Source organism: Pyrus communis, chromosome 17, assembly GCF_963583255.1.
Source record: "Pyrus communis chromosome 17, drPyrComm1.1, whole genome shotgun sequence".
NCBI lineage: Eukaryota > Viridiplantae > Streptophyta > Magnoliopsida > Rosales > Rosaceae > Pyrus > Pyrus communis.
In genome coordinates this window covers 707758-779541 of record NC_084819.1, presented here as the reverse complement: position 1 = coordinate 779541, position 71784 = coordinate 707758, and the positions used below count along the sequence as shown (strand labels likewise).

General features: G+C 36.5%; 5 protein-coding genes and 1 pseudogene across 8 annotated transcripts; 5 read left to right on the top strand and 1 right to left on the bottom strand.

Moving 5' to 3' along the window:
* The first annotated feature begins 7136 nt into the window (after nucleotides 1-7136).
* On the top strand, nucleotides 7137-12709 carry LOC137722391 (disease resistance protein RPV1-like). Its single transcript, XM_068461382.1, has 5 exons — nucleotides 7137-7701; nucleotides 9157-10267; nucleotides 10672-10953; nucleotides 11060-11767; nucleotides 11884-12709. Exons 1-5 carry the CDS (start codon nucleotides 7193-7195, stop codon nucleotides 12448-12450), a joined length of 3177 nt encoding a protein of 1058 aa, XP_068317483.1. The 5' UTR covers nucleotides 7137-7192; the 3' UTR covers nucleotides 12451-12709.
* Nucleotides 12710-35836: 23127 nt separating this feature from the next.
* LOC137722392 (disease resistance protein RUN1-like) lies at nucleotides 35837-38796 on the top strand. Its single transcript, XM_068461383.1, has 4 exons — nucleotides 35837-36441; nucleotides 36862-37143; nucleotides 37250-37921; nucleotides 38038-38796. The coding sequence occupies exons 1-4, from the start codon at nucleotides 35884-35886 to the stop codon at nucleotides 38602-38604; spliced, it is 2079 nt and encodes a 692-aa protein (XP_068317484.1). The 5' UTR covers nucleotides 35837-35883; the 3' UTR covers nucleotides 38605-38796.
* Nucleotides 38797-47724: 8928 nt separating this feature from the next.
* LOC137723768 (uncharacterized) lies at nucleotides 47725-55860 on the bottom strand. 4 transcript variants are annotated; one of them, XM_068462957.1, is made up of 10 exons: nucleotides 55674-55859; nucleotides 55503-55562; nucleotides 55184-55363; nucleotides 54587-55033; nucleotides 53906-53961; nucleotides 53242-53289; nucleotides 51696-51741; nucleotides 48547-48656; nucleotides 48298-48433; nucleotides 47725-48091 (listed from the first exon to the last, which is right to left on the bottom strand). In XM_068462957.1, exons 4-9 carry the CDS (start codon nucleotides 54756-54758, stop codon nucleotides 48368-48370), a joined length of 498 nt encoding a protein of 165 aa, XP_068319058.1. In that variant the 5' UTR covers nucleotides 54759-55033; nucleotides 55184-55363; nucleotides 55503-55562; nucleotides 55674-55859; the 3' UTR covers nucleotides 47725-48091; nucleotides 48298-48367. The 4 variants fall into 4 exon arrangements, 3 of the variants coding, with proteins under 3 accessions (XP_068319058.1, XP_068319060.1, XP_068319059.1); XR_011066960.1 differs by lacking the exon at nucleotides 47725-48091 and having other exon boundaries at nucleotides 48133-48433; nucleotides 54587-55100; nucleotides 55674-55860; XM_068462959.1 differs by lacking the exons at nucleotides 47725-48091; nucleotides 48547-48656 and adding an exon at nucleotides 51416-51513 and having other exon boundaries at nucleotides 48133-48433.
* A 1123-nt stretch (nucleotides 55861-56983) lies between these two features.
* On the top strand, nucleotides 56984-57669 carry LOC137723172 (GDP-fucose transporter 1-like; annotated as a pseudogene).
* A 5825-nt stretch (nucleotides 57670-63494) lies between these two features.
* Nucleotides 63495-64395, top strand: LOC137723171 (uncharacterized). The gene is made up of 2 exons (XM_068462347.1): nucleotides 63495-63804; nucleotides 64106-64395. The coding sequence occupies exons 1-2, from the start codon at nucleotides 63495-63497 to the stop codon at nucleotides 64393-64395; spliced, it is 600 nt and encodes a 199-aa protein (XP_068318448.1).
* A 2968-nt stretch (nucleotides 64396-67363) lies between these two features.
* On the top strand, nucleotides 67364-70449 carry LOC137721744 (elongation factor 1-alpha-like). Its single transcript, XM_068460765.1, has 3 exons — nucleotides 67364-67480; nucleotides 68063-68534; nucleotides 69242-70449. Exons 2-3 carry the CDS (start codon nucleotides 68073-68075, stop codon nucleotides 70121-70123), a joined length of 1344 nt encoding a protein of 447 aa, XP_068316866.1. The 5' UTR covers nucleotides 67364-67480; nucleotides 68063-68072; the 3' UTR covers nucleotides 70124-70449.
* The last annotated feature ends 1335 nt before the right edge of the window (nucleotides 70450-71784 follow it).

The following is a 71784-nucleotide window of genomic DNA, read 5'->3' as shown; positions in this document are numbered from 1 at the left end:
TGTGATACAAATATAATATAAAATATGTGATAAAATATCACTTTTGTAATCTCAATTGAATTGCATGTATCCAGACACCCACCTTGTTAACCCTGCTTTTATTAAAACCTAATGATTTTTCTCTAGTTTCTAAAAACCAAACTACAAATACAAGTATAACACCGAAAGAACAGTAATTATTAAAACCTAATGGCGAATTGGACCATAAATTCAATCATAGTATACATTCTATATCGCAATTAGGTGATGCGAATTATTCAACCATTTACTACATGATTTTGAAATTTTAATTTCCAAAACCTGCATACGGGCACAGATGGTACTGAAACAAATTGTAGAAACACATCCCTGAATATAGGCCATAAAAAAAATTACTTAGTTGAATTAGAAGTCAACTGACCTAAATCGATTAGTATAATGATTTTATATCTAAATAACCCTAATACTAAACAAGTAGAAGATGAAACACCAATTCAGAAAAATAAGAGAATAAAATCCCATGTGAAGATAATGTAACACCAATTCAAACTTGGTTTGTCTTAGTTTGTACGTAAAGATAAAGTAATAGACTCTCTCTAATTTTGTGCTAGTTTCTTTCCTCCTTCGTGCCTCTTTCCCTTACCCTTTGTAGAACCTCAGTTTTCCCATTGATCATCGATGACGTTACTAGCATGTGCCATACACTCTGTTTTGTAGCACTAAGTACCGCCTAAAGTGGAACTACAAGCTCATTAGTTGGGGTATAGTTTGTCCTTTTTCAGTTGAACGCCTTCTTTTCTCCAAAGGTAGTTTTTACCCAATCTTCAATCTTAGCCATTTAGTATTCAGATCGTGTGGCCACGAATAGCTTCTTGGTTTTTCATTGGAAACAACCTTGTTTTTCTTCAAAAAGTAGCTCTTGCTTTTCCACCGTTCTATTACCGTGTCGTTAGGGTTACATGATGACTTTTATCTTAGTTGAAATCGAGCGAAGATAATGAAATTTAAACATACTTTCAATGGACTCATGATTTTGCATCATCATACAAACTACAAAGCCTTTTTTTTTTCTTCATAAAAAGATAATAAAATTTCCTATATTGGCTTTCTCTTCTCCAGGAACCAATGAAGTGAAACATTGTTTTTATCTATTTTGAAATTTATTGATATGCAATTGCAATATATGAAGAACCAATTTTATCAGAATCATATTATTGCTTTTCTTAATAGAAAAACCAACACAAAGTAAAGGGATTCGAAGGGGAAAAAGAATTTCATTCTTTAACTCCTGTCAACAAAATTAAAGCAAAACTTATTGTAGAACTTGGGGAGAGAATACAGTTAAAGCAGAACTTATAGAGCTTATAGAACTTTAAGAACTATCAGGAGGAAAGTCTGAGACATACCTGTAGGAATTACCCACGCATAGAGGGATTGCAATTCGTTTAGTTTCATTTTCCCTCGCGAATTGCTCGTTTATTTTATGATGTTGTGTTTGAGAATAGCATGAATGGGAAGAGTAGCAGTTTTTCAGTTCTCCATTAAAAACGTGTTTCATATTTCTGAGAGTGGAAGAGTGGGAATGTACGTGGATAACTACCTTGCGGTCTTATACTCCTGTTAAACTGCTCTTAGTTGTGTTAATTTCTTTTTTTCTTTCTATTTTTAATTGATTTGTTTTCATTAAAGTGCTGATTTTTTTTTCATTAAAATGTTTTCATTAAAGTGCTGATTTTTCTTTTTTTTTTTCTTTCTTTTTTTAATTACTTTTTTCTTTGTTTTACTTTATAAACCGGAAAACTGCTAAATTTTAGAGGATAAGTATAATGCTTTTTTTTTTTTTTTAATTTATTCTTTTCCAATACAGGTTTTTTTGTTCGGTTATGGTTTTTTTTTTTTTTTTTTTTATACCAATTTGTCCTAGTTTTTTGAACTTTAGAAGGTTTGATTCTGAAGAAAACAAAAGGGCTTTCTTGGCATTTTGAAATACTTCACCTATTTGGTCTTCTCCCTTTATATATATAGAAGATTAGTATGCAGCCTCAGGTGGTACAATTCTTCAAATGGAATATTAGTATATATTACTATAATTAAGAAGATACAAAAATTTGTATTCTCTTGTGGAACCAGATAATTAAGAGCATAGTTCAGATTTTTGTTGTTGTAATTAAATCAAAATATCGGTCAATTCGATAACCATTTTTATTTTGATTTTTAGATTTAATTTGTTTTTAATTTAGAGATGGAGGAAAAGTATATGGAGAAGTGAGCAAGTAAAAGGATGATGCGAAGTTCATGGGAAGAAGGAACGAAAGAGAGAACGAAAAGTGCAATAAATTCAAATCGCTTTTGTTTTTTTTATTTTCATTTGTGTGTGGAGCATCACTCTTTGTATTTCCTGTGATAAGAAAGCTCTCTTAGTTTAGTCGGGTACAATGTAGGTCTCCAAATCTCAATGTCGTAGGTTCAAATTCTAAGCGTGATTCCGTTTTATAGGTAAAAGCTAGTAAGCATATTAACTGGACAATAGCTAGGGTCAGCAAAGTAGCTAGCATAGTGAAAGGGAGAAAGCTTGGCTGCTGCTGATTTTTCAGCAGGCAATCTCCGTTCTAGTGAAAATATGCTCTGACTAGCAAAAAAATAGATTAAAAAACTAACGAAATGATAGCATTTTAGATAAGGACAATGAAATTTTCAGAACATCTAAACATTTATTAGTTCAATTAGACCTAGGTTTACTCTTTGCACCCCGTTATGTCATCTAAACCCAATAATAAAGGCATTATCAAACTTTGCAACATAATATATCTCTCTCTCATTTTTGGGTGAGAGGGATAGCCAACAATAAACTCATGGACAATTTCATTACGTATAATACTTGCATTCATACTCTGAAGGATGAGCTCATTCTTCATTATGCAAATAATGTATGTTTTATCATATAAATTTTATAATCGAAATCGTTCAATTTCTTAATCTTTATTTAAAGATCACAGCTACAGAAAATCATTTGAATTGGAGATCATTTAGTCATTAAAATGTATGGAACATACAAATCAACGGTGTAGATATCAAGTAACATATTCATGATGAACCCTTCATTTATTTGATATGCTTGGATGATTAAACAATTTTCGATTCAAATGATTTTTTGCATGAGTGATCTTCAATTGATGGTTAAGAAATTGAATGATTTAGATCATTAAGTTTATATACTCAAAATATGTTATTTGCAAATGTAAGAATATGTGCATCCCTTCATGGGGATGCAAAGTATTATCCTTCCATTAATCTTAAGAGTAACCTACACTTACCACATTTTTCATACCACATTTCTAATAGAAATATGACTTACCAATACATGTGAATCTCATATCTATTAGAAATGTGATACAAATATGATATAAAATATGTGATAAAATATCACTTTTGTAATCTCAATTGAACTGCATCTATCCAGACACCCCCACCTTTTGAACCCCGCTTTTATTATAACCTAATGATTTTTCTCCAGTTTCTACAAACCAAACTACAAATACAAGTATTACACTGAAAGAACAATGAATTATTAAAACCTAATAGTGAATCGGACCATAAATTCAAGGAACTTTAACGAAAAGCTCTCAGTACTGTTCACTTTAATGAAAAACCACATTTTTACACTAAAAAGTCAATTTTTGTACTATTCACTTTACCTTTTATTTTGTCCTTATCGTTAAATTCAAAGTTTTCGAGTCATTTTCATTAGTTTTCCTTAAATTTTCAATCATAGTATACATTCTATATCGCAATTAGGTGATGCGAATTATTCAACCATTTACTGCATGATTTTGAAATTTTAATTTCCAAAACTTGCATAGAGGTATAGATGGTACTGAAACAAATTGTAGAAACACATCCCTGTATATGGGCCATACAAAAAAATTGCTTAGTTGACTTAGAAGTCAACTGACCTAAATCGATTAGTATAATGATTTTATATCTAATTAACCCTAATACTAAACAAGTAGAAGATGAAACACCAATTCAGAAAAAGAAGAGAATAAAATCCCATGTGAAACCTCTATATTCAAACTTGGTTGTCTTAGTTTGTACGTGAAGATAATGTAATAGACTCTCTCTAATTTTATGCTAGCTTCTTTCCTTCTCCGTGCCTCTTTCCCTTACCCTTCGTAGAACCTCAGTTTTCCCATTGATCAACGATGACGTTACTAGCATGTGCCGTACATTCTGTTTTGTAGCACTAAGTACCGTCTAAAGTGGAACTATAAGCTCATAAGTTGGGGTATAGTTTGTCCTTTTTCAGTTGAACGCCTTCCTTTCTCCAAAAACAATTTTCGTCCAATCTTCAATCTTAGCCATCCAATATTCAGATTGTGTGGTCACGAGTAGCTTCTTGGTTTTTCACTGGAAACTACCTTGTATTTTCTTCAAAAAGCAGCTCCTACTTTTCCACCATTCTATTACCGTGTTGCTAGGATGACTTTCATCTTTGTTGACTGAATGTGCTTTACTTTTGAGATCGTGCGGCCACGAGTGCTTCTTGGTTTTTCATTGGAAACTACCTTGTTTTTGTTCAAAAAGCAGCTGCTGCTTTTCCACCGTTCTATTTCGTTAGGGTTATATGATGACTTTTATCTTTTTGACTGAATGTGCTTTACTTTTTGAGAGGAGATCTTCTACACCCAAATCCTTCTGTGGCCTCTCTGTGGCCTGTTTCCCAACTTGACACCTGTCTTCCACCGACTCCATGTTAAACGCTGTAAACTCACTTAAAAACAATAAGAATAAAAAATAAAAAAAATAAAATACAAAGCGAAGAAAAAGACTCTTCAAAGTTCCAGAATTTAAGTTGTCTCTGCAGAAATTGTTTGTAAGATTCGCGGCCTGGTTTGCAAAAACTCCATCTTTTTCTTCGCTTTCTTCTCTTCAAATCTCGGCCCAATTTCATCCCAATCCTTTTCAATCCAAGAATTCAATTTTTTATTGAATTTGAATATGTCCTCATCGGCTTTTTCAAAAGTGGAGTTGGCAGCGGAGAAAGCAAAGTGGTTTTGTAGCACTAAGTACCGTCTAAAGTGGGACTATAAGCTCATCAGTTGGGGTATAATTTGTCCTTTTTCAGTTGAACGCCTTCCTTTCTCCAAAAACAGTTTTTGCCCAATCTTCAATCTTAGCCATCCAATATTCAGATTGTGTGGTCACGAGTAGCTTCTTAGTTTTTCACTAGAAACTACCTTGTCTTTTCTTAAAAAAGCAGCTCCTACTTTTCCACCCTTCTATATTTCTATTACCGTGTCGCTAGGATGACTTTCATCTTTGTTGACTGAATGTGCTTTACTTTTGAGATCGTGCGGCCACGAGTGCTTCTTGGTTTTTCATTGGAAAATACCTTGTTTTTGTTCAAAAAGCAGCTGCTGCTTTTCCACCGTTCTATTTCGTTAGGATTACATGATGACTTTTATTTTTGTTGACTGAATGTGCTTTACTTTTTGAGAGGAGATCTTCTACACCCAAATCCTTCTGTGGCCTCTCTGTGGCCTGTTTCCCAACTTGACACCTGTCTTCCACCGACTCCATGTTAAACGCTGTAAACTCACTTAAAAACAATAAGAATAAAAAATAAAAAAAATAAAATACAAAGCGAAGAAAAAGACTCTTCAAGGTTCCAGAATTTCAGTTGTCTCTGCAGAAATTGTTTGTAAGATTCGCGGCCTCTCCGACGCTTCAAACCAAGACAACGACGACTTCTCCGACTGCTCTCTCTTCTCCCGTTAGAAAGATTCGCGGCCTGGTTTGCAAAAACTCCATCTTTTTCTTCGCTTTCTTCTCTTCAAATCTCGGCCCATTTTCATCCCAATCCTTTTCAATCCAAGAATTCAATTTTTTATTGAATTTGAATATGTCCTCATCGGCTTTTTCAAAAGTGGAGTTGGCAGCGGAGAAAGCAAAGTGGTTTTAAGATGGCAAAAATCCCATCCTTTTCGTCGCTTTGTTTTTTATTTTTTATTTTTTATTTTTAGTCAGTTAACAGCGTTTAATATAGAGTCAATGGAAAACAGGTGTCAAACTGTGAAACAGGCCAGAGAGAGGCCGCATAAGGTATTTCTCCCTCGTCACCGCCGGAGCCCTTGGGTCTGACTGTTAAAACTCATCGTCACCACCCTCTTCCCCTCCTACTCCCTCGTCACCACCGGAGCCCTTGGGTCTCACTGATAAAAAAAAAAGGAAAATGTTATTTCTCTCTCCTCTCTCCTCTTCCTCACCCTCTCTCGCCATTATCTGTAAAAAATTTGGTCCGATCTCTCAAACCATGAAAAGGTCATGGACTCATGGCTCCGAATTTACAAAAACTCCATTAAAAATCTATCAAGCAAACCCAATAGCTCATAGAGCACAAAATATACAAATTATGCACGATTCTAGAACATCTAATTTACATTCACAAATTTCCGTTGAAATTTTTTTAGAGAAAAATAAGATACAGGGAGAAATCCACAAGAAAAAACTAGTAAGTTCGGAAAAGAGAGACAAAATCAACTTGTGGGTCTACTCCAGACTTTTTCCAGTTCCGAAATTCAGATCTTGAGTTGTTTCTTCCGTTTGCAGATTCAAATCCTCGGTTTCCCCAGTTTATTCCGATGGATATTTTCCAATTGACAACCATGGTTTTACCTTCATAGTGTGAGAGGAGAACTGAAAATTTTGGGAACTGCAAATTGACAACCACGCTTCTGGTTTCATCCGGAAGGTGAAAAGGTAAGGAAAAGGAGAGCAGGTTAACGGTGTTAATTTTTGTGCTGAATAAACACGTGTCAACTAAAGAAAAGGGGGACATAAACGAGACATCAACACCTGCTTTTCTTGCCTTTTACTTTGTTGAACGCGGTTTCATCTTTAAAGCTGCTTTACTTCCATCTATTCCGACACTTCAATCGTAACCGTCCAGTGATCAGATCGTGTGGCCACGAACATCGTGGTTTTCCACTGGAAACGCCTTTGGTTTTCTTCAAAACCAGGGGCGGATGCTTCCCGGAAAGAGCCAAAGATTGGGAGCGGAAAGCTTCCTGGAAAGAACCAAAAGGTGTCCCTATAGTGCCGTAAACAATATATAGCACTCTATATATACTCCGTTGCAATACAACAAAAACCACAGCCATTTTTTTTCGCTTGATTGGCACCACTCTAGTGCCGTAAACAGTAATACAACACCATGACATCCCGTGAACCCTCATCCCCAAAACTCTGGAGTTACGACGTGTTCTTGAGTTTTAGAGGCGAAGATACACGCAATGGCTTCACGAGCCACCTTCACGCGGCATTACAAGGCTGGGGCTTCAATGCCTTTATTGATGAGGACAATCTGAAAAGAGGGGGAGAAATACAACCCGAACTGTTTCGGGCAATCGAAGAGTCCAGAATCTCGGTCATTGTCTTCTCAAAGAGTTACGCGGAATCAAGATGGTGTCTTGACGAGCTGGTGAAGATCATGGAATGTAGAGAAAAGCTGGGGCAACAGGTCTTGCCAATATTCTATCATGTCGATCCTTCACATGTGAGGAAGCAGGAAGGTTGTCTAGCCCAAGCATTTCAGAAGCACGAAGATGGCATCCTTGAAGAAAAAGATGACAAAGAACGTGAAGCTAAGAAAGAAAAGGTAAAGCAGTGGAGAGAGGCTCTTACTCAAGCTGCAGATTTGTCTGGCCACCATCTTAATAACAGGTAACCATTTTCATTGGAGTTGGACGTCTTTCAATACTCGACTAGTTTAATAGTAATGCTGCTATAAATTTTCGGCTTTTTCCACATTTTGAAACATGTTAATGAATGATTGTTATGCAAATAGCACACAGGAAAAATAGCTTCGCTGAAACATCAAGATTTGCAAGATAAAATATGAGTAACAGTAGGGACATCTTCTATTTAAGACATATTTTACATAGGCTTGATTAGATATAACGAAAATTAACGAGGGTTTAGAAACTTTGAGGTTTAAAATGAAAAGTAAAATAAACAGTATCAGGTTTGGGTTTTAATAAGTTGCGGCACTCTGTTTTAATAGATGATCAATGGTTTGTCATTAAGAATATTTATCCAGTTTTTTATTTTTTATTTTTGTACGTATGGTTGATTTGTTCGTTTAATTTTAGTGTTCGGTAAGCTTAATTTTAGGTATGTTTAATTTTAGCTTTTGGTAAGTTTATTTATTTATTTATTTATTTTTTGTACATCACTGATTTATAACTTAATTAATTTCATAATAATTTTGATACAAAGAAGGCTAGATTTAGGAGCTTTGGATATTGTTTTTGAATCTTAGAAAGGGCAGTTTAAAAAATGTGGCTCAGTTGTAGAAAGTAGATTAATAAAAGTCGAAGGCTGGGCATGTTTGGTCTAACAAATTTAAATGTCAAGCACCTAAATCAAAATTCCCTTTTCACAAGTCATATGATGCGGTTTTTTATTTTAGTGGCATTTCATATGATTTGTAAATTTGACTTAAAAAATAATGTTATTAAAAAGAATTTTGGGTTATATACATTACTCCAAGTCCACGCATCGAAAACTTAAGGTTATTTGGTTCTAAGTGGTTCAAATAATGTTGGGCATCTCTGTCCTATATATTGCAAGTTGATTTTAGATTGAAAAATCTATGTATCAAATTGATATATGCTAGTTTAGCGACTTGTATACGTATATAATTGCATCAATGAGAAACATCATATATAATGTATTAAGCCCAAACAAAAGGAACCAAACAGATGGGCTGATGGGTCCACTCAAGCAATTGAAGGCCCAATCGGAATGGAGCAACAAATTCATATACAAATTAATTATAACATTTTTTTTTTCTCTTTTTTTTTTGATGAGATCAAGCTTATTCTTTTTCTTTTAGCATAGATAATATTTTTTGTTAAAAAAATGAATTCATTATTTTTTCTCTCTTTTGACCATATATGGCATGAATGAATCTTGAAAAGTAAGTTATGGAATAAGGACCACAAGGTGTTTCTCAAGTAAAATTATTTGAAGAATCTCTCAATGGAAAAGGACTTTGTGTGTGTGTGTATATATATTTTTTATCCATTTAGTTAATTCTTTATATTGACTGTTGAGTGAAGGTGATAGCTTCAAGTAATCCTTCATTGAGTTAATGCTTACTAATTGAGTTTTCAGGCCTGAAGCAAAGGTTATTAAGACAATTGTTGAGGAGAATATTGTGGAATTGCTTCCTCGCACAGATGAATTACAGGTGGCCAAGTACCCGGTTGGAATCGACTCTCGTGTTCAACCAATTATCAGTGATCTTTTTAGTGGTGGATTAAGTGATGTTAAAAGGGTTGGAATTTGGGGGATGGGTGGACTGGGCAAAACAACTGCTGCCAACGCTATTTATGACAAAATTCATCATGGCTTCCAGTTTAAATGTTACCTTGGCGATGTTAGCGACACTGAACGTAGATGTAGTTTGGTTCATTTGCAAGAACAACTTGTTTCTAGCATTTTGAAACGAACCACCCGGATAAATAGTGTCGGTGAAGGGATCAGTGTAATAAAAGAACGTCTTCGACGTAGAAAAGTACTTATTGTTGTTGATAATGTGGATAAAGTGGAGCAACTACGTGCAATAGCTGTAGATCGTGCAAGAGCTGGAGATCGTGAGTGGTTTGGTCCAGGAAGTATAATTATCATAACAACAAGAGATGAGCATTTACTAAATCAAGTGAATATGAGATATCCAGCTGAGAAAATGAATGAAGAGGAAGCTCTTGAGCTTTTCAGTTGGCATTCATTTGAAAATAATTGCCCTAAAGATGAATATCTTGAATTGTCAAGGAAGGTAGTTTCTTACTGTGGAGGTTTGCCGTTAGCACTCAAAGTTTTAGGCTCCTCTCTTTCTGGTAGATCCATAACAGAGTGGCAAAGCTATTTGGAGAAATTAAAAAGAATACCCGAAGGAGAAATTATAGAAAAACTCAAAATAAGCTTTGATGGGTTAGATTATAATAAAAAAAATATATTCCTTGATATATTTTGTTGCTTTCTTGGCTTGGCGAAGGATCATGTCACAAAAATATTAGATGAATGTGGCTTCTATGCAACAAGCGAAATCAGTATTCTCCGTGAACGGTGTCTTATAACTGTTGAATGGGGCAAACTAAAGATGCATGATATGATTCAAGAAATGGCCAAGACAATCATTTCTGAAAAATCTCCTACTCAACCTGGAAGGTGGAGTAGACTGAGGAACCCTGAAGCCATAGTGGACGTGTTGACAAATAAATCTGTAAGTAGTTTTTCATTAAAGTTTAATATTAATGCTCGCTAAATCATATCCTAGTGCAACTGCTTACATTTTCTAATAAGAAATTTTAACGAAAACTTCTGGTACTGTTCACTTTAACGAAAAATCACATTTTTACACTAAAAAGTCAATCATGGTATTATTCATTTTACCCTTTATTTTGTCATTATCATTAAAACTCAAAGTTTTCATACATTTTGTGTTAGTTTTCCTTTTATAATATTATGTTGAAATATATTTATAAGTACAATAAATCTTCACGTGGAAATAGAAGCAATTAAATCGATTTCCAACCGATTATATGACATTTGTTTGTAAGTAAATCATTTTTCAGACGCAAATTACCCTTTTATTATTCATCATGTGTCCCTTTGTTTACCTAACAGGGAACTGAAGAAATTGAAGCACTTTCTCTACATTTGCCAAGCTCTGAAAAAAAGGCTAGTTTCCGTGCAAAAGCATTTGTCAATATGAAAAAACTGAGATTCCTACGGCTCAGCTATGTAGAGCTCGCTGGAAGCTTCAAACATTTTCCGAAAGAGTTGAGATGGTTGTGCTGGCATGGATTCCCTTTCAAGTACATGCCGGAGCACCTTCTTAATCAGCCAAAACTTGTCGCTCTTGACCTGCGGTGCAGCAACCTCAGAAAAGGCTGGAAGAATTCCAAGGTACAATCATCCCTAGCGGGTTATAATTAATTCCCACTCTTGATTTTATTTTTTAAGCCATATTCTTCTTGGATTTTGAATAATATTTTCTTTTGGGTTTGTGCAGCCGCTTGAAAATTTGAAAATCCTTGATCTTTCTGATTCCAAGAAGTTAAAAAAGTCACCAGACTTTTCAAGGCTCCCAAATCTCGGAAAATTGGATTTTTCATGCTGTCATAGTTTGTCCAAGATTCACCCATCCATCTGTCAACTTAAAAAACTCCGTTGGGTAAAATTTGATTTCTGCCATAAGCTTAGGTATCTTCCAGCGGAATTCTGTAAGTTGAAATCTGTTGAGACTCTTTTTGTGACCCATTGTGAAGCATTAAGAGAACTGCCTGAGGGTTTAGGGGAGATGGTATCATTGAGAGAGCTTGATATATATGGTACAGCCATGAAACAATTCCCCAACGACTTTGGGCGTCTAATTTCTTTACGAGTGTTGACAGTTGGAGGCGCTAGTTATCGTAACCTACCTAGCCTCAGTGGTCTTTCAAATCTCAAATACTTGTTTGTTATAAATTGCGGAAATCTTCGTGCAATCCCCGATTTACCAACAAATTTGGGATTCTTACATGTAAGTGAATGCCCAGCATTGGAAACAATGCCAGACTTTTCGCAAATGTCAAACATGGTAGTACTGTCTCTAAATGATTTGCCCAAAGTCACAGAGGTTCCAGGTTTAGGCTTGGGTAAATCATTAAACTCCATGGTGGTGATTGAAATGAAAAGGTGCACCAATCTCACAGCTGAGTTTAGGAACAACATCCTACAGGTTTCTCTCTATCTCTGTCTCCTTCTACTCTTGTCTTTCTCTATCAATCACACGCACAAACACAACCGCACGTGTACAAGTATTTGACAGTAAATTACATTTTATGTATATTATAGGGATGGACTTGTTGCGGAGTTGGTGGTATTTTATTGGATAGGATTTATGGTATTCCGGAGTGGTTTGACTTTGTCGCAGATGGCAATAAAGTCAGTTTTGATGTTCCTCAATGTGATGGTCGTAATTTTAAAGGGTTGACACTCTGCTGGGTTCCTCGGCAATTAAAAAATGAAAATCTTGCCTTTACTGTTGTAAATTGTACCAAACATACTACTTCGAGGGTCTTTAGGCGTTTTTGGCCATACAATGTAGGTAAATTTCACCAGGTACAATTATCGAACGATCAACTCAAGCTTAATTTGCAAGGCGGGGACAAGATCGTTATTCTTATAGAGGCTTTTGAAGTGGAGAGAACAGGGGTAAATCTAGTATGGGACAAACCTTTGAAGGAACAAAGGTTTCCTGGTAGCTATGATTGTTACTTTGAATACGAATCTGAAGCAGTTCCGGATTGGTTGTATGGTGAGTCAAGTCCAGGACCAAGCCATGGCGCATCTGATAATCATCCCACTAATCAAATGACGGCTACTACAGATGAACCCAAACGGAAAAGGCAAAAGGTTTGAAGAGAGAGCATTACCTGATCGGTTGCGTAGTCGCTATTCCTGCATTATACTCTCCCGCAGACCATGTCATCTGTCTTTCTCGTTTTCCCAGCTCCATTATTCGGACATTTGATTTGATCGCATCCAACAGATGATTTGTTCCTCATTTTACTGACAATTCATTTGCGATATTGACTGGTTGTTCAGTTGTTAATTGTTGTATGCTTTACAAACATCCATATTCTCTTGTGGAACCAAATTATTAGCATCATACTTCGACTTTTTCGGTCCTAAATCAAAATTTTAGATTGAAATGTGCAGTTACTGACCATGGATGCAAACATATAGAAATCGGGACTATAATCTCACTTGGAACCCTTTCTATCAACTCCTCTGCTTTGTCTAACAGTCTGGTACGACCAAGAAGGTCGATCAGGCAACCATATATCTTTCTAACCTCGCCCAATCTCATATATCTTTCTATTGGAGTTGAAGAACTCACAACCCTCATCTACCAAACCTCTGTGAACGCAGTCAGTTAAGACAACAATGAAGGTGAAATCATCAGGCTTCATGCCAATCTGCGCCATTTTCGAGAACAACTCGATTCCTTTGCTTGTCTTGCATTCCTTGCAACCCCATAAATGATCGACGCCCAAAAAATTTGTCTATGTGCATACACTTCTGTAACCGCGGTACCAACAGCTGCATCAATTTTTAATTCTGTTATATTCGATATACCCGTGAATCCATTCCCCTTGCTCTAATGCCCCCGACGGAGCACAGCCTGTGAGGAGAGCAACCGCTGTAAATTTATCCCCTTTTAACTCTTTTAGTTTGCATCTTCTCTTGGAATAGAACCACCGCGTCGTTAAAACGGTTGTATTGTATACCCATTACAAATTCTCCGGCCTTCAATCAAATAATCACGTTTTACATACATATTCAACAACCACATTTCCAGTTCTAGTCGTGAATCCAAGTTCACTGCTAACATATTCATGAATTTCTTTACCAAGCTCCAAAGTTTTCGATGCTGTTCAAGCTGAAATGGTGGTTAAAACCGTAGCTTCATCGGGCTTCTTGTTGCTCTCACATGACATCCTCCGAAATATATCCAAAGCTAGCCTCCTCAAACCTCCTACACCTAACATACCTCGAAATCGTAACGTTCCAAGTTCCAACAAAGCCTGTTTCTCTCGGGTATTTCATCAAACACCTGCTTGAAACTCTCAACCATGCCCAATTACGCATTCATGTCAATGAGCGAGTTACACACATACCATCAAACCCAATTCCAGTTTTTACCACAAACACACGAACCTTTTCACCTTCCCAAACCTATCCCAAGCATCCAATGGCTTTAAAACAAATGGGTAGGTAAAATTATAAGGGCACAATCCCTCATCTCTCAGCCGCCGAAAGAGCTCAACGGCGCTTCTGAAACTACTCCTTTTGGCAAACGCCTTGGTCATTACATCGTAAACAAACAAGCACGGATCTTTGATGAAACGAAAGACTTTCTCGGTGTAATCAAAGTTTCCGAGAGATGGGTTGGTGCAGAAAATCATGAGCTTGTTGACGGCGACTCTGTCTTGGTTGCAGGAGGTTGAGAAGGAGATTGGTTTACAAGGTAGTTCATTCGAACCTATGTTCATACGCACATTTTCACCACTAGGAGGTTGAGAAACTGATTTCGTGAACTTCTTAAGGTAAAAATCATATGCATTCATTCAGGAAATCATGTTTATGTGAGAGTTTTGTTTTTTTGTTATTGGTACATTGATATTTTTATATTAAGGGAATGAGGAGTTCGATTAAATCACATAATGAGCAACTTAATTTGGTATTAAATGTGTCATCTACGAGATTCAAACCTAAGACCTCACCTTCAAGTGGAGAGGAATATCACCGGACTGTAGTACTGAGTTACTATGTGATTGAGTTTTAGTTGGGCTGTGAGATCAAATCTGTATAGTTTTTATTGAAAAGAACATTTTAGTTATTCAAGGAAAAGTTAAACAAATTTACAAATTATCTTTCATTGTTGTCCTATTTTTTTAGGCTTTAATTTCCCTTTAAATAACTAGGAGGGTGAATTCAATTGAGATTTTAAGAGATTTTAATAGATTTATAAATCTATGGATTTTGATGGAGAGTTAGCCACTTTCGAGCCGTTTTCTTGCCAAACCATGGCGAGTTAGCCGTCGAGAAATGTATCATTCTCTTCGTCTCATCAATAAGTATGATTTTCGTTTTCGAATCACTTGATTTCGTTGAGTATTGAAGAAGTTATAAACGTTTAAAATTTACCCAGTTTCTGGCGAATTTTTCAATTTTCCCACGGACCATTCACATTTCAGGCTATTTTCCGGCAATCTCCGGCAACCATTGGGCTTCCAAATAGGTATAATCTTGCTCTACACTTTCTTATCTTCATTTTGATATATTATGGGTCGAATTTGGTTAAGAATCGATTGAGTTACGAAGCTTTGAAAATTGCCCAAAGAGTTTTTAACGGGAATACCAAAATCATGAATAGTGGACAATCTCAGGGATCATGTATATTTATTTTTAATCTCAGTGACCATTTCTATTGATTATGCAAATCTCAGAGACCATTTTGGCTATTTAGCCATGAAATTATTATAAATCTGCAAGGATCTTCAACAAATCAGAGCAGACATTAAATATATCTTACTCGTTTGAAAAAGTCTTCAAAACGCTCCCTCCTACAAGAACAAAATCTTAACGCCGTAGAAATTTCAATGCTATTTCTCCACTCCACCAGTCTCCCTGCTCTGTAACGCCTTAGAAATTTCCCTCCTAAAGAAACAAATAAGAATAAAACTATCTCCATCAGTCAATTATGGACACATTAAATAATAATATTTAACATGTACGTCTTGGGCTAAAATCATCTTACAAAATTAATCTTAAAGAACATTACAAAATTAATCTTAAGGGGCAGCCGAAAAATAAATGGTAACGATGATATAGTACGACTCTTCATCCTTTAAGATTAATTTTACAAAAGATCAATTAAATGAGTAATAAATTAGTGATTGATTAGCATTGTTAAAATCTTATTGTTTAGCTGAATAATATAATATTTAAAGGATGATCTTCCGTCGGTACTTAGAAGGGGATGGGGACGATGGCGATGGCGATGACGATGATGTTGACTATGATTTTGCTCCGGGTGCATAAGTATAGAGAGACTAGTACTACTTGTTATTAACTTAATTAGCATAGCTAGAGTTAGCTCAAGTTTTGTAATGAAGACTATTATATTCTATGGTCAGTGGTCACATATATAACAATATAGTAAACCTAATTATAAATAATTTGTATTTACAAGGCTCTTTTTCTTCTGAAGTTATCTTCATCTACATGTTTGTCCTGCGACGAGTAGCCTAATGTGTGTATGTCAGGGTGGCCTTGCAAAATACGTACTATGTCCGCAGCCAGAAAAAGGAAAAACCTAATAACATTATTTATTTCTAATGATATTTATGAATCGTCTGTTGAAATTTGAAAGCAAATTCGGTTGATAAATGATGAGTCTATCAATTCTATTAACTTATAAACTCTAAAACTGGTTTTGTAAAAGGAATGACAACAGGCCAAATGATTAAATTTCTTGAATTTCATTTTCAAGGATTAGCATTGAATAATCTTGCCTTCATATGGTATTAGTATGCAGCCTCAGGTGGTACAAGTCTTCAAATGGAATATTAGTATAAATTACTATAATTAAGAAGATACACAAATTTGTATTCTCTTGTGGAACCAAATAATTAAGAGCACAGTTCAGATTTTTGTTGTTGTAATTAAATCAAAATATCGGTCAATTCGATAAGCATTTTATTTTTGATTTTTAGATTTATTTATTTTTTTAATTTAGAGATGGAGGAAAAGTATATGGAGAAGTGAGCAATGTAAAAGGATGATGCGAAGTTCATGGAAGAAGGAACGAAAGAGAGAACGAAAAGTGCAATCAAATTCAAATCGCTTTTGTTTTTTTTTTTTTAATTTTCATTTGTGTGTGGACCATCACTCTTTGTATTTCCTGTGATAAGAAAGCTCTCTTAGTTTAGTCGAGTACAATGTATGTCTCCAAATCTCAATGTCGTAGGTTCAAATTCTAAGCGTGATTCCGTTTTATAGGTAAGAGCTGGTAAGCATATTTACTGGACGACAGCTAGGGTCAGCAAAGTAGCTAGGGTCAGCAAAGTAGCTAACACAGAATAACTAATTTATTTTGTATTGAGAGAAGGAAACCAAAAAATTTCGGGCTTACAAATAGATAGATTATGAGTTTTGTTTTCCATATGAACTTTTAAAGTGTTTTTGTATAAATTGTGTATTTTTTCTTATTTACTAATCTCGTAAAAAAAATAATAATAATGTTTTCGAGTCTTTAAGGAAATGTTTAAGTAATAAATGAACATTCAATTAAAGATTTTGATGACACATAATATTATCTGCAAATTTGGTCTAAAAATTTAGTCTACTCATTACTCTTTGTTGAAGATTCGACTTGAATTGGAACGGATATTTAAAAATAGCAACCCACATAACTACTAGCTAGTAAATAAATTAACAACCAAACAAAAATTTGTAAATAAAAAAAAGAAAAAAACATGCCCATAGCATTTCAAACTTAGGACCTCTCGTTAATTTAAACAACAAAAACCATCATTTCTAATTAGACTTCTTGATCATTTAGCCAAATTTTATAAATTTATATTGTTATGAAAAGAAATTTGCAAAAATTGGAATGTAAATAAACACATGGTGTTTTGAACCTACGACCACCTCATTACTTTTAAACAACAAAACTATCAGTTCTAGTTAAAAAAAATTTATCACTAAACCAAATTTTATAAATTTATACTCTTGTAAAAACATATATACCACTCTAATAATTTTGGTGCCCCCAATTTTTTTGGATCCCGGACGGTCGCCCTGCCCGCACTAGGCCTGGGCAGAGCCTGTGTGTTTGCTCCTTCTGGATCGAATCTTACGAATTTCTTTGTCAATTTGATAACTATTTCTTTTTTAGTTTTTAGTTTTGATTTGTTTCTAGAGATAGAAAGAAAGTATATGAAAACGTGAGGAATGAAAAAGGATTATGCGAGGTTCATGGGAGGTAAAAGCGAGGAATCAAGGACATCATATGAAAACAAAAACCTCGAAAATGTCAAATATGACATAGCTTTATCCAACTGATTCGTCCAAAGTCAGAGACTTCAATTCCCCTTTTAATAACCAATTCTGTATTGTGGGAAATTAACTTTTGCATATTCTAAGAGCAACTCCACCCTTAAAAAAATACGCAAGCATTCAGCCCATTTAATTCACTCAGTGAACAGTGATAGACCCCAATGAATAGTAATAGGTCAAATGCATCTCCACCCCTAAAAAATGTGTTGGCACAAAGTCTAAAAAATACGCTAGCACAAACGATCTCTACCCCTACAAAATGTGCTGGCACCCAGCCCATTTAAAATATTATTAAATTTAAAAAAAATAATAAATAAAAAAATAGTTTTAAATTCGGATAGGATTTTTAACCAATCTTGTCACGCCATTTGTCATTATCCAAACGTACTATTTTGTGAATATATTTCCTCTAAGATTTTCAACCAATCCCGACACGTCTCGTGTCATTATCTGTTTACAATAGTTTAGCCAAGATTGCGATAAGATTTTCAACCAATCTTGTCACGCCAAGTGTCATTATCTGAATGTACTATTTTGGGGATAGATTTCCAATAAGATTTTCAATCAATCCCGACGCCCCACGTGTCACTATCTGTTTACAATAATTTAGCCAAGATTTCGATAAGATTTTCAACCAATCACGTAGTGCCACATGACATTATCCAGAACCTTATCCTTTATTTTTTTGTCCGTATAAACCCTACATCCCTACATCCATCCTCACACCAAACTCAATCATTCTTTTTAGCTCAAAATCCTTCTTCATCGTTTTCAAACCTTGAGTTCTTTTTACAATGTCTTCTTCAAGGAGAGTGTATAAACAGTTTGAGGAGCAATAGAAAATATTGTTGGCACAACAGGAAGAATTGATCAATCGCGAGGAAGGTGGAGGTGGAGATGAGACTTTCGCAATGGAGGAGGATGAGGATGATGACCATAGAAGGCAAAGGGTGTAATACCCTGAATACTTAAATATATGAAATATATTCATAATTATGAATATGTGGAGAAAATCGAAAATAAATCGATTTATGGTTATGAAGATAGAATTGGGAAATTATTATAATTCACATAATTGTATTATTGAGATTTTATGTTATTTTTCAAGAAATCATATTAATTTATTTGAAATCAGTTCTAAATAAAACTGGTTACGAATTTGAAGTTTGGAAGTTAATTATTTAAAATCCGTAGACAATTCGAGGTCACAATTTATATTTTAAAATAGAGCTCGATCTCACAAATGCGTGGACGCAAACCGTTCGCAAAACGGAGTTATAACGAAGAGGTTATTAACGATAGAATTTGAGGACGAAATAGTCATTTTAGCATTAAGAGGGAAGGCTCCAGAAAATGTGGAGCAATGGGAGTGCAACGTGTATGGCTGTGATTAAAAGGGAAGAAGAGAAAAATGAGGGACTGGGACCAATGGGAGGGGAAGGAAATGAGGGCACGGGAGAGAAGGAAAAGGAGAAAATACAGGGGAAATGGGTACCCGTGAAACCGTGACCCGACCCAGACCTAACTCCTAACTCCGACCACCGTTGACGGCGAGGTTAGCGTCAAAATGAGCCTTCCTTCAAGGCCAATCGATCTCTCTCCCATTTTAGTCCGAAAATGTAATAAAATTTGGAGGATTACGAGAGAAACAGTGAGGAATGGTGACGGGTTAGCTTCAAATTCACCATGATCTAAAGCTAACTCCACCCATAAACACCACACATAGTCATACCTCAACCTTATGAACAAAGCCCATCCATTGGTTGGGGCGGGGATCACTGGAGGAGTTGAATCAAGAACACCCAAAACAAGGGTTTCGGCGGTTCGTGGCCAATTTGAGGGGTTTCCCGGACAAACTGGACTTGGCCGCAGGTATAAAGTTTGATCTACTCTTTGAGATCTTTATTTCTGAAATTTTTGAGAATTTTTAAAAATAGATGAATTTTCCGGTGAGTCGGAGCGGCCGACCGCCACCTGCGGTGGCGCGCGTGGCTAAGACAATGATATTGCTCTTTTTAAGCTAATTACAATGTTCTGAGCCCGTATTTATAATATATTTGATGTGAATCAATTGTTTGGATTTAATTTATGAAGTGTTAGTCATTTTAAAATGTGAAGATTATGAAATAGAATTTAGAATGTGAATTACGAATGGTTTGATCCCTGTTTAGGGTACGTAGGCAGTCGAACGAGACGTTAGATGCAGCCATAAAATAAGTGAGATTAAATAATTGAGAATTAATATTTAGATTGAATTTTGACCTAAGAGAAGGAAAGGGTTCTAAATTGGAAGTGAAATTGTATGTTTTGGTAAATGATTAATGTTTATGAATTACACGTGGGGTGAAGGAAACTATTTGGAGAATGCTACTAATGATAGTGTTTTCAATTGTTAATTTAATGTTATGTTTTGACATTTAAGAAAATATGGATAGCTTGTAAGAATCTAAATCATTGACTTAGAGGAGTGTGACTAATGAAAATAAATTAACTATGATTTGAAATTGGGCCTATCAACAAAATCAATCCCTGAAAAAAAAAAAATTTCAGGGCCGGGGCGTTACAGAGGGCCTCACATTCCCACCGTGTCATGGAAGTTATGGGTCAGATAGCCAAACCCAGACATGTCATGGAAACTATTTGCAACCATGATCCATACTTTGTGCAAAAAGATGATGCTTTTCATGTTCTAGGTCTTATTCCTAAGCAAAAAATTATGACTGCTTTGCGAATGCTTGCATATGGAGCATCTACATACCAAGTTGATGAGATCGCGAGGATGGGAAAAATAACTATTATGGAGTCCTTGATGCGGTTTTGCTTTGCAATTGAAGTGCTCTACACCAATGAGTACATTCGGAAACCCACGCCAAGGGACATGCGAAGGCTTCTGAGGAAGGGTGAGATGCAAGGCTTCCTTGGCATGATTGGAAGCATCGACTGCATGCACTGGACTTGCAAACACTGTCCAAGTGCGTGGTAAGGAGCTTATGGCGACAATAATAAGCCAAAAGTATCATTTTGGAAGCGGTGGCTTCATTTGATACATGAATTTGGCATGCTTTTTTGGTGTTTTAGGAGCTCAAAATAACCTAAATGTCCTTACCTAATCTCCAGTGTTTGACGAATTGTTGCAAGGAAAAACGCCGAGATGCACATATTGGGTTAATGGCCATAAATATGACGGACCATATTACCTTGCAGACGACATTTACCCAAGGTGGTCAACGTTTGTCAAAACAGTCCCACATCTACATAGTGAAAAAGAAAAACACTTCACAAAATTTCAAGAGGGGTGTAGGAAGGATGTGGAGCATTGTTTTGGTATTCTGCAATCTCGCTGGGCGATTGTCAGGTCTGCTGCTAGAATGTTTGATGTCAAGGCTCTTCAATCCATCATGATGACGTGTATTATTCTCCACAACATGATTGTGGAAGATGAGTATGATTATGATGTTGTTGATGAATATGAGTCGGATACGATGAACAACGGAAAAACACGTATCTACTATGCTTATGACTGGACCGAAGATCCCGTGCAACATGAGCCGTTAGAATGGGATGGACATTACAATGAATTGATCTTTGAGCGGTACACTTTAGTGCAAGAGCCATACTAGCACATACGCCACCATAATGACTTGATTGAGCAGCAGTGGGGATTGTAACAATGTGAAGATAATTAAAATGAGCTTCTAGTTGAAGAATAAATTGTATTTTTTTTAAGTTTATGAAATTTTATTTAGTGTGCTTTTTTTATAAAGTTTATTTGGTGAGGTTATGTAATAATTGGGTGTTTTTTTTTTTAAAGTTTATTTGGTGAATTTATGTAATCTTATTTGATGTGTTTAAATAAAGTTCCAAAAATAAATTTAAAATTACATAAAGTTTTAAAAATAAATAATAAATTACACAAAGTACGAATAATAAATAAGAAATTACATCTATTAATAAAAATAAATAAGAAATTACATAAAGTACTAAAAAAAATACGAAATTATACAAAGTCTGTGGAGCTAGGATATGTGGTGCTAGGATCTTCGTTGCTAGGATATGTGTAGCTAGAACCCCATCGACTTGTTTCCGCATCTCTTGCACACCTCATTCACACCACATCTCTTGCCATCCTATGGGTTTGTCAATTCTGGGCCTGCCTATGGCCTTGCTTGGGCTGGGTGCCAACCTGGGTTGGGGTGGAGCAAAAAAAGGGAAGGCCGGTCCATTTTTCAAGCTAGGTGCCAACCTAATAGCATGGGGTGGAACTGCTCTAAGGTTTGTTTGGAATTGCTTCTTTAAAAAATATTAGTAAAAGCACATTCTGTAATACAAGTATAGCACATTGTGGTTATTAAAATAGAAGTATATCCTAGAAAACAACTCTTAAATTTGGGTAAATTACACAAAACTACCTCAACTATTGAGCCAAGCACTTTTTCATACCACATCTTTAAAACATTTCAATGTCATACCTTATCTTCAAATTTGTTGCAATGTCATACCTTCCGTCAGTTTGTCTATCAATTCCTCCATTAAATGCCGACGTGGCTCGAGGCGAGACCCACTCCTTATTAAAAAATTAATTAAATATTAGGTTAAATTACATTTTACTCCCTCAAGTTTAGGTACAATTGCAACTTCATACAACATCTTTAAAACATTTCAATCTCATACAAAAACTTGTATTTAATTGCAATTTCATACATTCGTTAGTCAAACCATTAGTTTGACCGTTAAATAATGATATGGCAAGTGCATGTCCCATTCCTTTACTGATGTGGCAGTCAATAGTATGCCATATAGGATAGAAAAGTAATTTTATTTAGAAATGTTAATCTAAGACCATCTCCAATCCCAGGGTTAAAACCTAAAATTTTAGCCCATAAAATTTAGGTTTTAACTCAAAAACAGTTTTTCTCCTCCTATCATTCTGGGTTAAATATTTAGTTCGAGATTATTAAAGACTGAATTTAGAATAATTTTTTTTCTTAAAGTAACTTTAAAAAAAAAAAAATAATATCGACTATTCTAATTTAATTTTATGAGCACTTTAACCTAAAAATATTTAAATTCTGATAAATATTGAAAAATCACTAAACCGGCACCAAGAAACTCATGGAACACTACGAAAGAATATGAAACACATAAAATAATTTTTTTAATTACTTTAGCCGTTAGATATTCTTTTTTACCGTTGGATTTGATCAAATTAGATCTTAATCGTTAGATTCAATTAATTTATAAATATGAAACTAAAAAAATATATACATAATAGTGGCCCAACTCCACTAAGACCATCTCCAATGGTTGGGCTAAAAATCAAATATTTTAGCCCGGAAAATTTGGCTTTTAGCCCAGAAATAGTTTTTTTGCTCCAACCGTTAGAGCCTAAAATTTTAACCCGAAATTATTAAATAATAAACTTAGACTTTTTTTTTGTTAAATTAAATTTAAAAAAAAATAAATAAATATGGAGACTGTCGTAAATTAATTTTATGAACATTTTAATCTAAAAAAATTTAAATTCCGATAAATATTGGGTGGAGTTCACTCCGATTTTTGGGCTAAATTTTGGGGGGAATTTGGCCTTGGTTTAGCATTTAACATTTAACTCAAATCTTTCCCTTGGGTTGGAGTGAGTTTGGGAGAAAATTTTGGGAGGTAATTTAGTTTTTAGCCCACCATTGGAGTTGGTCTAACTAGGAAGAATCTTGGGCTAAATTTGCCCCAGAAATGAGTTTTGAGTTTTAATTCATATTTGCTCCAAGATTTTGAGCAAATTGGAATAAGTTTAGAACCTAAAATTTAATTTGTTTTCAAATAATAATGGGCCCACCCCTTACCGCTACACTCATCTTCAACCTTTCCCTGTCAACCCCTCCCCCCCTTCAACCCTAGCCACAATCCCTCATCGAGCGACACCTTCATCTCCCTCCCCACCGCTGTCGAGTCATCATTAATCTGCCCAGCCGTCTTTCCTTTGGATGTGGTGGAGGAGGACAAAACCTGCAAACCAAGCTTGTCTAGACCCACCCCAACCTCATCCCCTACTTCGAACCCGTCGTCGAGCGCGACTCCTACTTCCAATTCCTCACCAAATCCAAACAAAAAGAAGGAAATTAAAAATGGAGTTCCCAGAAATCTTGAGCTTCTGTCATATTTTCCCGTTCCTTGTCCTACTTATCGCCCAAATGAAAATTCCATCGCTATACCAAAAAAAAATTGCAAACAAATTCCTCCAATTCAAGAAATTCTTCATAACATCAAACACAAAATACACATACTATCTACTTGGATCCTCCTAATCAATCAAGCAATTAGATTCTCAAAAATATTCTTATCAAGAAAATATTAGAATCATCGGGTCAAACTTGACGGCGAATTAATATCCAAGAAAACACCCTTTTTGGGTTAGTATTTTGCAGCGGCAACAAGTGGTCCGAGTTGTGGAGCGACCCTGAGTTATTGTTATTGGAATCGGAGTGAAAATGGAGATGAAGACCCCGAATTTGATTTGAGTGAGCGGCGCGGCGGCGACGACTTGGTCTCACCTCTTCTGGCTAGCAGGAGGTTGAGATAGAGAGAGGGCAGCGAGCTTGGATCTGCTGTGACAGTGGCTACCATGGCAGAAAGAATGAGGGCAAGGTGGGGCTGCAGTAGGAGTCGAAAACAGAAGGCAGAGGGTTTTTCAAATTTGAAATACATTATTAAATAATTCAACATTTTATTTAATTCATTTTTGACACAAGGATAGATGATCCTGTCAGCAAATATATGGGACTCACAATTTGCCACATCGTTATTTAATAATCAAATTGACAATTTAACTAACAGATGTATGCAATTACAACTAAATACAAGTTTGTGTATGAAATTGAAATGTTTTGAAGATGCTATATGAAGTTGTAGTTGCACCCAAACTTGAAAAGGTAAATTATAATTTGATTTAAATATTAAAAACTAAAAAAAAACTTACGGGACCCACTCTTAGCACCCATCACCCTCACCCTTCCTCACCCCCACCCCATCCATTCCTCCCCCCATCGGTGTCATCGTCATTGGGCAATGCGACACTGCGATGGGCACCAGCCCATTTGGCTAAATTATGCCTGCTGTCGTCGAGGATTGAGCATGCGCGCACGACTCGGTCGAGTTGTTTCGCTGCTAGGGGATCGATTTCAAGTGAATCTAAGATTCGTTGTGGACTAGATCCGGTTCGCGGAACTGATGTTATCCTCGGGGCTCGTCTGTAACAATGTCGTTAACTGGGTAAATAGGCCTAGGCATCGTCGGAAAACAGACCCCGTCGAAAAATAGACCTTGTCTGCCTCATGGATCGCGATAGATCTGAGGTACTTTTCGGGTGGGAGTGGTAGTGGTTAGCCTAGCCAGCCATAGACGTGGGTGATAAGGTGAGGGTGGCGGCGGTGGTCTAGGTTTTTTTGTGAAGGAAGGAGGAGGGGGAGGAACGGATGGGGTGGGGGATGAGGGACCGATGGGGTTGGGGTGGCGAAGGGTGAGGGTGATGGGTGGTAAGAGTGGGTCCTGCAAGTTTTTTTTTTTTAATTTTGAATGTTTAATTAAATTTTTAATAGGGAGTGGAATCCACCTCAAACCACGTCAGCATTTAACATAGGAATTGACAAACAAACTGACGGAAGGTATGACATTGCAACAAATTCGATGATAAAGTATGACATTGAAATGTTTTAAAGATGGGGTATACTATGATTTACCCAATAATTAAGGTAGTTTTGTGTAATTTAACCTTTAAATTTTAATTTTACTGTCAAATATGATCAGAAACTAAAATCATTTTAAATATTTTAAAAGTACTTTCAAATATACCTAAAATACTAATAATTTCTCATAAGTATTAACTATATATTAAGTCTTTAGACACTGAGAAATTGACAAAGACCACGCGCATTTATGGTGCTGGTTGGGGCAGTCAAAACATGAGTCTTTTCTTTTCTCTTCCGAATTATTTTTAAGGGTAAAGTAGAAAAAACTACCTCAACTATTGGGGTCACGACAGTTTCATATCTCATCTTTTAAAATTGACAATGTCATGCCGCATCTTACGAATTTGTGACAATGTCATACATCCGTCAATTTTTTTGTTAGTTTTTCTGTTAAATGCTGACGTGGCAAGAGACGGGGACCACTTTCTATTAAAAAATCAATAAAATATTATTAAAAACTAAAAAAAATATTTAATATTTTTAAATATTAAAATAATAAATAAAAGTAAAATTAAAAAAAAAGGGTAAAGTACAAAAAACTACCTCAACTATTGGAGTCACGATAGTTTCATACCTCATCTTTTAAAATTGACAATGTCATACCGCATCTTACGAATTTGTGACAATGTCATACATCCGTCAATTTTTATGTTAGTTTTTCTGTTAAGTGCTGGTGTGGCTTGATTCGGGATCTACTTTCTATTAAAAAATTATTAAAAACAAAAAACAATTATTTAATATTTTTTAAATATTAAAATAATAATAAAAAGCAGAAAAAAAAAAAAAAAAAAAACCCTCATTTCATCCCTCCCCTCCCCCACCTCCCTCCTCTCCCCATCTTCATCTTCTTCCCCCACCTGCAAATCCCAACAAAAAAAAAAAAAAAAACCCAAATCCCGTTGGCGGGAAGATGGGTGAGCAGAGAAGGTGGAGGATGGGTGCGGAAGAGGATGTGGAGAATGGATGAAAGTGGTGGATTTGGGGTTTGATGGGTTTTCAAAATTTTTCTTTTTTCCTTCTTTTTTTCCTCCTCTTCTTCTTCTTCTTCTTCTTCCACAGGGGAGTTGATGGTTTAAAAAAAAAAAAAGATTTTTTTTTCCTTCCTCCTTTATTTCCTCCTCTTCTTCTTCTTCCTCCTTCACCTTCTCCTTCTCCTTCTTCTTCTTCTTCTTCCGCAGGGGGGTGTTGATGGGTTTTCAAATTTTTTTTTATATTTTCTTCCTCTTCTTCTTCTTCCTTCTTCTTCTTCTCCCTTCTTCTTCTTCCGCGCCGACAGGGGGAATTTTTTTTTTTTTTTTGCCTTCCTCCTTTTTTTCTTCTTCTTCTTCTTCCTCCTCCTCCTCCTCCTTCTCCTTCTTGTTCTTCCGCAGGGGGGTTGTTGGGTTTTCAAAATTTTTTTATTGTTTTTATTGTTTTTGGGTTTGCAGGTGGGGGGAAGAAAATGAAGATGGGGAGAAGAGAGAGGAGGGGGGAGGGGGAGGGGAGGGACGAAATGATGGTTTTTTTTTTCCTCTGCTTTTTATTATTATTTTAATATTTAAAAAAATATTAAATAATTGTTTTTTAGTTTTTAATATTTTTAATAGAAAGTATGTCCCAAATCAAGCCACGTCAGCACTTAACAGAAAAATTGATGGAGGTATGACATTGTCACAAATTAGTAAGATGCGGTATGACATTGTCAATTTTAAAAGATGAGGTATGAAACTGTCGTGACCCTAATAGTTGAGGTAGTTTTTTTGTACTTTACCTTTTTTTTTTTTTTTAAATTTTACTTTTATTTATTATTTTAATATTTAAAAAATATTAAATATTTTTTTTGTTTTTAATAATATTTTATTAATTTTTTAATAGAAAGTGGTCCCCGTCTCTTACCACGTCAGCATTTAACAGAAAAACTAACAGAAAAATTGACGGAGGTATGACATTGTCACAAATTCGTAAGATGCGGTATGACATTGTCAATTTTAAAAGATGAGGTATGAAATTGTCGTGACCCCAATAATTGAGGTAGTTTTTTGTACTTTACCCTATTTTTAAAGAAGAAAAGTCTATAGGCTTCTTATATTATACGTAGGCTAGTAACTAGTGTGTGTGAAAAATGAAATAATGCTGATCTTATGATGACATGATGTGAATGCTCCAAAGAATAAAATCTTCCCTCCTAAAGAAACAAATAAGAATAAAACTATCTCCATCACTCAATAATGGACACATTAAATAATAATATTTAACATGTACGTCTTGAGCTAAAATCATCTTACAAAATTAATCTTAAGGGGGCAGCCAAAAAATAAAAGGTTAAGATTAGTTTTACAAAAAATCAATTAAATGAGTAATAATTTAATCATTGATTAGCGTTGTTAAAATCTTATTGTTTAGCTGAATAATATAATATTTAAAAGATGATCTCGAAAATATAGAATTTAGATCATGCATATAACATTGGAGGATGACAAGCGAACTAAAAACATAAAACCAAAAAGTTTAAATGAAAGGGTTACTGAGGAAATCTAGCTATTAATTTTCTACCCTAATATTGAAAAGCAAAGATTAGCCTTTTCTTTCATGTGAATAAAGCATCTATCACTTTCAGAGTTTCCAATCTATACCCACCCAAAGCATCTATCACTTTCAGAGTTTCCAATCTATACCCACCCAACACATTGCCAATTATCTCGATTGTAACATATGAATGAACTCTGCATGTTGTCACGGGCAAACACAATTTGCACCAACGTGGTTTGCTGAATTGTGATTTGCGATCCCATCGTGGCTGGATGACAAAGCACCACCTGTCTTGGACAATGGTTCTTGCACAACCTTCATGCAGCAGTCACACTCCCCACGCGAATGGCTTGTGCATAAACGAGTTTAACATGCACCTTATTCCCGTCCCTATATATATATATATATATATATATATATATATATATATATATATATATGTATGAACTTACCTTCACAATCTAAGTTATCATCATTGGGACTCAGTCTAACTCTTTCTTTTTTCACTTTCTTGATAAAAAATAAAAATGTGTCCCGTTTCAAATATTAGTATTGTCTCGTGGTGCAAGAAGCATGAAGATGGAGATGGTAGAGTCACTGCCAAATTCGAGGATCTTTCACCGATAACATGCTCAGAATGGGATGGGGACGATGGCGATGACGATGATGGCGACTATGATTTTGCTCCGGCTGCATAAGTATAGAGAGACTAGTACTACTTGTTATTAACTTAATTTGCATAGGTAGAGTTAGCTCAAGTTTTGTAATGAAGATTATTATATTCTATGGTCAGTGGTCACATATATAATAATATAGTAAACCTAATTATAAATAATTAGTATTTACAGGGCTCTTTTCCTTGTGATGTCAGGGTGACCTTGCAAAATACGTATTATGTATGCAGCCAGAAAAAGGAAAAACCTAATAACATTATTTATTTCTAATGATATTTATGAATCATCTGTTGAAATTTGAAAGCAAATTCGGTTGATAAATGATCAGTCTGTCAATTCTATTAACTTATAAACTCTAAAACTGGTTTTTGTATAAGGAATGACAACAGGCCAAATAATTAAATTATTTGAATTTCATTTTCAAGGATTAGCATTGAATAATCTTGCCTTCATATAGTATTAGTATGCACCCTCAGGTGGTGCAAGTCTTCAAATGGAATATTAGTATAAATTACTATAATTAAGAAGATACAAAAATTTGTATTCTCTTGTGGAACCAGATAATTAAGAGCACAATTCAGATTTTTGTTCTTGTAATTAATTAAAATATTGGTCAATTCGATAACCATTTTATTTTTTATTTTTAGATTTAATTTGTTTTTAATTTAGTGACGGAGGAAAAGTATATGGAGAAGTGAGCAATGTAAAAGGATGATGTGAAGTTCATGGGAAGAAGGAATCGAAAGAGAGAACGAAAAGTGCAATCAAATTCAAATCGCTTTTGTTTTTTTTATTTTCATTTGTGTGTGGACCATCACGCTTTGTATTTTCTATGATAAGAAAGCTCTTTTAGTTTAGTTGAGTACAATGTAGGTCTCCAAATCTCAATGTCGTAGGTTCAAATTCTAAGTGTGATTTCATTTTATAGGTAAGAGCTAGTAAGCATATTAATTGGACGACAACTAGGGTCGGCAAAGAAGCTAGCATAGTGAAAAGGAAAAAGCTTTGCTGTTGAAAAAAATCAGCAGCAGCTCTCTTTAAATTCAAACTCGTGGGTAGATACGTGTCCAAGTTGTTTCTAATTCAGAAAAAGAAGAGAATAAAATCTCATGTGAAACCTCTAAATTCAAACTCGGTTGTCTTAGTTTGTAAGTGAAGATAATGTAATAGACTCTCTTTAATTTTGTGCTAGTTTCTTTCCTCGTCCGTGCCTCTTTCCCTTATCTTTTGTAAAACCTCAGTTTTCCCATTGATCAACCATGACGTTACTAACATGTGCTGTACACTTTATTTTGTAGCACTAATTACGTCATAAAGTGGAACTATAAGCTCCTCCGTGCTTCTTTCCCTTACCCTTCGTAGAACCTCAGCAATAATTAGTTCCGAAGCGCACTAAGTGGAAGGCACTTGCTACCCTTCTTATCATCGACTCAAGTCCCATCAGTTGGTGTCCTTTTACTTTGTTCTGCAAGCGCACTAGGTAAAAAGCACTTGCTACCCTTCCTATCAGTTGGTGTCCTTTTACTTTGTTAAATTAGTTCTGCAAGGTACCGTTTGGTACGTGGGACGGGACGAAACAGAGTGGGATAAGACGTTCCGTCCCACGTTTGGTGGGCCTAAAACGGGTGGAACGAGCTATTCCACGGGACAAGTTTTGGGTGAATTTTCATTCCACCTCACCCCCTGGATCGACTCGTTCCACATTTGTGGAACACAAAATTATAACATCTCCGTCTCCTTCTTCTTTCTCCTTGTTTCCATCCGAGGGCATCTTTGCTCTCGCTCCGTTCCGTCATGTCCCGTCCCGTTTCGTCCCGTCTGCATACGAAACGATACCCAAGCGCACGAAGTAAAAAGCACTTGCGACCATTCCTATCAGTTGGTGTCCTTTTACTTTGTTAAATTAGTTCTGCAAGCGCACTGAGTAAAAAGCACTTGCGACCCTTCCTATCATCGACTCAAGTCCCATCAGTTCGCGTCGGCTGCAGGTCTCCTGTCCCGATATTGGTGTCTCGTTTGCGTACCTTTTCTTATTTAGTTGACATGTGTCCATTCACTTATTCAAAATTAACACCGTTAACCTTCAATGTATTAATATAAAAAAGCTACATAAAATAAAAGATAAAGAAAGGAAAATGGTATTTCTCCCTCGTCCACGCCGGAGCCCTTGGGTCTGACTTAAAACTAATCGTCACCACCACCCTCTTCCCCTCCTAATCCCTCGTCACCACAGGAGCCCTTGCGTCTCACTGATAAAAAAAGGAAAATGGTGTTTCTCTCTCCGCTCTCCTCTCTCCTCTTCCTCACCCTCTCTCGCCACGATCTGTAAAAAATTTGGTCCCATCTCTCAAACCATGAAAAGGTCATGGACTCATGGCTCCGAATTTACAAAAACTCCATTAAAAACCCATCAAGCAAACCCAATAGCTCAAGGAGCACAAAATATACAAAGTATGCACGATTCTAGAACATGTATTTACGTTCACAAATTTCCGATGAAAAAAATTTAGAGAAAAATAAGATACAGGGAGAAATCCATAAGAAAAAACTAGTAAGTTTGGAAAAGAGAGAGACAAAATCAACTTGTGGGTCTACTCCAGACTTTTTCCAGTTCCGAAATTCAGATCTTGAGTTGTTTCTTCCGTTTGCAGATTCAAATCCTCTGTTTCCCCAGTTTATTTCGATGGATATTTTCCAATTGACAACCATGGTTACCTTCATAGTGTGAGAGAAGAGAACTGAATTTTGGGAACTGCAAATTGACAACCATGCTTCTGGTTTCATAAGTATAGAGAGACTAGTACTACTTGTTATTAACTTAATTTGCATAGGTAGAGTTAGCTCAAGTTTTGTAATGAAGATTATTATATTCTATGGTCAGTGGTAACATATATAATAATATAGTATTTATAGGGCTCTTTTCCTTGTGATGTCAGGTGGCCTTGCAAAATACGTACTATGTATGCAGCCAAAAAAAGGGAAAACTTAATAACATTATTTATTTCTAATGATATTTATGAATCGTTTGTTGAAATTTGAAAGCAAATTCGGTTGATAAATGATGAGTCTATCAATTCTATTAACTTATAAACTCTAAAACTGGTTTTGTAAAAGGAATGACAACAGGCCAAATGATTAGATTTCTTGAATTTCATTTTCAAGGATTAGCATTGAATAATCTTGCCTTCATATGGTATTAGTATGCAGCCTCAGGTGGTACAAGTCTTCAAATGGAATATTAGTATAAATTACTATAATTAAGAAGATACAAAAATTTGTATTCTCTTGTGGAACCAGATAATTAAGAGCACAGTTCAGATTTTTGTTGTTGTAATTAAATCAAAATATCGGTCAATTTGATAACCATTTTATTTTTTATTTTTAGATTTAGTTTTTTTTTGTAATTTAGAGATGGAGGAAAAGTATATGGAGAAGTGAGCAATGTAAAAGGATGATGCGAAGTTCATGGAAGAAGGAACGAAAGAGAGAACGAAAAGTTCGATCAAATTCAAATCGCTTTTGTTTTTTTTTTTTTAATTTTCATTTGTGTGTGGACCATCACTCTTTGTATTTCCTGTGATAAGAAAGCTCTCTTAGTTTAGTCGGGTTCAATGTAGGTCTCCAAATCTCAATGTGGTAGGTTCAAATTCTAAGCGTGATTCCGTTTTATAGGTAAGAGCTAGTAAGCATATTTACTGGACATCAGCTAGGGTCAGCAAAGTAGCTAGCATAGTGAAAAGAAGAAAGCTTGGCAGCCAAGCTCTGTTCTAGTGAAAATATGCTCTGACTAGCAAAAAAATAAATAATAAAGTAACGAAATGATAGCATTTTAGATAAGGACAATGAAATTTTCAGAACATCTAAACATTTATTAGTCCAATTAGACCTAGGTTTACTCTTTGCACCCCGTTATCTCATCTAAACCCAATAATAAAGGCATTATCGAACTTTGCAACATAACGTATCTCTCTCTCATTTTTGGGTGAGAGGGATAGCCAACAATAAACTCATGGACAGTTTCATCAAGTATAATACTTGCATTCATACTTTGAAGGATGAGCTCATTCTTCATTATGCAAAAAACATATATTTATCATATAAATTTTATAATCAAAATCGTTCAATTTCTTAATCTTCATTTAAAGATCAGAGCTACAGAAAATCATTTGAATCGGAAATCATTTATTTATTAAATGATTTCCGATTCAAATGATTTTTTGTATGAGTGATCTTCAATTGATGATTAAGAAATTGAATGATTTAAATCATTAAGTTTATATACTCAAAATACGTTATTTGCAAATGTAAGAATATGTGCATCCCTTCATGGGGATGCAAAGTATTATCCTTCCATTAATCTTAAGAGTAAAAAATACCACATTTCTAATAGAAATAGGACTTACCAATACATATGAATCTCATCTCTATTAAAAATGTGATACAAATATAATATAAAAAATGTGATAAAATATCACTTTTGTAATCTCAATTGAACTGCATGTATCCAGACACCCCCACCTTGTTAACCCTGCTTTTATTAAAACCTAATGATTTTTCTGTATTTTCTAAAAACCAAACTACAAATACAAGTATAACACTGAAAGAACAGTGAATTATTAAAACCTAATGGCGAATTGGACCATAAATTCAATCATAGTATACATTCTATATCGCAATTAGGTGATGCGAATTATTCAACCATTTACTACATGATTTTGAAATTTTAATTTCCAAAACCTGCATATAGATGGTACTGAAACAAATTGTAGAAACACATCCCTGAATATAGGCCATAAAAAAAATTGCTTAGTTGAATTAGAAGTCAACTGACCTAAATCGATTAGTATAATGATTTTATATCTAAATAACCCTAATACTAAACAAGTAGAAGATGAAACACCAATTCAGAAAAAGAAGAGAATAAAATCCCATGTGAAGATAATGTAACACCAATTCAAACTTGGTTGTCTTAGTTTGTACGTAAAGATAACGTAATAGACTCTCTCTAATTTTGTGCTAGTTTCTTTCCTCCTTCGTGCCTCTTTCCCTTACCCTTTGTAGAACCTCAGTTTTCCCATTGATCATCGATGACGTTACTAGCATGTGCCATACACTCTGTTTTGTAGCACTAAGTATCGTCTAAAGTGGAACTATAAGCTCATTAGTTGGGGTACAGTTTGTCCTTTTTCAGTTGAACGCCTTCTTTTCTCCAAAGGTAGTTTTCGCCCAATCTTCAATCTTAGCCATTCAGTATTCAGATCGTGTGGCCACGAGTGGCTTCTTGGTTTTTCATTGGAAACAACCTTGTTTTTCTTCAAAAAGTAGCTCTTGCTTTTCCACCGTTCTATTACCGTGTCGGGTTACATGATGACTTTTATCTTTGTTGAAATCGAGAGAAGATAATGAAATTTAAACATATTTTCAATGGACTCATGATTTTGCATCATCATACAAACTACAAAGCCTTTTTTTTTTTCTTCATAAAAAGATAATAAAATTTCCTATATTGGCTTTCTCTTCTCCAGGAACCAATGAAGTGAAACATTGTTTTTATCTATTTTGAAATTTATTGATATGCAATTGCAATATATGAAGAACCAATTTTATCAGAATCATATTATTGCTTTTCTTAATAGAAAAACCAACACAAAGTAAAGGGATTCGAAGGGGAAAAAGAATGTCATTCTTTAACTCTTGTCAACAAAATTAAAGCAAAACTTATTATAGAACTTGGGAAGAGAATACAGTTAAAGCAGAACTTATAGAGCTTATAGAACTTTAAGAACTATCAGGAGGAAAGTCTGAGACATACATGTAGGAATTACCCACGAATAGTGGGATTGCAATTCGTTTTCATTTTCCCTCGCGAATTGCTCGTTTCTTTTATGATGTTGTGTTTGAGAATAGCATGAATGGGAAGAGTAGCAGTTTTTCAGTTCTCCATTGAAAACGTGTTTCATATTTCTGAGAGTGGAAGAGTGGGAATGTACGTGGATAACTACCTTACGGTCTTATACTCCTGTTAAACTGCTCTTAGTTATGTTAATTTCTTTTTTTCTTTCTATTTTTAATTGATTTGTTTTCATTAAAGTGCTGATTTTTTTTCATTAAAATGTTTTCATTAAAGTGCTGATTTTTCTTTTTTTTTTCTTTCTTTTTTTAATTACTTATTTCTTTGTTTTACTTTATAAACCGGAAAACTGCTAAACTTTAGAGGATAAGTATAATGCTTTTTTTTTCTTTTTTCTTTTTTACCAATTTGTCCTAGTTTTTTGAACTTTAGAAGGTTTGATTCTGAAGAAAACAAAAGGGCTTTCTTGGCATTTTGAAATGCTTCACCTATTTGGCATTCTCCCTTTATATATATATATATATATATTTGTTTTCATTAAAGTGCTGATTTTTTTTTCCATTAAAATGTTTTCATTAAAGTGCTGATTTTTCTTTTTTTTCTTTCTTTTTTTAATTACTTTTTTCTTTGTTTTACTTTATAAACCGGAAAACTGCTAAATTTTAGAGGATAAGTATAATGCTTTTTTTATTTTATTTTTTTATTTTTTTATTTATTCTTTTCCAATACAGGTTTTTTTTTTGTTCGGTTTTGGTTTTTTTTTTTTTTTTTTTTTTAACCAATTTGTCGTAGTTTTTTGAACTTTAGAAGGTTTGATTCTGAAGAAAACAAAAGGGCTTTCTTGACATTTTGAAATGCTTCACCTATTTGGCCTTCTCCCTTTATATATATAGAAGATTAGTATGCAGCCTCAGGTGGTACAAGTCTTCAAATGGAATATTAGTATATATTACTATAATTAAGAAGATACAAAAATTTGTATTTTCTTGTGGAACCAGATAATTAAGAGCATAGTTCAGATTTTTGTTGTTGTAATTAAATCAAAATATCAGTCAATTTGATAACCATTTTTATTTTGATTTTTAGATTTAATTTGTTTTTAATTTAGAGATGGAGGAAAAGTATATGGAGAAGTGAGCAAGTAAAAGGATGATGCGAAGTTCATGGGAAGAAGGAACGAAAGAGAGAACGAAAAGTGCAGTCAAATTCAAATCGCTTTTATTTTTTTTATTTTCATTTGTGTGTGGACCATCACTCTTTGTATTTCCTATGATAAGAACGCTCTCTTAGTTTAGTCGGGTACAATGTAGGTCTCCAAATCTCAATGTCGTAGGTTCAAATTCTAAGCGTGATTCCGTTTTATAGGTAAGAGCTAGTAAGCATATGAGATATCCAGCTAATTATCATAACAACAAGAGATGAACATTTACTAAATCAAGTGAGAGTGAATATGAGATATCCAGCTAAGAAAATGAATGAAGAGGAAGCTCTTGAGCTTTTCAGTTGGCATTCATTTGAAAATAATTGCCCTAAAGATGAATATCTTGAATTGTCAAGGAAGGTAGTTTCTTACTGTGGAGGTTTGCCGTTAGCACTCAAAGTTTTAGGCTCCTCTCTTTTTGGTAGATCCATAACAGAGTGGCAAAGCTATTTGGAGAAATTAAAAAGAATACCCGAAGGAGAAATTATAGAAAAACTCAAAATAAGCTTTGATGGGTTAGATTATAATAAAAAAACTATATTCCTTGATATATTTTGTTGCTTTCTTGGCTTGAAGAAGGATCATGTCATAAAAATATTAGATGAATGTGGCTTCTATGCAACAAGCGAAATCAGTATTCTCCGTGAACGGTGCCTTATAACTGTTGAATGGGGCGAACTAAAGATGCATGATTTGATTCAAGAAATGGCCAAGACAATCATTTCTGAAAAATCTCCTACTCAACCTGAAAGATGGAGTAGACTGTGGAACCCTGAAGCCATAGCAGACGTGTTGACAAATAAATCTGTAAGTAGTTTTTCATTAAAGTTTAATATTAATAAAGTTTAATATTAATGCTCGCTAAATCATATCCTAGTGCAACTGCTTACATTTTCTAATAAGAAATTTTAACGAAAACTTCCGGTACTGTTCACTTTAACGAAAAATCACATTTTTACACTAAAAAGTCAATCATGGTACTATTCATTTTACCCTTTATTTTGTCATTATCGTTAAAACTCAAAGTTTTCATACTCTTTGTGTTAGTTTTCCTTTTATAATATTATGTAGAAATATATTTATAAGTACAATAAACCTTCACGTGGAAATAGAAGCAATTAAATCGATTTCCAACCGATTATATGACATTTGTTTGCAAGTAAATCATTTTTCAGACGCAAATTACCCTTTTATTATTCATCAAATGTCCCTTTGTTTACCTAACAGGGAACTGAAGAAATTGAAGCATTTTCTCTGCATTTGCCAATCTCTGAAAGAAAGGCTAGTTTCAGTACAAAAGCATTTGTCAATATGAAAAAACTGAGATTGCTACGGCTCAGCTATGTAGAGCTCGCTGGAAGCTTCAAACATTTTCCGAAAGAGTTGAGATGGTTGTGCTGGCATGGATTCCCTTTCAAGTACATGCCGGAGCACCTTCTTAATCAGCCAAAACTTGTTGCTCTTGACCTGTCGTTCAGCAAACTCAGCAAAGGCTGGAAGAATTCCAAGGTACAATCACCCCTAGCGGGTTATAATTAATTCCCACTCTTGATTTTATTTTTTAAGCCATATTCTTCTTGGATTTTGAATAATATTTTCTTTTGGGTTTGTGCAGCCGCTTGAAAATTTGAAAATCCTTGATCTTTCTCATTCCAAGAAGTTAAAAAAGTCACCAGACTTTTCAAGGCTCCCAAATCTCGGAGAATTGAATTTTGAAGGCTGTGATAGTTTGTCCAAGATTCACCCATCCATCTGTCAACTTAAAAAACTCAAGAGGGTAAATTTTGATTTCTGCAAGAAGCTTAGGTATCTTCCAGCGGAATCCTGTAAGTTGAAATCTGTTCAGACTCTTAAGGGTTTAGGGGAGATGGTATCATTGAGAACACTTCGTGCATATGGTACAGCCATAAAACAATTCCCCAACGACCTTGGGCGTCTAATTTCTTTACAAGTGTTGATAGTTGGAGGCGCTAGTTATCGTAACCTACCTAGCCTCAGTGGTCTTTCAAATCTCGTAGACTTGCGACTTATAAATTGCGGAAATCTTCGTGCAATCCCCGATTTACCAACAAATTTGGAATTCTTATGTGTAAGTGGATGCCCTGCATTGGAAACAATGCCAGACTTTTCGCAAATGTCAAACATGAGAGCTCTGTGGCTAGATGATTTGCCCAAAGTCACAGAGGTTCCAGGTTTAGGCTTGGGTAAATCATTAACCTCCATGGCGGAGCTTCAAATGAAGGGGTGCACCAATCTCACAGCTGAGTTTAGGAGCAACATCCTACAGGTCTCTCTCTATCTCTGTCTCCTTCTACTCTTGTCTTTCTCTATCAATCACACGCACAAACACAACCGCACATGTACAAGTATTTGACACTATATTACATTGTATGTATATTATAGGGAATGACTTATTGCGGAGCTGGTGGTATTTTATTGGATAAGATTTATGGCATTCCGGAGTGGTTTGACTTTGTCGCCGATGGCAATAAAGTCAGTTTTGATGTTCCTCAATGTGATGGTCGTAATTTTAAAGGGTTGACACTCTGCTGGGTTCCTCGGCAATTTAAAACTGAAAATCTTGCCTTTACTGTTGTAAATTGTACCAAGCATTCTACTTCGAGGGTCTTTAGGCGTTTTTGGCAACACAATGTAGGTAAGTTTCACCAGGTACAATTATCGAACGATCAACTCAAGCTTAATTTGCAAGGCGGGGACAAGATTGTTATTCTTATAGAGGCTTTTGAAGTGGAGAGAACAGGGGTAAATCTAGTATGGGACAAACCTTTGAAGGAAAACAAGAGTTGTGATGGGGATGATTATTACTTTGAATACGAATCTGAAGCAGTTCCGGATTGGTTGTATGGTGAGTCAAGTCCGGGACCAAGCCATGGCGCATCTGATAATCATCCCACTAATCAAATGACGGCTACTACAGATGAACCCAAACGGAAAAGGCAAAAGGTTTGAAGAGAGAGCATTACCTGATCGGTTGCGTAGTCGCTATTCCTGCATTATACTCTCCCGCAGACCATGTCAGCTGTCTTTCTCGTTTTCCCAACTCCATTATTCGGACATTTGATTTGATCGCATCCAACAGATGATTTTTTCCTCATTTTACTGACAATTCATTTGCGATATTGACTGGTTGTTCAGTTGTTAATTGTTGTATGCTTTACAAACATCCATATTCTCTTGTGGAACCAAATTATTAGCATCATACTTCGACTTTTTCGGTCCTAAATCAAAATTTTAGATTGAAATGTGCAGTTACTGACCATGGATGCAAACATATAGAAATCGGGACTATAATCTCACTTGGAACCCTTTCTATCAACTCCTCTGCTTTGTCTAACAGTCTGGTACGACCAAGAAGGTCGATCAGGCAACCATATATCTTTCTAACCTCGCCCAATCTCATATATCTTTCTATTGGAGTTGAAGAACTCACAACCCTCATCTACCAAACCTCTGTGAAAGCAGTCAGTTAAGACAACAATGAAGGTGAAATCATCAGGCTTCATGCCAATATGCACCATTTTCGAGAACAACTCGATTCCTTTGCTTGTCTTGCATTCCTTGCAACCCCATAAATGATCGACGCCCAAAAAATTTGTCTATGTGCATACACTTCTGTAACCACGGTACCAACAGCTGCATCAATTTTTAATTCTGTTATATTCGATATACCCGTGAATCCATTCCCCTTGCTCTAATGCCCCCGACGGAGCACAGCCTGTGAGGAGAGCAACCGCTGTAAATTTATCCCCTTTTAACTCTTTTAGTTTGCATCTTCTCTTGGAATAGAACCACCGCGTCGTTAAAACGGTTGTATTGTATACCCATTACAAATTCTCCGGCCTTCAATCAAATAATCACGTTTTACATACATATTCAACAACCACATTTCCAGTTCTAGTCGTGAATCCAAGTTCACTGCTAACATATTCATGAATTTCTTTACCAAGCTCCAAAGTTTTCGATGTTGTTCAAGCTGAAATGGAGGTTAAAACCGTAGCTTCATCGGGCTTCTTGTTGCTCTCACATGACATCCTCCGAAATATATCCAAAGCTAGCCTCCTCAAACCTCCTACACCTAACATACCTCGAAATCGTAACGTTCCAAGTTCCAACAAAGCCTGTTTCTCTCGGGTATTTCATCAAACACCTGCTTGAAACTCTCAACCATGCCCAATTACGCATTCATGTCAATGAGCGAGTTACACACATACCATCAAACCCAATTCCAGTTTTTACCACAAACACACGAACCTTTTCACCTTCCCAAACCTATCCCAAGCATCCAATGGCTTTAAAACAAATGGGTAGGTAAAATTATAAGGGCACAATCCCTCATCTCTCAGCCGCCGAAAGAGCTCAACGGCGCTTCTGAAACTACTCCTTTTGGCAAACGCCTTGGTCATTACATCGTAAACAAACAAGCACGGATCTTTGATGAAACGAAAGACTTTCTCGGTGTAATCAAAGTTTCCGAGAGATGGGTTGGTGCAGAAAATCATGAGCTTGTTGACGGCGGCTCTGTCTTGGTTGCAGGAGGTTGAGAAGGAGATTGGTTTACAAGGTAGTTCATTCGAACCTATGTTCATACGCACATCCTCACCACTAGGAGGTTGAGAAACTGATTTCGTGAACTTCTTAAGGTAAAAATCATATGCATTCATTCAGGAAATCATGTTTATGTGAGAGTTTTGTTTTTTGTTATTGGTACATTGATATTTTTATATTAAGGGAATGAGGGGTTCGATTAAACCACATAATGAGCAACTTAATTTGGTATTAAATTTGTCATCTACGAGATTCAAACCTAAGACCTCTCACCTTCAAGTGGAGAGGAATATCACCGGACTGTAGTACTGAGTTACTATGTGATTGAGTTTTAGTTGGGCTGTGAGATCAAATCTGTATAGTTTTTATTGAAAAGAACATTTTAGTTATTCAAGGAAAAGTTAAACAAATTTACAAATTATCTTTCATTGTTGTCCTATTTTTTTAGGCTTTAAATTCCCTTTAAATAACTAGGAGGGTGAATTCAATTGAGATTTTAAGAGATTTTAATAGATTTATAAATCTATGGATTTTGATGGAGAGTTAGCCACTTTCGAGCCGTTTTCTTGCCAAACCATGGCGAGTTAGTCGTCGAGAAATGTATCATTCTCTTCGTCTCATCAATAAGTATGATTTTCGTTTTCGAATCACTTGATTTCGTTGAGTATTGAAGAAGTTATAAACGTTTAAAATTTACCCAGTTTCTGGCGAATTTTTCAATTTTCCCACGGACCAGTCACATTTCAGGCTATTTTCCGGCAATCTCCGGCAACCATTGTGACACACCCCGACCGAGATCAGGGCATGCTGGCCGTCACGTGAAGGTGACGTAGCCATGTGCGCGTGCGGAAGCTATTAAGAAGGTAATATAAAAGTACTAATAATTAAAACCTAATAACATACAAAGTACTAGTGTATGTGAGACACAATTCAGAGCAAGTCTACAACAGTCCAAAAGGAAAGATACGACATATGTACACCCGAAGGTGACCCTACAATGGTGAATGTCTGTCAGAAATGCCGGGACGCCCTCTGGGATAAACCACCGAACTTGCTAGACCACTAGAACCTGGAGGGGCGCAAAAACAAAAGCGTGAGTGGGCAAAAACAAAGTTCTTTGAAAACTCTTTAGCAAAATACATTCTAACCCCTCGCCGTAAAACCTGTATACTTCCCAGAAAATGAACATATATACGTATGTATAGATATGTCAATCATGCTTCACCATATGCCATTCATGCTCACAATATGCCATTCATGCTTGAGAATGTACCACAACAGAATATCATAATCAAATGTAAATGCTCAAGCGTAATTCACATCAATAACATATAATCTGGCAGCCGGGAGTCACCTAACGTGACCTGTACGGCTGAATCTAGAGCTCCACTCTCAACTCAATAACTGAATCTGCACACGAGTCGGAACCACCTAACGTGGTCTGTACGACAAGCTGGGTGTATTATATATATATATGCTCTAGTGCTACGATCACGTGAAGCTGTGCGATAAATCGCGGGTCACCTACAAGTCGAAACCACCTATTGTGGTCTGTACGACAGGCTTGCACCTATCTTGGATCCAAGGCGAGCATGCGGTGCTGGTGAACATACACGTGAAGGCTGTGCCCTGGCCCGGGGCGGGAGCACTAACACCGGGGGTGCAGATTATGAGCTCTCTAAACCTCTCAAACTACCATTGCATAATAAACAGGAATGCATAACCACATGAATACCGCTTACCTGGCACTTACCTGTGCGTCCACAGCACCAAATACGCATTTATATATATGTATGCCATTACTAATACATGCGATGATGCGTAAACAATATTCAAATAATGCATGGCATAAAACATATAACCTTTTCTATTTAATTTCTGGGAATTAATATGTATATAGGTATATACGGAAAACAAAAGCCCACTCACTGGTAATTAGAAGGGTCGTAGCCCCCCTGCCTCGAGTGTGTACGCTCGTCCTCGGAGAACGAATCACCTATACGCGACAAAGTTACGAAAACATTAATTTAAAAGCACCTAAGCAACTTCTTGTAATAACTTCTCATACATTGCTCAAATTGGACAAATGAATATACCAACGTGACCTACACAACCTCAGGATCACGCCCATATTTTTAGAAAAAATTTTGGACTACGCACGCGCCCCCACGCGCCTGAACAGCCACGGACCTACGCGCCCCCACGCGCGGCCCACGTGCACTGCACACTGACGGCGTCAGTTGACGCCGTCAGGAATATTCCGTTAACTGACGGAATATTCCGTCAAATCTAACCGGATTCTGTCACTGCCGTTAGGAATATTCCGTTAGACTTAACGGAATATTCTCCTTTCTTCTCCGGCGAACCTCCGGCGCCGGCGACGGCGCCGGAAAACTGGGTAATTTTCAAACCTTGTTTTCTCCTTCGTTTTTCAACCAAATTTCACGTTCTTTATACCAAAATGAAGCCTAGGACTAGTAGAACAACGTTAGACTAGTTTTAAGGCCTAAAAATTAAAGAATCTCACCTGTCTTCAAGGTCAAAACTCGGCCAACTTTGCACAGGACGATCCCGACGTCCAAACTCACCCAACGAACCACTCCGAGGCTCCTTGGGACCTCACAAACACATCTACAAGCTTAGAATCTCCTAAAACAAGCTAGATTAGGTTTGCATGAACAGTGCAATAATCGGACCTCGTTGAAACGACGTGAAAACATCTATATTCTTACCTGAAAATGGCACCTTTGAACTCCTCTCAGCTCCACGAACACGATGGTGGTCTTAGTTTCTTGATTGGTGAAGGTTTGATTATGCTTGTATGTGTGTCCGTGTGTAGAGGAAGAAGAAGAACTCGGGGAGAGTGAGAGAGAGAGAGAGAGAGAAAGAAAGAAAGGAGAGACAGAGAAGAGACAGGAATGAGGGAAAAGAGGGAGGGAATCCCGGGAGAGTGAAACGAGGTGTATGAGTGTGTGTGTGGTCCTACACACCACACCATACTACACAAAACTAATCTGATAAAAACGAATTAGGGGGTAAAATCGTAATTTCCCATGTACGTTAAAATGAAATTTGGGACGGGATGTTACACATTGGGCATCCAAATAGGTATAATCTTGCTCTACACTTTCTTATCTTCATTTTGATATATTATGGGTCGAATTTGGTTAAGAATCGATTGAGTTACGAAGCTTTGAAAATTGCCCAAAGAGTTTTTAACGGGAATACCAAAATCATGAATAGTGGACAATCTCAGGGATCATGTATATTTATTTTTAATCTCAGTGACCATTTCTATTGATTATGCAAATCTCAGAGACCATTTTGGCTATTTAGCCATGAAATTATTATAAATCTGCAGGGATCTTCAACAAATCAGAGCAGACATTAAATATATCTTACTTGTTTGAAAAAGTCTTCAAAATGCTCCCTCCTACAAGAACAAAATCTTAACGCCGTAGAAATTTCAATGCTATTTCTCCACTCCACCAGTCTCTCTGCTCTGTAACGCCTTAGAAATTTCCCTCCTAAAGAAACAAATAAGAATAAAACTATCTCCATCAGTCAATTATGGACACATTAAATAATAATATTTAACATGTACGTCTTGGGTTAAAATCATCTTACAAAATTAATCTTAAAGAACATTACAAAATTAATCTTAAGGGGCAGCTGAAAAATAAATGGTTACGATGATATAGTACGACTCTTCATCCTTTAAGATTAATTTTACAAAAAATCAATTAAATGAGTAATAACTTAGTCATTGATTAGCGTTGTTAAAATCTTATTGTTTATCTGAATAATATAATATTTAAAGGATGATCTTTCGTCGGTAACATGCTCAGAAGGGGATGGGGACGATGGCGATGGCGATGACGATGATGTTGACTATGATTGATGATGTTGACTATGATTTTGCTCCGGGTGCATAAGTATAGAGAGACTAGTACTACTTGTTATTAACTTAATTAGCATAGCTAGAGTTAGCTCAAGTTTTGTAATGAAGACTATTATATTCTATGGTCAGTGGTCACATATATAACAATATAGTAAACCTAATTATAAATAATTTGTATTTACAGGGCTCTTTTTCTTCTGAAGTTATCTTCATCTACATGTTTGTCCTGCGACGAGTAGCCTAATGTGTGTATGTTAGGGTGGCCTTGCAAAATACGTACTATGTCCGCAGCCAGAAAAAGGAAAAACCTAATAACATTATTTATTTCTAATGATATTTATGAATCGTCTGTTGAAATTTGAAAGCAAATTCGGTTGATAAATGATGAGTCTATCAATTCTATTAACTTACAAAATCTAAAACTAGTTTTGTAAAAGGAATGACAACAGGCCAAATGATTAAATTTCTTGAATTTCATTTTCAAGGATTAGCATTGAATAATCTTGCCTTCATATGGTATTAGTATGCAGCCTCGGGTGGTACAAGTCTTCAAATGGAATATTAGTATAAATTACTATAATTAAGAAGATACAAAAATTTGTATTCTCTTGTGGAACTAGATAATTAAGAGCACAGTTCAGATTTTTGTTGTTGTAATTAAATCAAAATATCGGTCAATTCGATAAGCATTTTATTTTTGATTTTTAGATTTTATTTTTTTTAATTTAGAGATGGACGAAAAGTATATGGAGAAGTGAGCAATGTAAAAGGATGATGCGAAGTTCATGGAAGAAGGAACGAAAGAGAGAACGAAAAGTGCAATCAAATTCAAATCGCTTTTTTTTTTTTTTTTTTTTTTTTTTCATTTGTGTGTGGACCATCACTCTTTGTATTTCCTGTGATAAGAAAGCTCTCTCAGTTTAGTCGGGTACAATGTATGTCTCCACATCTCAATGTCGTAGGTTCAAATTCTAAGCGTGATTCCGTTTTATAGGTAAGAGCTGGTAAACATATTTACTGGACGGCAGCTAGGGTCAGCAAAGTAGCTAGCATAGTGAAAAGGAGAAAGCTTGGCTGCTGCTGATTTTTCAGCAGCCAAGCTCTGTTCTAGTGAAAATATGCTCTGACTAGCAAAAAAATAAATAAAAAAGTAACGAAATGATAGCATTTTAGATAAGGACAATGAGATTTTCAGAACATCTAAACATTTATTAGTCCAATTAGACCTAGGTTTAGTCTTTGCACCCCATTATCTCATCTAAACCCAATAATAAAGGCATTATCAAACTTTGCAACATAACGTATCTCTCTCTCATTTTTAGGTTAATTTAGTATCGAATTCCTCATTCATGAAATTATTAGCATCATATTTCGACTTTTTCGGTCCTAAATCAAAATTTTAGATTGAAATGTGCAATTACTGACCATGGATGCAAACATATAGAAATCGGGACTATAATCTCACTTGGAACCCTTTCTATTAACTCCTCTGCTTCGTCTAGCAGTCTGGTACGGCCAAGAAGGTCGATCAGGCAACCATAGTGTTCTAACCTCGCTCAATCTCATATATCTTTCTATTGGAGTTGAAGAACTCACAACCCTCATCTACCAACCCTCTGTGAACGCAGTCAGTTAAGACAACAATGAAGGTGAAATCATCAGGCTTCATGCCAATCTGCACATTTTTCCTTCGCTTGTCTTGCCATTCCTTGCAACCCCATTCTTTGCTTGGATTGTATACCCATTACAAATTCTCCGGCCTTCAATCAAATAACCACGTTTTACATACATATTCAACAACCACATTTCCAGTTCTAGTAGTGAATCCAAGTTCACTTCTAACATATTCATGAATTTCTTTACCAAGCCCCAAAGTTTTCGATGTTGTTCAAGCCGAAATGGTGGTTACAACCGTAGCTTCATCGGGCTTCTCGTTGCTCTCACATGACATCCTCCGAAACATATCCAAAGCTTCCTCAAACCTCCTGCACCTAACATACCTCGAAATCGTAACGTTCAAGTTCCAACAAAGCCTGTTTCTCTCGGGTATTTCATCAAACACCTGCTTGAAACTCTCAACCATGCCCAACTATGCATTCATGTCAATGAGCGTTGCACACATACCATCAAACCCAATTCCAGTTTTTACCACAAACACACGAACCTTTTCACCTTCCCGAACCTCTCCCAAGCATCCAATGGCTTTAAAACAAATGGGTAGGAAAAATTATAGGGACACAATCCCTCCTCCCTCAGCCGCCGGAAGAGCTCAACGGTGCTTCTGAAACTACTCCTTTTGGCAAACGCCTTTATCATTACATCGTAAACAAACAAGCACGGATCTTTGATGAAACGAAAGACTTTCTCGGCGTAATCAAAGTTTCCGAGAGATGGGTCGGTGCAGAAAATCATGAGCTTGTTGACGACGGCTCTGTCTTGGTTGCAGGAGGTTGAGAACGAGATTGGTTATTTTGATTGGTTTACAAGGTAGTTCATTTGAACCTATGTTCATACGCACATCCTCACCACTAGGAGGTTGAGAAGCTGAGGTAAAAATCATAGGCATTCATTCAGGAAATCATGTTTATGTGACCGAGTTTGTATTTTTTTTATTGTTACATTGATATTTTTACATTATGAGAGAACGAATTTGGTTAAGCCACATAATGGGCAACTTAATTTGATATCGAATTCGTCATTCACGAGATTCAAAATTAAGACCTCTCACTTCCAAGTAGAGAGGAATATCATCCAACCTTAGTACTGAGTTGCTATGTGATTGAGTTTTAGTTGTGCTGTGAGATCAAATCTGTATAGTTTTTATAAAAAAGCATATTTGAGTTATTTGAGGAAAAGTAAAACAAATTTACAATTTATCTTTCATTGTTGTCCTATTTTTTTAGGCTTCAACTAGAAATTACGCCCGCGCGTTGCTGCGGAAACCAACTGTTTTAGGCGTAATCGGATGAATAAAACATATTTAAGTTGAATAAATTCAACACAATTATGAACAAACAGAATGATACATGAGTGAATGAGGTCGATAAGACGAACAGTTTTGCTTTTATATACATTCAAGTGAGCTGACATATAAACACATTGTACAATGAATGAGAAGAAACTGAACATCTTTGATTAGAAAGATATAGTTTCCAAAAAAGTTCTGTTTCCTTAAGAAACAGAAGAAACACGTAGTTCACACATAATATGTGTCCTGCAGTGTAGGCAACCATTTCAACAGGTAATGGCAAGAAAAGAAATTAAAATATTAGGCATATGAATGCAAGCTTACAGAAACTTTGTTTTTGTACACTTTCTTCTCCCTTCAATGACAATTTGTTTCTTATCCAGAAAAATAAAATGAGCAGGTCAATGATACTCACATGCGCAAAATGCTAATCCTATGGTCTAAAGCTAACTAAGTTTATAAGTGTAAAATCCCTAATTTCACTGTTTTTGGATTGATCATAGTTCGTGACTTGTTAAACTTGATATCTCCTTGTACACTTTGGGAACTTGACAGCTTAAAGAAGTGCTCATAAAAGCAAATTACACAATATCTACTGAAAAACTTAAGAGAAGGGACTCAATTAGTCAACAAACAGGTGCCTCACACATAAATATTAAAGACCAAAGAGAGAAAACCAAGCCGAACTCTTCAAAATTCGTTGGCACACATGCTTCATTGGCTCAATTGAATGTATAATGCATACTTAGATACAACAATTCGAGCAATAGCTCAGAAACAGTGCTGAAATTCCATTAGCACTAATCACACACTGCCGGAACAGAGATCCTAGCAAAGCTATACCAATTAAATGACAAAGACTAAAAACCACAAACAGGAAAAAAAGAAAAAGAGTTATCAGACAGCATGATTCAAATATAATTTTATTAGGGTTGGTAAAAGCACAACCCATCCAGCACTTAGAACACACAGTGGGATTTAAAAGCAGGTCTTTCTTGATTAGAAGCTCATTAGTCTTGCACCTAATTTCCAAACACTCAAGCGTCAGTGTCTTAATACTTCTAACCCACAGTCCAAAACAGAAAGAACCTCATTTGATGAAAATGCCAAAATTTTCTAAGAATGGAGTCCAAAAATTTATAACATCAACCTCATGCGGGGACTTGGCTAAAATTTATTTTTAAGCATTCAAAAAGCCATTAAACTAAACATAGTTAGTTCTTCGTACCTTTGTATGAAGATCACACAGGAAAACATAATGCATTGCTACATGCTAGGTTGGAATTTTGGGGGCTAGATTAGAGCCACGCTTGAGTTCGACATCGAAAGTGAGGCTTCGCTGGTGTGTTTCCACACCACATGCTCTGCAAAAGAGACAATCTCAGAATCAAAAACACATAAATAAGAAATATACACTATATATATAGCAAGAGAAACTTAATAAATGAAAAGTTCAATCAAAGTGAGTGAAGTGAACCTTTTTTCTTTTTTTAACCCAAAGCATTGAAAGTAGAACAAACCATTCTTTTGTCCTCTTTCTCCCCTCTTCTTGTGTCCCCCACTCTTTTTCACCCTTTGAAACAATAACTGATAAGGAAAAATAAAAAATTACTATTGAATAATCTAACAAATCATTTAGCACCATCGGTTGCCAACTTGCAATCTTGAGTCTGCTAACATTCCAAAATTATTATCAGCAAGTCTCCATATAACCTTTTTGATTTGCTTCTTTTCCTCCTATTTCCCAACCAACAACATATTTCTTATCATCTTTCTTCTTCACATATATGTGTAGACATCAAAATTTCAGTAAAACAAATGTTCACCAATGCATTAAAGTTTTGACGTGTCAAGGCATACATGGCATACGCCACGTGTTATACAAATTGTACACATGGCGTGTGACTCAACAAAATAGGAAGAAATACCCTTGAAGGATTAAACAAGTTTTTCTTCTCATTTTGGGCAATGACAAGGCAAGTACATTTCAATCCATTGAGGATCAAAACAAGTTTTTCTTCTCATGTTGGGCAATGACAAGGCAAGCACACTTCAATCCATTACGGATCAAAGCAAGTTTTTCTCATTTGGGCAATGACAAAGCATACACATTTCAAGTTTAAAATGGTGTTAAGTGGGAAATTAGGCCATAAGTTAGACCACTTCAAATTTAAAATGGTATTAAGTGGGAAATTAGGCCATAAGTTACACCACTTCAATTTCAATATTGCATTAAGTGGGAAAATTAGGCAATGGTGCTTGGAAAGGAAAAAAATATTTTGTGGTGGTGATTCATTCTCAAAGCCTATAAATAGGCTTCTCCATCAAGGTATCAAGCATCAAGGAATTCACAAATACATTTCTCTACTCCCAAATTGGAAGAGAATTCCCCAAATCCTTGAAGCTTTGAAACTCCAAAGCTCTCAAGCATCCAAATTCCCAAGAATTCCGAAGGATCAAGAAAGCACTCTTCGTTCTTCGTCAAATCCTCCTTCAAGATCAAGCCCCAACGGCCCTTGAAGAACTCCCACCAACTCAAGATCAAGCCCCGACGGCCCCTTGAAGAAAGTGTTCATCATTCATCATCCGTTCATCCTAAGATCAAGCCCCAACGGCCCTTTGGATCAACAACCTCAACAAACCCATACACCCATTCTTCAAGATCAAGCCCAACGCCCCTTGAAGATCCGTTCAACAACTGTTCATCCAAGATCAAGCCCCGACGGTCCTTGGATCAACAAACAAATCCACACATCTATTCTTCAAGATCAAGCCCAAAAGCCCTTGAAGAAAACCAACTGTTCATTCAAGATCAAGCCTCGACGGCCCTTGAAGAAAACCAACCGTTCTTCAAGATCAAGCCCAAAAGCCCTTGAAGATCCGCTCATCCATCAACATTCAAGATCAAGCCCCGAAGGCCCTTGAAGAAACTTACAACTGTTCATCCAAGATCAAGCCTCGACGGCCCTTGGATCAACAAATCTAGATCTTACGGAGATAGAATCAGAGGACCAAATTTAAGAGAGATCGTAACCCCAAAAATCATAAACACAAAAATATTATTTTGTACACGTTATTCTGGTTTCTTGTTTCAAGGAATCTTTCGTGTTCACAATATGACAATAAACAAAAAAAACAATGTGCAAAAGATACAAAAAGTAAGAATAGCAACTTCATATTTACCATTTACACTTGTAGTAAAATCTCAAAATATTTCAGAAATATCATATGAAATGCACAATGTTACAAATAAAATTGATTAATTAGCACACCAAAAAAAATGATAGTGGAGAACAGGAAATAACTATAAAAAATTAAAAATGTCAATAGACCAGGAGAAAACTACTTTAAACAAAATGAAAACTCAGAATTTAGGATAAAACGAAGGAAAGAAATCAAACAGAAAAGAAGACAAAAGAGAAGTAAAAAATTAAAGCAAAATACCTGAAGCTCGGTGAGATTCAAGTTCGAACTGAAAAAAAAAAACATTCAGTGGTCAACACCCAACCACTAATTAATTAAGTGGTGATCATGAACATGTGAATAAAATTGTAGAGGTTAATTATACGGAATCTTACCATCAAAAAATAAAAAATAAAAAAAAAATAAAAAAAAAAACTAATTGAAATTATGTGTTGTGCACAATGATATCGAAGAAGAAGAATTTCTATTTAAATTACAGATTTTCAATCAAATGCGGAATACACAAAGCAATTTTATTTCTGATTTGAATATAACCAACTAAATCCCACGTTGTATCAGTATCAATGGATCCAACATGGTGACCATCTGCCCCTCAAGTATTCATGTCTGCAAACCCTCGTCTAAAGAAAAATTCATCTAGAAATTAATCACTGAGTATGCAAGGTTGGCATGCATATTCACGTTTAATCGTGGCCATGATGATAGGAATTAAAAAAATACAAAAACAGGAATGATGTACCTTTACTTAGATTTCAGGATTCTAAAACCAGTTGCTGAGATTTGAGAAACATATGAAATGTGTTTCATGATTTCAAATTAGATTTGCATAAGAGTTCAGAAACGCAGACATCCCTTCTTTGCATTCCCCTAAATGCTAAACGCTAAACCCTAAACCCTAGGCTTTCAACACCAAAACACCCAAATAGTACCAGAATTTTGCAATGTGCAGGGAATATACTAAAAAAACTTAAACCACAATCAAACACCATCTATCTAAACAAAATCAAAGAACCCAAACCACATACAAAATCTCCAAAATCAATTTACCCAACCCCTAAATATATAATAATAATAATGATTCTAGTAGAAATTCCAATCCACTACAACAAAACACAGAGCTAAAACAACAAAACACAGAATACCAGGTATTGCTGGATGTAGATATCCAAAACAGCGGCACCCATCAATTGATCTAATTACGTATCCATTCCCTATCCATGGCATACAAAGTATGTACTCCCTGTTTACATGTTATAAAACATTTAGTAGACCAGCAATCAAAATTAACAACCCTAATTGTTGTATACACCAAGCTCTCCAACTGAAAATGTTTAATTAAATTTTCCAACTTAAAACCCTAAATTAAATTATACAAATTGAAATAGCAGAAACAGAATTAGAGAGAAGGAAGAAATCACTGACCTTCGAGTTGTTGAAAGCTCTGATGGGTGTTTCTTTTCATCCAGCCCTAAAAACAGAACCCATAGTTGTAATATAATATCCAATCATTGGTTAAGAATCAAATTAACCCAGCCTGTGTATAGAAAAATTGAAGAAATTTAGACATTTATATGTATGTATATTCCAGTAAATGCACTGAACCCTAAATTGCAAAACTACGTCAGACTGATTGAAGAAGAGAAACAGAGAGGGAGATGGAGAGTGAGTGGGACGGAGAGAACCCTAAAAACAGAACCCTCTGGCAACCTAATACAAAATCAAGCCAACAAATTCCATTTCAATTTTGACAAAACAAATCGAAAAAGAATAATGAAAACCAGAACGAATTACAGAGGAACTGATGGGTTTATGCATCAGCAACGTGATAAAACCCAGAAACACAAAACATAATATGTATCAGCTAAAAAAACCCAAATAAATAAATAAAACACTCAAATTTCTATGTAAAAGCGAACATATTTTGACCCCAAAACAAAGATGTCATATATGGAGGAAGAGAGAAGCGATAGAGAGGGAGATACTAACTCAACCCCACCATCTCTTTGCAGCTAACACACTCATTCCCTCAACCCTACCCTCAAATCTTGTACCCAATCAACTCTCTATGTCCCCCTAATCGTGCACCCACCGTCACCTTCTCTCGGCAACCAACCCCTTCTCCTCTCTCCCCCATATCACACCCCACCCTGTGAGGGCACTGACAGCAGACCACCTCCCTAGAAACCGGCCCTAAAAACCCATACCCATACCTCCCTTATCCGTTCCCTTAACCCTTGCATAAAATCCTCCCATCTCTCTCTCACCATTGTCCCAGCTCTCTGTCTCTGCAAATCGAATAAAACAAACCCTAAACCAAATCCCTAAAATCCCGCCTAAATCCTCCCACACTTCTCTTGGACACTCCCTATCTCTCTCTGCAATTCCTAAAACAAATCTCCTAAATCCTATCTCGGACACCCCCATCTCTCTACAAATTGCACATACAAAACCCCAAACCTAATCCTTGAAATCCCACCCAAACCTAATCCCTGAAACCCTTTCTCTCGGACACCCCATACCACAGAAAATGAATCTGAACTTTAGTTAATAAAATCGCAGGCCGCCTTCTCTCTTCCTACCTTTTAACAATTCACCAGTAAGATTATCTCAATAAAAACTTGTATTAGCAAATCCAGTGACGAATGATGTGAAACTGAAGCTGTGAAAGCTTATTTTGAGAAAGAATGAAAAGCCGTCTTTCTACAACTTGAAACCAAAATTTAAGTGAATGGCCCTGTAACCAAGGTTATTGAACATGATTAACTATCCGCAATATGACGACTATCCGCTACCCTCAACCTTGTAACTTGAATCAAGCTGGTTTCACACATACCAATAGAAAACCAAAATATCAATGTTTGGGGAAGTTACCTTATTTGAAATACCACTAAAAAACAGAGTATACTTTTAGGCAAATATTGTTTAAACACCCAAACATAATTCATGATATGTGCCAAAAAGAAAATACCTCTCGATTAGATTTCTTTCGTTCACGAACTTTCTCCCTGACAAACTCCTAAGATAAAACCAAAAAAGAAAATAAGTCACAACTGATGCAAGTAGAGGGGAATGATGCAGAGAAAAGTAAGAATTTATGAGTACACCACTCCTGTTTTAGGTTCCCAACTTATAAGGATGCTAACTTCATCATATAGGACTACCGTTAAAACGCATTTCTTTCCGAAATTAAATTAAGAAAAAAGTTCGACACTCACATGCCACAACACAATGTTACATAAAGTAATCTTACCATCACAACCAAATTGACACAAAACTTCAAACAGTCATTTTGAAAGCGAAAGTCAAGCGATTAATCAAATACTCATTTTTCGAAAAAGAAAAAACCCAACAAAAATATATAAAAAGTAAAAGTACCTAAGTTCCCAATAGTCCAATCCATCAGAAAAATACAAACTTGCACATGTTTGAGTATAAGGACCATAAGAAAGAAGCAGGGGATGCAAAATTTTGAGAATGGGTCTAATAATACTCATCAAGTACATATAATCAAAGTTAAAAGGAGGTAATAAAGGTATAGAAAAAAGAAGAATATATTCTACAAATGAATGAAACAAAAGATGGTGACACTGGAATGGAAACACTTCAGGAGGCCAGAGGAAGAGGGACAATACTATAGCAAATAAATTGATAATGCTTGTGCTCTCCTCTGTTCTTTCCCAAGTCGATCCTACAAACAAAAGCACAGACAAAACTTAAAAAACGATGCCAATCAATGACAGCTAAATTATCCCCATCCTGAATCTTTTATAAAACAAAGCACCAAGAAGATTTCAACAATAAATATTTCATACGACATTTAACATAACAAATATATTAACTTTAGATTCTAGACTTCAAATAGTTAACATAACAAATACAAATTTAACCATCATCTCTCTTATCCATTGCCTTTTCTACTATAAATGAAACCGGATATTAAATAACTGACCGTTTTACATTGGCAGATTGCAATTTCTTTGGAAATTAGTCATAAAAGTTAATACATTTCATCACTCCATTTCTGACTTATCCTCTTATCAACTGTTGTGCACCCTAATCCAAAGAATGGAAATTTACCCGCCAAATATCAAACTGGATATCTAATAACTGGAAATTTTCCATTGGATATCTAATAAATTTCAATTACTCAATTTCTATGCAACCCCAAATCCAAATACCGTCTGTTGCTCCAAATATCAATGCAAAGATGCAAACTTTTTTACGCTACAACAACAACCATACAATTTTAATAAAACCCACAAAAACCAAGTAAATAAGCAGATTTTTGGCAAAAGCGCTTAAAATACACTCACCAGAAGCAAAAGTGGAGGATGGGATTGAAGCCATTGCTGTGGTCCTCCTAGAGCTGCAGCTTAACATCTGACACAGCGGTGTTGGCGGAGGAAGAGGCAGCACTCTGGACAATCTGACCTCTCTGGCGGCGGTTGTAAGGCAGTTGAAATCTACCGGCCTCGGTTTATCCATTGCTGTTTTTTTTCATTGGATCTCCCATTCGGTCTCACTGTTGTTATATCCATTTCTGTTCTTCCTTGTCAATCAGGATCTGCACCCTTGAAAACCCACAAAGACATTAGAAATGGAACCCACTGCATATCTTATGAAAATAGCGTTGAGCCTTGAGGTGTCCTCACAAACCTAAGGTATGGCGCAGTTGGAGTTTTCGACAACATGAGGAAATGTGTAACCCCCATAGGCCCAGCCACATTAAAAAAGTCTCTAAGATTGTTCCGCCTCTTCTCCTGCAAAAACATTGCGGAAAAAGCTCAGCTCTTTACTTCAGATTCTTACTTCTCATTTTCATCAGCTCTTCAAATCAATTAAAATATAAACAAATCAAATATCATAAAGCATTGCAAAATATATTAAGACCGGAACGAATATTTGCATACCTTAAGCTTAAAGGCAGTGTAGGGAAGCACCAGTTTCCTCAAATCAGCTTGAAGCTGCTTCAGAGGACCAGGCAACTTGCATCTGGAAAACACAAACCTCCTTGGGATTTTATCCCCTGTGATATGGTCCATATTAGCCTGCTTCTTCGTCGAAACTGATTTCACAAACACGTTCTTCTTCTGTTTTCAAAATTTCAGAAACACAACAATCAACTACGTCTCCGAGATAATTAACAAAACAAAACAAACAAACAAACAAAAAAACCTCTTTGATTCAGTTTTCCAACAACCAAACAGAACCTAAAAATTTCAAGCTTACATTTTTTAAGGCAGCCATGATAGCGTTTGCAATTTCAGCTCCGTAACTTTGTGATTAATACTGCAAAAAATTAAAACAAAAAAAATTAAACGCATTTAGAGTAGAGAGAGTGAATTTATGCTAGGTATTCGTCAGATAATTAAAACTAATTGAAAAATTAAACAAAATTACCTTTGGGCGTTTAGGGTTTTGGGGGATCTCTGTCTCTGTGTGAGGTTTTAGACGAAGGAAGGAGATGACTGAACGCGCGAGGCAAGTTAGGTTTGTTTATTAGGCGCATCCGAATCGTTTAATCATACTAAGGAAATCAAGATGCATCCAGAACACATACAGTCAAACTGGAATGCGCAGGGAGAAGCGGAAGAAGAAAAAGAAGATCGAGAGGGGGTAATTGATAGCTTACATGACACTGGTCGTGGTCGGAGTTGACAGAAATCAACGAAGTCCTGTGCGATTTCATCGTTGTGAGCCGTGAGAGAGAATACGATGGTCACATCACAATTTTATTACCAGAAGGTCGACTGTTCCAAGTTGGAAAACAGAAAAATTAAAATTCAAGAACAATAAACTAACAGAAACCAATTACAAATGAGGAAACAATCAAATTACCTCAACAAAAATCCATGATTATTCCATGAGTGCTGATTATATGGGTTTTGAAGGGGGAAAGTTTTTTTATTTGAGATGGAGGATGTTCGATCTGGGGATTTTAGGTGAGCAGATGGGATTTGAGGCAGAGAGAAAGGGGAGGAAGAGAATGGTAAAGTGACGATCGCACCCTGCCTTTCCACGATCATCAACACGCAGGTATCATGATCAACGGCAGAGAGAGTCAGTGGCAACCTTGTAAATAAAGTGAAATTCGGCCCAAAACACTGTTCATTTCTTAAGTGCAATTTTGTCAGCTTCTTTAGACTAAAGTAATTTCCCTTTAAATAACTAGGTGGTGAATTCAATTGACATTTTGAAAGATTTCAATGTCTTACTCGATTGAAAAACCAAAAAGTCTTCAACACGCTCCCTCGTACAAGAACAAAATCTTTACGCCGTAGAAATTTCAATGTTATTTCTCCACTCCACCAGTCTTTCTGCTCTGCAACGCCTTAGAAATTTCACTTCGCTCCTCTGAGCTCGCCGGAGCTCCTTCCTAGATCTCGGCCTCTGCCGCAACCCCGTCATCCTCTTCGTTTCGCTTCAAAGATCCGAGCTTTTCTGCATGTCGGTGATGTTCAATTCTTCCATAGCTTCCCATTCAACCGATTCAATTGTCGTTTAATGCATTAATTTCAAACCCAAATAGTAGATCGGCATAATCTTCAAAACCCATATCTCAGATTTCTCTATGAAGTGTTCACGTCTTCGATTTCATTCACTTGCCCCTGTTAGTGTAGCCTTTCACTGTACATATAGCTCTTGAAATTTTGAAGATCTGCTCGATATTTTTTTGCTCTGAATTCGAATTGGTACTTTAGTTAGTGACAATGTCTGCGATTAGAGTCGATTCTGCTAAGCCGTACTTCGCTACGAGTAGTCTTGTGATTGGGCATGCTCTCTGTTCTAGCTTGTTAGCCGTGATAATCAAGTTTGCCATTACCAAATTCAACTACCCTGGCCTTTTGACTGCATTGCAGTAACTTACATCTGCTTTGGGAGTTTGGGGTTTGGGAAAGTCGGGATTTTTGCCCCACGATCCCTTCACATGGCAGACGGCCAAGACCTTTTTGCCCGCTGCACTTGTGTTTTACCTTGCTATCTTTATCAACACCAATCTTCTTCGCCATGCGAATGTGGATACGTTTGTAGTGTTTAGATCCTGCACGCCCCTTTTGGTTGCGCTGGCGGATACTGCGTTTAGGAAGCAGCCAATCCCGTCTAAGCTTACCTTTGTTCGTTGTTGATCATTTTGGGTGGAGCTGTTGGTTATGTGGCCAGCGATTGGGGTTTTAGTTCGACTGCGTATTCGTGGGCGTTTGCCGATTTGGTGACCATTGCAACTAAGATGGTTTATATTAAGCATATGTTCACGAATGTCGGTTTGAATGCTTGGGGTTTTGTGTTGTACAACAATCATTTGTGACAGATGATGGCTCTACCGTTTTGGATTATTGGTGGAGAGTGTTCTGATGTGTTTGCAAGGTCAGTCTGGAGATTTTTGAGGCCCAGGTGATGTTAAAAAATGCCCTCAATTCATAGAAAAAAAATTATTTGTTTTCACACGTAAAACATTGATAAAATTATATTTAGAAAAACATTTCAAACTCAATAATTTAGAAACACGGAATAACTAATTTATTTTGTATTGAGAGAAGGAAACCAAAAAATTTCGGGCTTACAAATAGATAGATTATGAGTTTTGTTTTCCATATGAACTTTTAAAGTGTTTTTGTATAAATTGTGTATTTTTTCTTATTTACTAATCTCGTAAATAAAAAATAATAATGTTTTCGAGTCTTTAAGGAAATGTTTAAGTAATGAATGAACATTCAATTAAACATTTTGATGACACATAATATTATCTGCAAATTTGGTCTAAAAATTTAGTCTACGCATTACTCTTTGTTGAAGATTCGACTTGAATTGGAACGGATATTTAAAAATAACAACCCACATAACTACTAGCTAGTAAATAAATTAACAACCAAACAAAAATTTGTAAAATTTGTAAATAAAAAAAAGAAAAAAACATGCACATAGCATTTCAAACTTAAGACCTCTCGTTAATTTAAACAACAAAAACCATCGTTTCTAATTAGACTTCTTGATCATTTAGCCAAATTTTATAAATTTATACTGTTATGAAAAGAAATTTGCAAATATTGGAATGTAAATAAACACATGGTGTTTTGAACCTACGACCACCTCATTACTTTTAAACAACAAAACTATCAGTTCTAGTTAAATTTTTTTTATCACTAAACCAAATTTTATAAATTTATACTCTTGTAAAAACATATATACCACTCTAATAATTTTGGTGCCCCCAATTTTTTTGGACCCCGGACGGTCGCCCTGCCCGCACTAGGCCTGGGCGGAGCCTGTGTGTTTGCTCCTTCTGGATTGAATCTTGCGAATTTCTTTGTCAATTTGATAACTATTTCTTTTTTAGTTTTTAGTTTTGATTTGTTTCTAGAGATAGAAAGAAAGTAGATGAAAACGTGAGGAATGAAAAAGGATTATGCGAGGTTCATGGGAGGTAAAAGCGAGGAATCAAGGACATCATATGAAAACAAAAACCTCGAAAATGTCAAATATGACATAGCTTTATCCAACTGATTCGTCCAAAGTCAAAGACTTCAATTCCCCTTTTAATAACCAATTCTGTATTGTGGGAAATTAACTTTTGTATATTCTAAGAGCAACTCTACCCCTAAAAAAATACGCAAGCATTCAGCCCATTTAATTCACTCAGTGAACAGTGATAGACCCCAATGAATAGTAATAGGTCAAATGCATCTCCACCCCTAAAAAATGTGTTGGCACAAAGTCTAAAAAATACGCTAGCACAAACGATCTCCACCCCTACAAAATGTGCTGGCACCCAGCCCATTTAAAATATTATTAAATTTTAAAAAATAAAATAAATAAATAAATAGTTTTAAATTCGGATAGGATTTTTAACCAATCTTGTCACGCCATTTGTCATTATCCAAACGTACTATTTTGTGAATATATTTCCTCTAAGATTTTCAACCAATCCCGACGCGTCTCGTGTCATTATCTGTTTACAATAGTTTAGCTAAGATTGCGATAAGATTTTCAACCAATCTTGTCACGCCAAGTGTCATTATCTGAATGTACTATTTTGGGGATAGATTTCCAATAAGATTTTCAATCAATCCCGACGCCCCACGTGTCACTATCTATTTACAATAATTTAGCCAAGATTTCGATAAGATTTTCAACCAATCACGTAGTGCCACATGACATTATCCAGAACCTTATCCTTTATTTTTTTGTCCATATAAACCCTACATCCATCCTCACACCAAACTCAATCATTCTTTTTAGCTCAAAATCCTTCTTCATCGTTTTCAAACCTTGAGTTCTTTTTACAATGTCTTCTTCAAGGAGAGTGTATAAACAGTTTGAGGAACAATAGAAAATATTGTTGGCACAACAGGAAGAATTGATCAATCGCGAGGAAGGTGGAGGTGGAGATGAGACTTTCGCAATGGAGGAGGATGAGGATGATGACCATAGAAGGCAAAGGGTGTAATACCCTGAATACTTAAATATATGAAATATATTCATAATTATGAATATGTGGAGAAAATCGAAAATAAATCGATTTATGGTTATGAAGATAGAATTGGGAAATTATGTGACATCCCGTCCCGGGATTATCGAAACGAACGTGCGACATGACCGTTTTGCCCCTGGTTTGTTTCCGTCATGTTGTTTGGTTGTTTTGTGTGGTGTTGGCATGTGTTGGGCCACACACACACACACACTCCCTCTCCCTCTGTCTCTGTCCCGTGTCTCTCTCTCTCCCTTCTTTCTTCTTCTTCCTTCTGTAAACGTACGGACAAACACATAATCACACCAAAACGTCACAGATCGAAGGAACCAGGACCACATTTGAGCTCGTGAGGCTCGTGCGAGTGCAGCTATACCATTTTCAGGTAAGAAATCCGTCGTTTTCACGTCGATTCGACGATGTCCGTTTTGAGTACTGTTCATGCAAATTTAATCTAGCTTGTTTTTGGGATTTTGAAGCTCATAGATGTCTTAGTGAGGTCCCAAGGAGCTTAGAAGTACTTTGTTGGACGATTTTGGACGTCGGGATAGCTTGGTTCGAAGTTGGCCGGTTTTGGACAGTTTGCACAGGTAAAATCGTGTGGTTTTTGGCCTTTAAAAGTAGTTGGAATGTGTTCTCCTAGTCCTAAGCTTCATTTTGGTTCAAGAAACGTGAAAAATGGTGTTGAAACGAGTGAGAAAACACGATTTGAAATTTTTCCAGTTTTCCGGCGCCGGAGGTTCGCCGGAGAAGGTGACGGAATATTCCTGACGTCGTTAACGGAATCTGTCAAAACTGACGGAATATTCCTAACGGCGTCAGTTGACGCCGTCCGTGTGCACCGCACGTGCCTACGAGTGGCCGTGCCTTGGCCAGCGCGTGGGGGCGCGTGCGGCGGAGGAAAATTTTTCTAAAAATATGGTTGTGATCCTGAGGTTGTGTAGAGCACGTTGGTATATTCAATTGTCCATTTTGAGCAATGTATGAGAAGCTATTACGAGAAGTTGGTTATGTGCTTTAAAGTTAACGTTTTTATAGCTATTTCGCATATAGGTGACACGTACCCCGAGGACGAGCGTGCACACGCGAGGCAGGGGGGCTACGACCCTTCTACATACCAGTGAGTGGGCTTTTGTTTTCTGTATATACCTATATACATTTATATTCCCAGAAATTGAATAAATGTTTATTAGTTTATGCCATGCATTACATTATCGTTATCCGTGCATCGTTGACTACGTTATTGTTGCATACATATACACATATGAATATTGGGTGCTGTGGACGCACAGGTAAGTGCCAGGTAAGTGGTATTCATGTTTACATTCAGTAATGAATTGAGATAGTTAGAGAGCTCATAACCTGCACCCCCGGTGTTAGTGCTCCCGCCCAGAGTAGGGCACAGTCCTTCACGTGATGTTCACCTCCCGCACCACACACTCAGCTTGGATCCAAGTTAGGTGCACAGTCCTGTCGTACAGACCACTTTAGGTGGTTCCGACTCGTAGGTGACCCGCGATTATTCGCACAGCCTTCACGTGATCGTAGCACTAGAGCGTACATATGTATTACACCCAGGCCTGTCGTACAGACCATTTTAGGTGGTTCCGACTCGTGGGCAGGTTCAGATATTGAGATTGAGATTTGAGCTCTAGATGCAGCCGTACAGGTCACGTTAGGTGACTCCGGCTGCCAGATTGTATGATATTGATATGATTTATACCTGAGCACTTGCATATCATAGTGATATTTCAGCATGGCATATTTTGAGCACATGGCATGGATTTGAGCATGTTAGCATACGTAGTATGCGTATATATATTTTTCTGGGAAGTATACAGGTTTTACGGCGAGGGGTTAGAAAGTATTTTGTAAATGGTTTTCGAAAGATTTGTTTTTGCCCACTCACGCTTTTGTTTTGCGCCCCTCCAGGTTCTAGTTGCTTAGCTGTTTCGGTGGTTTCCCAGAGGACTTTTCCGGCACTTCTGACAGACACCTATCATTGTAGGGTCACCTTCGGGTGTACTTTTATTGTATTGTTTCTTTTGGGCTGCTGTAGACTTGCTCTGAATTTGTGACTCACACGCTAGCACTTGTATTAGTACATTGTATGCTAGTTAGTTTTTAATTATTCGTACTTTATATTACTATTTTATTAGCTTCCGCACGTGCACATGGCTACGTCACCTTCGTGTGATGGCCAGCACGCCCTGATCTCGGTCGGGGTGTGTCAAATTATTATCATTCACATAATTGTATTATTGAGATTTTATGTTATTTTTCAAGAAATCATATTAATTTATTTGAAATCAGTTCTAAATTAAACTGGTTACGAATTTGAAGTTTGGAAGTTAATTATTTAAAATCCGTAAACCATTCGAGGTCACAATTTATATTTTAAAATAGAGCTCGATCTCACAAATGCGTGGACGCAAAACGGAGTTATAACGAAGAGGTTATTAACGATAGAATTTGAGGACGAAATAGTCATTTTAGCATTAAGAGGGAAGGCTCCAGAAAATGTGGAGCAATGGGAGTGCAACGTGTGTGGCTGTGATTAAAAGGGAAGAAGAGAAAAATGAGGGACTGGGACCAATGGGAGGGGAAAGAAATGAGGGCACGGGAGAGAAGGAAAAGGAGAAAATACAGGGGAAATGGGTACCCGTGAAACCGTGACCCGACCCAGACCTAACTCCCAACTCCGAACACCGTTGACGGCGAGGTTAGCGTCAAAATGAGCCTTCCTTCAAGGCCAATCGATCTCTCTCCCATTTTAGTCCGAAAATGTAATAAAATTTGGAGGATTACGAGAGAAACAGTGAGGAAGAGTGACGGGTTGGCTTCAAATTCACCATGATCTAAAGCTAACTCCACCCATAAACACCACACATAGTCATACCTCAACCTTATGAACAAATCCCATCCATTGGTTGGGGCGGGGATCACTGGAGGAGTTGAATCAAGAACACCCAAAACAAAGGTTTCGGCGGTTCGTGGCCAATTTGAGGGGTTTCCCGGACAAACTGGACTTGGCCGCAGGTATAAAGTTTGATCTACTCTTTGAGATCTTTATTTCTGAAATTTTTGAGAATTTTTAAAAATAGATGAATTTTCCTGCGAGTCGGAGCGGCCGACCGCCACCTGCGGTGGCGCGCGTGGCTAAGACAATGATATTGCTCTTTTTAAGCTAATTACAATGTTCTGAGCCCGTATTTATAATATATTTGATGTGAATCAATTGTTTGGATTTAATTTATGAAGTGTTAGTCATTTTAAAATGTGAAGATTATGAAATAGAATTTAGAATGTGAACTACGAATGGTTTGATCCCTGTTTAGGGTACGTAAGCAGTCTAACGAGACGTTAGATGCAGCCATAAAATAAGTGAGATTAAATAATTGAGAATTAATATTTAGATTGAATTTTGACCTAAGAGAAGGAAAGGGTTCTAAATTGGAAGTGAAATTGAATGTTTTGGTAAATGATTAATGTTTATGAATTACACGTGGGGTGAAGGAAACTATTTGGAGAATGCTACTAATGATAGTGTTTTCAATTGTTAATTTAATGTTATGTTTTGACATTTAAGAAAATATGGATAGCTTGTAAGAATCTAAATCATTGACTTAGAGGAGTGTGACTAATGAAAATAAATTAACTATGATTTGAAATTGGGCCTATCAACAAAATCAATCCCTGAAAAAAAAAAATTTCAGGGCCGGGGCGTTACAGAGGGCCCACATTCCCACCGTGTCATGGAAGTTATGGGTCAGATAGCCAAACCCAGACATGTCATGGAAACTATTTGCAACCATGATCCATACTTTGTGCAAAAAGATGATGCTTTTCATGTTCTAGGTCTTATTCCTAAGCAAAAAATTATGACTGCTTTGCGAATGCTTGTATATGGAGCATCTACATACCAAGTTGATGAGATCGCGAGGATGGGAAAAATAACTATTATGGAGTCCTTGATGCGGTTTTGCTTTGCAATTGAAGTGCTCTACACCAATGAGTACCTTCGGAAACCCACGCCTAGGGACATGCGAAGGCTTCTGAGGAAAGGTGAGATGCAAGGCTTCCTTGGCATGATTGGAAGCATCGACTGCATGCACTGGACTTGGAAACACTGTCCAAGTGCGTGGTAAGGAGCTTATGGCGACAATAATAAGCCAAAAGTATTTTGGAAGCGGTGGCTTCATTTGATACATGAATTTGGCATGCTTTTTTGGTGTTTCAGGAGCTCAAAATAACCTAAATGTCCTTACCTAATCTCCAATGTTTGACGAATTGTTGCAAGGAAAAACGCCGAGATGCACATATTGGGTTAATGGCCATAAATATGACGGACCATATTACCTTGCAGACGACATTTACCCAAGGTGGTCAACGTTTGTCAAAACAGTCCCACATCTACATAGTGAAAAAGAAAAACACTTCACAAAATTTCAAGAGGGGTGTAGGAAGGATGTGGAGAATTGTTTTGGTATTCTGCAAGCTCGCTGGGCGATTGTCAGGGCTGCTGCTAGAATGTTTGATGTCAAGGCTCTTCAATCCATCATGATGACGTGTATTATTCTCCACAACATGATTGTGGAAGATGAGTATGATTATGATGTCGTTGATGAATATGAGTCGGATACGATGAACAACTGAAAAACACGTATCTACTATGCTTATGACTGGACCGAAGATCCCGCGCAACATGAGCCGTTAGAATGGGATGGACATTACAATGAATTGATCTTTGAGCGGTACACTTTAGTGCAAGAGCCATACTAGCACATACGCCACCATAATGACTTGATTGAGCAACAGTGGGGATTGTAACAATGTGAAGATAATTAAAATGAGCTTCTAGTTGAAGAATAAATTGTATTTTTTTTAAGTTTATGAAATTTTATTTAGTGTGCTTTTTTTATAAAGTTTATTTGGTGAGGTTATGTAATAATTGGGTGTTTTTTTTTTAAAGTTTATTTGGTGAATTTATGTAATCTTATTTGATGTGTTTAAATAAAGTTCCAAAAATAAATTTAAAATTACATTAAGTTTTAAAAATAAATATTAAATTACACAAAGTACGAATAATAAATAAGAAATTACATCTATTAATAAAAATAAATAAGAAATTACATAAAGTACTAAAAAAAATACGAAATTATACAAAGTCTGTGGAGCTAGGATATGTGGTGCTAGGATCTTCGTTGCTAGGATATGTGTAGCTAGAACCCCATCGACTTGTTTCCGCATCTCTTGCACACCTCATTCACACCACGTCTCTTTTTTTCGAAGTCCAAAAATATTTTGAATTTGGATACAGTCTTACTAAAGGCTTGTTCATAGTGTCACGATCTGCTTGAGCCATCCTTTCTTCTCTAAGCATCTCATTTTCTCGATTAAGTACTTCTCTAATCATCTCATTCTCTCGATTAAGTATTTCTCTTTGTCTCTCAGACGCTGCATCACGTCTTTCAATAATTGCTAATATTGCTACCATGGTAGCATCTTTTTCCTCATTTCTAGTCGTTTTCCACGCCATGTTCAGTTCACCTTGGCAAGCAAGTTCGTTCATATATTTAGTGTAGTCATTTTTGGAAGAACTACCTTTTTTCTTTGATGCCTTTTTACCTTGAGGCCAGAGGGATTGACGAGTCGATTGGGTCTCCGGCACTTTTTCAGGCGTCCCTTCCGTCTCTTCAAATGTGTCGCCTTCTTGTTCGGTTGTGTCTGCCTCTGGCGAACTATGTAGACTCATGCCGTGAGTGACAACTTCTGGACTGGTTGCCACAATTTTGTATCTGGGTCAATCTTTGACAATTTGCCAACATTCATATTTGTTGAATGATTTGTTTTGGTTCTTCAAATTATAGAATGCTTGTGCTTGTGGTGTCTATAAATGTGGGATAAGACAAGATTATAAAATGTGGGTGTAACACAAATAAATAAATTAAAATATTGAGGCGGGTGGAATGCATATAAATAAATAAATAAAAATATTGTCACATGATCCGCTAAACTTGTCCCACTACGCAAATTACCGGAAGCAAGAGAGATGGCGTTTTTCCAACAAGTAAAGGCTGCGTTGAGTTTTTTCCAACGACCTTGAAAACCTTGACTACTTCTGGCATATTTTCCATATACATCGCAAAACTCCTTAGTAATTTTACTCCACATTTCTCGCTTATCCATCTCATTAACTGTAATTAGGTCATGAGTAGTGTGAACTCAGCATTCATACAAAGTAAGATCTTCGATGAGCTTCCACGTAGTCATTTTTTTCTCTCAAAAATTATATGAAAGCTTTGGTAAACATTGTTGAAAATATTGAAATGTGGTGTAAGGTGGAATACGAGGGTTAGGTGTTTATAGGAAAAATAAATTAATTTTAAAATTTTTTTATGTATTTTTTAAACAATTTTTAATTATTTTTTTTATCAATTTTAATTTAGGTAATTAATCTGGACCATTGGATTTGAAAAAAATTCAAATCCAACAGCCTATACCTGGACACGTGGCCAACGGTCATAATTCTGACAGTTGTGCCTTTTTTTATTTATTTATGGGGAAAAAATGTGGATCGTTGATCTCTGGATCGGACGGTCCAGATTAATTTCAAATTCAAAATTTTTTGACCGTTGGAAATCTAACTGTCTAGAAAACTAACCGTTGGAGGCCTCCCATCTAATCATCTCAATGTGCCTGTGCTAGCGGGCCACCCCCATTTTTTGTTGTTGGGATGCGTGCCTGGCGAAAAAAAAAAAATTCAAATGGCCTCCGACACCATGCTGGCGTCATCATGGTGTTAGATGGCCCGGTCCATGGCTTTGTTGATTCTGGGCTGTCATGGAGACCAACTTGGGTTGTGTGCCAGCCTATATGCTGGGCTGAAGTGGATTGGTTAGGTGTCGACCTAAAGAGTTCCCAGTGGAACTGCTCTAAAATGGTAAACTAGACGTGTAGACATGACACCATTGAATAATAAATTTGTTGTTATGTCATCATATGGGTATTTATTTATTTATTTTAAACAACGATACTATCTGTACTAAGAGAAGGGATAAACATAGCATCACAATGAGTTAATAATAATATAGTTTAAATTCGCCCTTAACGAGAATCGAACATACGACATTTCACTTATAAGTGAAGATGAATACCACTATATCATAGTACTAATTAGCGTCATCATATAAGTGTTTGAATTATATAGGTATTTTATATAGAGAAATACTAAGGAGACTATCTCCAATGGGACTTGCACATAGACCGCCTCATTTTTTTAGCACAATATTATGTAATTTTGGCACAAAAATAAACGTTAAACGGTGAGTTGACAAATAATTTATTAACGATCCCACTTTTGAAAAAGCCTCCTTAGCATTTTTGTTATATAAACAAGATTCCCAAATTTGGAAATTTATGGCAATTTTCACTATTTAATTACTAAGGGTAAATAAAACCGGCCAAACATTGTGCGATAAAAAATGAAAAGCCCTAAATTCGCGTTGACTTCTTACTTGAAAAGCAAGCCAGGAGGTCAAACTCGTAATTTTGGATACACCCAGGGGCAAACAAGTAAACCGACAAAGCGGCCCCCGAAGCAAACCCTAGATAATTTCCCAGACCCCCTCACTCAGCCTATAAAAAAGTCACGTTGCGCCTCATAAACCCTACGCTTTCATTTCTCACTGCCTCTGCCGCTCTCGCTTGAACCAAGAGTTTGAGCTTCCAGATCTCCGAGGTATTATCCTTCTCCTCCTCGATTCGCTTTCCGTTTTCTGTAGATTTTAGACTGCAATCGTTGTTCGTCGCTGCCTTTTGATTTCGTTTTCGTTCATCTGGATTTGTTTATGGCTCTATCGATGCATGTTTCTTTCGCTTGTCCTTAATTAAAATTCATGAACTTGATGATTGTGTTTCTTTAGTTTAATGCGATAGATCGATTGACTAAAACCAAATTTAAAGCTTTTGTCTTTTTTTTTTTTTTTTTTTTTTTGTTGAATGTTTTCTGGATAGTAGACGAAAATCAGTTGACTAAACCCAGATGGGTGTTTTTTGATGATATAGATCCGATTGATTTTGTACAAAGTTTTGTTTTACAATATATCACAGATGTGTTCATATGAATCAACTATTTTACAATATGGTTTAGATTTTTTTATTAATTAAAATTTAAAAATTATTAATTAAAATGAAGAATTGTTTTTAAAGAACAAACTTACTATATGGTATTAAATTTCATTTGGGATTATTTTTTTTATTATTCTGATATTGTTTTGTGGGATGAATTGTTGATTTAATTCATTTTGCATGTTGTGTGTAGGTAAATTAACATGGGTAAAGAGAAGTTTCACATCAACATCGTGGTCATTGGCCATGTCGACTCCGGCAAGTCGACCACCACTGGTCATCTTATCTACAAGCTTGGAGGTATTGACAAGCGTGTGATTGAGAGGTTCGAGAAGGAAGCTGCTGAGATGAACAAAAGGTCGTTCAAGTATGCCTGGGTGCTTGACAAGCTTAAGGCCGAGCGTGAGCGTGGTATCACCATTGATATCGCCTTGTGGAAGTTTGAGACCACAAAGTACTATTGCACAGTCATTGATGCTCCGGGGCATCGTGATTTCATTAAGAACATGATTACTGGAACTTCACAGGCTGACTGTGCTGTTCTCATCATTGACTCCACCACTGGTGGTTTTGAAGCTGGTATTTCCAAGGACGGACAGACCCGTGAGCATGCTCTTCTTGCTTTCACCCTCGGTGTGAAGCAGATGATTTGCTGCTGTAACAAGGTATAAATCCCACTTTAATTTATTGTCTTTGAATATTATGATTATGTTATTTTGTTATTTCTGACTTTTGTGTGCAGCTAGTTCTATCCGATAAAGGGAACCTCCCATAGTTCAAATGCCCTTTGTGGTTCTATTGATTGGCATTTGTGGGCATCAATGATGCCCCAAACTATGGGTAGTGTCCACTTTATTAGGAGATGTTTGGATTTATGAATTGGAGGGACTGCCTGGTGGCGTAGTTCTCAGTTAACTATTGAGGGTTCGATTCCCTCTCTCTCCTACAATTTAGAAGTGGTTTATCTAAACCTTCAGTGCTTTGTATTGATGTGGCATGCAATTATTTTAATTGAATTTGCTATGTCTAAGCGTCTGCATTGTTGAATTTTCACAAGTTTTGTGTTATTCCGTGTTGGTTCCTTTTTTATTTGTGCACGGGTTTGTTTTGCTTATTGTAACAATGTACAGGTGTGGGCAAGTAACATGTCATTTTTTTCTTAACTTTATGCATCTTGATCAATAACTTAGAAAAAGCGTGTAATGATCTATGAATTTGTAGTGTTTATACTCTAGATGATGCCAAATAACTGTTTTCTGTTATTTGTGTGTTCTCCTGACTGGTTGTTATTCACTTGTAAAACTGCTTTTGTTGTACTGGTTTGCTGAATTTGATTATGCACTTATTCCCTTGTTTGCATTGCTTCTTGTAGATGGATGCCACCACTCCTAAGTACTCTAAGGCAAGGTATGAAGAAATCGTGAAGGAAGTTTCATCCTACCTGAAGAAGGTTGGGTACAACCCCGACAAAATCGCCTTTGTTCCCATATCTGGGTTTGAGGGTGACAACATGATTGAGAGGTCCACCAACCTTGACTGGTACAAGGGACCAACCCTTCTTGAGGCTCTTGACCTGATCAACGAGCCCAAGAGGCCCTCAGACAAGCCCCTCCGTCTTCCTCTTCAGGATGTGTACAAGATTGGTGGTATTGGAACTGTGCCAGTGGGACGTGTAGAGACTGGTATAGTCAAGCCTGGTATGGTTGTCACTTTTGGTCCAACTGGTCTGACCACTGAAGTTAAGTCAGTTGAGATGCATCATGAGGCTCTTCAGGAGGCACTCCCCGGTGACAATGTCGGGTTCAATGTTAAGAATGTTGCTGTGAAGGATCTCAAGCGTGGTTTCGTTGCATCCAACTCCAAGGACGACCCTGCCAAGGAGGCTGCCAACTTCACATCCCAGGTTATCATCATGAACCACCCTGGTCAGATCGGTAACGGATATGCCCCAGTTCTGGATTGCCACACTTCCCACATTGCTGTGAAGTTCGGTGAGATCCTTACCAAGATTGACAGGAGGTCTGGAAAGGAGATTGAGAAGGAGCCAAAGTTCTTGAAGAACGGAGATGCAGGTATGGTGAAGATGCTTCCCACCAAGCCCATGGTTGTTGAGACCTTCTCTGAGTACCCACCATTGGGTCGCTTTGCTGTTCGTGACATGCGCCAGACTGTTGCTGTCGGTGTAATCAAGAGCGTTGAGAAGAAGGATCCCAGCGGTGCCAAGGTCACAAAGTCTGCTGCCAAGAAGAAGTGAACAGTGGCCCGAACTCAAACTTTCACAGACGCAAACGTATGCTTTTATGATACGAGCTCACATCTTAGTTGTGTGGTTTTAAGTGGTTTAGTCAGTTTAGTTTGTAATTGTTTTGATTCCGGTCTGATGTTTTCATTCTCGAGTGTCCACTCCCAGAATTGGGTGCTGGACAGGCGGTGGTGATGCATCTGATTTATGCTTTCAGTCGCTTCCGCCTTCGGGAGGAGGATGTTTTTGAGTTGTTGAGACTATTTACTTTTCAAGTTTTGTTGCGTCTGTTGAAGGGATAATTTTTGAGCTTATATATTTATGTTGCCTTATCTTCATCTTCTATTTGTTATTTTAGTATTGCTGATTCTTGAAGTTTGTTTATTTACCGAGATAATGCATGCTTGGCATCCTTCAGAGGTTAACGTGGTGCGTATTGTTCTAGTAGAGCATTTTAGAAAGTACTTTGTTGGGAACGCAAATCTGACCTGGGTTTTAACATGGCTTTTTAAAAAGTACTTTTCGTTAGAGTTCTTGCTTTTCTGGTTTTTTCAGGCCCACTTTTTTGTTTTGGAGTAATTGTTTGCGTTTTTTCTTTTGACAAAATAAATGTCACTGATGAAATGGTCACCAAGGATCAGACCTGAAATGAAATATGTGGCTCAACCGCCTTCCGGAAAATCTCTGCCCTCGGTGTCTTGCTCATCCAACCTGCCCGCCCCAACGTCCTCTCCAGAGGCGTCGAAGCCGGAATTGTGGCATCAAAAATTAGCAGAACCAATTGGGTGGTTCATTACAATTTGTATACTTTGGTTAGAAGTAAGAACCAAGCTGATATGGGTGTTCATTTGATTTGATTGGAATCTACCCTCGCAGTTTCTCCTTTTAATTGATGGAAAGGGATCCTTTTGGATCTCTTCCACCAAATTTACCCAATCACCTAATCGGAGTCTTCCAACCGTTAAAGTTATTATAACTTTTAAAAGGGTTTCATGTTTGTAGCTTTTGGATCAAATTTCAAGGATCCGAATTGATTGATTGAGTGAATTTGGTGGAAGAGATCCGAAGAGGACTGCTTTCCTTAATTGATGACTGTGGGAAGAAAGTGTGTGGCAAGCAAACTATTGTGATATGTAGCTGCGACTAACATTTCTCGGCATTGCCAATTAATGGTTTCCGGGCACCGCCACCTCTGGGCATTAGCCGGGAGGGAGGTTGATACCCTAAACCCTAAACTTGGTTGTGTTACTCTTTGAGTTTTTAATTTTTTTTTTTTTTTTTTCAATGTTCGAACAGAAGGCCATTCTTGATAGATCTTCATTTCAAGAGGTGTTGACTATTTTTTGCTAAAAATATATAAATGACATTTGTTAATTAACATATGCCGAGAAAAGTAACTTTTACACCTTAAATTTTTTCGTGCATGTCAATTTGGGCATTTTGGATGAAATAAATCAAGAAAAATCAAGCGAAAATAATTAATTGGAGATGCGTGTAACCATTTTTTTTTTTTTTTTTTTAAGGACAAATGATACGTAGAACCGTCTAACCAGTAAGTAATTTAATATGTTCCATACTATGCATTTGGGTTGACTATACAATATTCTCACGATCTAAGTCGTTCACTTTGTAGTATTCATTCACAAATCATTCTTACAAAATATAATCCAAAT

Coding starts and splice junctions, on each gene's coding strand:
- LOC137722391 (XM_068461382.1), top strand. CDS start 7,193: ATGACATCCCGTGAACCCTCATCCCCAAAACTCTGGAGTTACGACGTG. Junction 7,702..9,156: donor GGCCACCATCTTAATAACAG/GTAACCATTTTC, acceptor TTGAGTTTTCAG/GCCTGAAGCAAAGGTTATTA. Junction 10,268..10,671: donor ACGTGTTGACAAATAAATCT/GTAAGTAGTTTT, acceptor TTTACCTAACAG/GGAACTGAAGAAATTGAAGC.
- LOC137723768 (XM_068462957.1), bottom strand. CDS start 54,758: ATGGATAAACCGAGGCCGGTAGATTTCAACTGCCTTACAACCGCCGCC. Junction 48,657..51,695: donor GAGCTTTCAACAACTCGAAG/GTCAGTGATTTC, acceptor TTTCCTTATCAG/TTATTGTTTCAAAGGGTGAA. Junction 48,434..48,546: donor GGGTTAAAAAAAGAAAAAAG/GTTCACTTCACT, acceptor TCTCTTTTGCAG/AGCATGTGGTGTGGAAACAC.
- LOC137723171 (XM_068462347.1), top strand. CDS start 63,495: ATGGAAGTTATGGGTCAGATAGCCAAACCCAGACATGTCATGGAAACT. Junction 63,805..64,105: donor GCGAAGGCTTCTGAGGAAAG/GTGAGATGCAAG, acceptor ATTACCTTGCAG/ACGACATTTACCCAAGGTGG.
- LOC137722392 (XM_068461383.1), top strand. CDS start 35,884: ATGAGATATCCAGCTAAGAAAATGAATGAAGAGGAAGCTCTTGAGCTT. Junction 36,442..36,861: donor ACGTGTTGACAAATAAATCT/GTAAGTAGTTTT, acceptor TTTACCTAACAG/GGAACTGAAGAAATTGAAGC. Junction 37,922..38,037: donor TTAGGAGCAACATCCTACAG/GTCTCTCTCTAT, acceptor TGTATATTATAG/GGAATGACTTATTGCGGAGC.
- LOC137721744 (XM_068460765.1), top strand. CDS start 68,073: ATGGGTAAAGAGAAGTTTCACATCAACATCGTGGTCATTGGCCATGTC. Junction 68,535..69,241: donor TGATTTGCTGCTGTAACAAG/GTATAAATCCCA, acceptor TGCTTCTTGTAG/ATGGATGCCACCACTCCTAA.